The 63,842-nt window shown below is 41.6% G+C and overlaps 1 protein-coding gene and 1 pseudogene across 1 annotated transcript; one reads left to right on the forward strand and one right to left on the reverse strand.

Annotated features, from left to right (window-relative positions):
* Positions 1 to 6,983: 6,983 nt before the first annotated feature.
* GCH1 (GTP cyclohydrolase 1) lies at positions 6,984 to 57,214 on the reverse strand. Its single transcript, XM_035260573.3, has 6 exons — positions 56,710 to 57,214; positions 30,624 to 30,733; positions 23,288 to 23,343; positions 11,700 to 11,731; positions 10,392 to 10,476; positions 6,984 to 9,080 (listed from the first exon to the last, which is right to left on the reverse strand). The coding sequence occupies exons 1-6, from the start codon at positions 57,050 to 57,052 to the stop codon at positions 8,954 to 8,956; spliced, it is 753 nt and encodes a 250-aa protein (XP_035116464.1). The 5' UTR covers positions 57,053 to 57,214; the 3' UTR covers positions 6,984 to 8,953.
* Positions 22,812 to 22,926, forward strand: LOC118145411 (U6atac minor spliceosomal RNA; annotated as a pseudogene).
* Positions 57,215 to 63,842: the final 6,628 nt, after the last annotated feature.

Below are 63,842 nucleotides of genomic sequence, written 5' to 3' on the forward strand. Positions count from 1 at the left end.
CAAAGTAAGAAAGTGAACTCTGTGTAGTCTTTCTTACAACTGTATGTAAATCTACAATTATCTCAATAAAACTTCCAGTGTAAAACTGTGAATCTGCCAAGATAAATGAGGTGCAAAGTTACCCCTAGGTAAGAGAAAAAAATAATTTGTGTGCTATAAAATTTTAGGTATAAGACAATTAGAATATGAGGACAGTTGAACAGGGCAGGGCCAGGACAGGGGATAGTAAACAGCCCACCTGAGTCTGTCCATTGTTAGAAGGGAAGATAGAAAAGCAGGTGACTTTTTTGTCCCAATAAATCTATACCTAAAAGCCCTTCCATTGGAACTAGAGACGTCCACTGTAGTGTAATTTATAATAAGGAAAAACTGGAAACAATGTAACAGCTCATCACTATGAAAATACATGTGACCATGGAATATTATGTAGCCATTTAAATGAAGACACAAGATAAGGGAGGGAATGACTATGTGGACTTTAGAGTATACAAAGTATTACAGATAGTTACACAGAATAAGGAGGGGCAAGTATTAGAAGAATACACATCAAAGTGAACTCTAGGAAGAAATGTGAGACAATCTGGGAAAAGGTCAATGCAGAATATATGATATCAAGTAATGATTGTAACTTTGGGGGGGATGTGATAATGTGTGGGGATTTTATTTAAACCCTTACCCCTCATCCACTAGTGATACATACTAAAATAAATATAGATTAAATGATAGACTGCTGGATGGATTTGCTTTAAATATTCCAGAAGCATCCAGATAGCATTTGCACAATTTTAAAAGCAAGTAAAATAAGGTCAGGCACAGTGGTTCATGCCTGTAATCCCAGCACTTTGGGAGGTCGAGGCAGGTGGACTGCCTGAGCTCAGGAGTTCAAGACCAGTCTGGCCAATATGGAGAAACCCCATCTCTACTAACAGTACAAAAATTAGTCGGGCACGATGGTGGGTGCCAATTACAATCCCAGCTACTCAGGAGGCTGAGGCAGGAGAATCGCTTGAACCTGGAAGGCAGAGGTTGCAGAGATGGCACCACTGCACTCCAGCCTGGACAACAAAAGCGAAACTCTGTCTCAAAACCAAAAACAAAAATGAAAGCAAGTCAAATAAAACAAATGTTAACAATAGTTATTTCCTGAACTATGCAATTGGGTAACTGGTCTTTTTCTTTATAGCTCACTGTTTTCTAAGGCTTTTTTTTTTTTTCTTTTCTTTTTTTTTCTTTGGAGACAGAGTCTTGCTCTGTCGCCCAGGCTGGAGTGCAATGGCTCAATCTCAGCTCACGGCAACTTCCACCTCCCGGGTTCAAGCAATTCTCCTGCTTCAGCCTCCTGAGTAGCTGGGACTACAGGTGCCTGCCACCATGCCTGGATACTTTTTGTATTTTTAGTACTGACAGGGTTTCACCGTGTTGGCCAGCTTCTTGAGCTTCTGACCTCAGGTGATCTGCCTGCCTCGGCCTCCCAAAGTGCTGGGATTACAGGTGTAAGCCACTGTGCCCAGCCGTTTTCTAAGTTTTCTATGATTAACAAGTATAAAAAAAAAAAGATGGAGGAGGAAAAATAAAAAAGGAGATGACAGAGGAAAAAGGTAGGATATTTTTAGAGATATCAGACCAGAAAGGTAAGTTACTTATATGCAGCAAGTTGCAGCACTGATTATATTAATCTGGAGACAGTCCCTTTTAAGGAACAATTTACCTTTAGACTTATCAACTGAGTGGTTGCAGATGCCCTTAACCATGGACGGTAGAAACAATTGCTCACAGAGTGATTCACACAGCTGTTCTCCTGCCCAAATTGCCTGGGAAGGGGATACTTGCTTCCTGATGGGTCTGAATTTTTGTATCTTAGCTTAGTCATTCTTAACTGAGAGAGCCCACCAGAATAACCAAGAGCAATTTTTTTTTTGAACTATAATTACAAATACTGAATAGTTCCCCACAGGGTACAGAAACATTGTCAAAAAGATTCCTAGATGATCCGGATAGGCACATGTGGCCAATAATCCCTCATTTAAATAAACGTGTATGTATGCCTGTGTGTGTAAATAAATGTGTGTGCGTGCATGTGTAAATCTGCCTTAAATATCTGGGGAAGTATATGTAAGAAAGTGGTAAAGTGGTCGCTTTGGGGAAAAGACCTGGGAGGCTGGGGATGGAAAGGGAGACTTTTCACCACATATCCTTTTGTGCTTTTCAAATTTTATGCAATTGCATATATTACTCATTCAAATAACATGAAAGCAAACCAAAAATACACATTTTAAAAGAATCTCTGCTTGAAACACTCAGCTTGCCAGAAGCCACCTTTCTTTTGCTAGGGTGGTCAAAGTTCTATAAAGAGGACACTTTTTTTTTCTGTTGCAGGTGATTTTGCCACACACACAAAAAAATTTTTCAGAGAAAGTATCTAACGACTTTGAAAGAACACCAGAAATAAACATAATGGATTTTACATTCTGATAGTTACACAAATTCCTCACCAGTTTAGAGTCACACCTTCACCATTAGGAAGTACATAAAGTCAGCCTACATCCAGGAGGCAGATTTTCATTCTGCAATAAAAGTAAAGAATCTCATTAAATGTATCTGATGATAGCAGTTGCCTGGCTTACTCGAGAGCAGAGGTGAAGGTAAACATTTCCTTAAATATTCTTTTGTGATGTTTGAATTTTGCGCTAACCACAGAAGTACCAGTTTTAATTTTTTTTTTTTAATTTGAGCATTTAAGACATTTGACTAGATGGAACTACAAGGTAATCAGCTCACTCCTATAATACTCCCAGCAGCACCTATGAGTTCAAAGGGCAAAGGTAATAGTATCCATCTTCAAATATATGGGGGCACAGAGTGACAGAAGGCACCTGCAAAAGATTAACCAGCTGCAATGGGGAGCCAGAGGTAACCTCGAGGGCTGGGCCCACTGGTTAACAGAAAGGTCAACAGAAGCAGAATCCAGACGGCAACATCAGTTCTTTACCCAGTTGGGTGATGCGTGTCATTTGACCCTCCCTGACACCCAACTCACTTACAAAATGGAAATATTCAGTTAGCTGGGCATGGTGGAATGCACCTATAGACCCAGCTACTTAGGGGGCTGAGGCACGAGGATCGCTTGAGCCAGGGAGGTAGAGGTTGCAGTGAGCCAAGATCGTGCCACTGCACTCCAACCTGAGCAACAACAGAGCAAGATCCTGTCTAAAAAAAAAAAAAGAAAGAAAGAAAGAAAAAAAAGGAAGGAAGGAAGAAAACATATATTATATTCTTCCTCATATCAACTCTAGCAGATTCAGTGTTGGGTACACACGCACACATTAAATCTGGAAGATGTGTTTTCCATCTCCCTAAAAACTAAAATGCAGGAAACAAATTATGAGTTCTCAGAACTCAGGGTGTCATGTTGATTTTAACGTTGTTTTGTGTGTGTTCTAGATAAATAGACAATGAGAATTTATTCTTGGCTTGTCTATACTTCAGGTGCAAGTGACAACTTTTGTTCATAATTATTTTTTAAACATATTAAATTTATATAAAAATTCTGTTAAGATATTCAAGTATTGACTCCCTCAACCTCTTCATTAAGGGGTGATTCTGACACTGTTAAGCACAAGAAGATCAGTTAAGATTTGGATAAGACTTCAAAAACTCCTTGATCACATCCAAATCAACTTTCAGAAATACTCAGAAATGAGACTTGAGGCTAGAAATTCTGCTCTGACATTGTCTTGGTCCGGGCACAGTGGCTCAGCCCTTTGAGCTGAGTGTAATCTCAGCACATTGGGAGGCCAAGGTAGGCAGATCACTTGAGGTCAGGAATTCGAGACCAGCCTGGCCAACACAGTGAAACCCCGTCTCTACTAAAAATACAAAAATTAGCTGGGCATGGTGGAGGGTGCCTTTAATTACAATTACTTGGGAGGCTGAGACAGGAGAAACACTTGAACCCAGGAGGTGAGGTTGCAGTGAGCCAAGAAGATCACACCACCGCACTCCAGCCTGGGTGACTGAGCAAGACTCCGTCTCCAAAAAAAAAAAAAAACAGATTAAAGGTAGAAAGATTAAAGGTACAAACCAAAACAGTCAGGGTGCTCCCTCTCTCTGTCTGGACTTGTTCAAACTGCAAATGGGAATTCCTTTAAAATTTCCCAAATTGAGAGGAGGGGAAGTCACTGTGTGGGTCCACATAAGACTCTCCTCTATCTGGATGCAGATGCGCAAGGCTGTTCTTCCCAAGCAATCAGGAACACAGTTGAGGTCGGCAGCAGTGACGCTAAAGAGAGAGAGAGACGAAAACCCACCTCCAGCCAAAAATGGTTGAGCAGCTGCTAGGAGACCAGTGATCAGATGACCAATATGGACCAATAATTCTTTGGTCCCTGCTAGAACCAGAATGGTTTTAAACTGATTTTTATTTACTAGGTTTTTAAAATTCAGTTTATCACCCTTGGTTTTAGAAGTAAAATGTCCTTTCAAAGCGAAAAATTTCCATACAGAAATTTATCAGTCTAAATAGAATGACTAAAAATTATCACTACACATATAATGGGAAACTCCACACAAAAAATTAGAAAAAAAAATCTCATTTGTTCAGTACATTTTTGAACGTGAAAGGATCCAGGAAAAGGAGGGAGAATCAAAAATCCACATTCTAAAATCAGGAGAAAATCAACAGCCTGAGAGGAAGTTGTTACTCCACATGCCCAGGCATTGCATCACAGACTCCCTCAACACAGCCTTCCCAATGCTCACCAGCAGGCAAACCACGTTTCTCTGGGCAGCACAGTCAGTTCCAGAGTGAAAGGATTTCTCAAAAGGTCAGAGTTGTGGACATATTGCTCAAAACAAACAGGAGAATGTAGAAATAAGAGGAAACATGGATAGATGCATTAGGGCTATGTAATGCAGGTATCAGGAGTTATCCTACCAGGACCTACAAGCAAGCCATAGCTGGACTGCTAGGGAGAGAATAAAAGGAGCTGCTTAAATGCAAGATGCGGTGTCTTCCCTCCCATCCCTTTGTCGGCCAGAGCTTGGCATTCTTACTGAGGATGTCATGAAAATGTAACTGATGAAGTCAGGGTTGAGGGAAACCCAAACACTCCTACTGCCCAACCCAGTGGAATTCCCTATGGGTAGGCCCTCAAAGGGATACCAATTACTGTGAGATGCATTGTTTTGACCTCTGTAATAACCTTTCCACCTTAACCAAAATCTTGGCAGCCAAGGAATCCACCAACCTGAAGCCAAAGAAGGCATGTTTTAAAATGGAAGCCTTGCCCAAAAAGGACACCCTCAGAAAAACCACAATGAACTCTATTCTGTACCTGGGAAATTGCTCTAAGTTACAAAACTTACTTTGTAACAAAGTTACTTACAAAAGTTACAAGGAGAGCTATGTTCAAGTTAAAAGTCAGACACAATCAGACCAACCTGGGCTGCGAAACAGTCAGGGTTTAGGGACGTGGAGAAGTGCTGCGGCAAACAAAACCCTTTATTCCCTGCCTAGCTGGAATTTGACCACATTCGGACAGACATTCCAGCAACCAGGCAGTTCCTGGAATAAACATGGGGCTTCTCCAAAACAAGTGGCCAGATAAATTTTAAAGAAAACAGAAGAGAGTGGGAAGCGAACCTGTAAGATTCTTAAGAGACTTAAATTAACCTGTTGCAATATGTGGATCTCATTTATACCTTGATTCAAATAAACTACTAAAAAAAATTACAAAACAGTAAGGGAAAATCTAGATATTTGATATTGAAGAACTAATTTTTGGTGTGATAATGGACAGTATTTGGTCATATATTTACCTGATTCCACTTTAGATAATCTGAAATGTTTATGGATGAAATGATGCCTGGGATTTGCTTTGAAATAATCTGGTCAGATAGGTATAGAGGAAACAAGATGGCCATGAGTTGAGACTTCTTGAAGCTGGGTGATTAGTACATGGGGCTCCATATGCTCATCTCTCTATTGAGGTGCATTATTTTATTTTCTGTAACAAAAATTAAAATAAAAAGAAGGCAAGGGCCTCTGGGAGGGTACTCACACTTGCCCTTAAACTCATCTCTTGAGACTTCCTCTTCTCTCCATCAGAGTGAAGGCCCATGCCCGTCATGGTGAATCCAGGTGCTCTGTTTTGACCGAAAGCCTTCTTGAAAACCTTTCATGTCTGCAACTGCTCTTCTACTAAGTGAAAAAAAAACTTGGCCAATCAATCTGCAGTGACAAAACTCAGGAGCAGCAACTTGGGCTTAGCTGAGCAGCTCATTGTTTTACTGACATCTATGAGTGGTGGTTCTGGGAATGTTTTATGCCAGTAAGCATTCCTACTTTGATAAGGTTTGCTACCCAACAGTCTACAGGGTCCTGCAAGAATCAATAGGCCCCAGTACTTGGACATGCTGGCCACTGATGAGGGCAGGGGCCTCTGCCTATGGGGAGCACAGAATGAGGAGCAGACCACTAGCAAGAGGGAAACCAGGTTGTTGGGGAAGGAACAGGAGAGCAGCCGCAAAACCCTTTGCACTAACTGTAAGTTTTGCCCTGGGCAAGCTCTTCTTAGGAGAGGGAAGGAAACCCTCTTCCACTCCCTGCCCCAGTCTGCTCTTCCTTTCTCCAGCAGCTCTCATGTAGGAAACAGTGTCAGTTCTCAGGAGGCTGAAGTTATCTCCGGAGGATTAGGACAACAGGGACATGAGGGCCACTCAGATTCCTGACTCTTATTCCAGACCTCCCCCTCCCATTACTGTCAAGACAGTGAGGATGGTAATACTCCAACCAAATACCAAGGAGAAACTGTCATAACCTGGGGTTACTTTGTACTATATTTGAGATTAGTATTTGAATACTTTGATGGCTGGGAGAAGCCCTTGTGATGCCTTTGCTGAAACAGAATACAGTCAAAATAATCAAGTTTTTTATATATAATATTTATACTGGTGGTTAAAAATGAAACGACTTTCACAAGAACGAAGTTACAATAGTTTAATAATTTAAATAGGACCAATTTCAGGAACATACATACAGATACATAAAATTAAACAATTTAATTTTGAACAGTGTATTTAAATACATCAAATTCTTAAAAATCCCCCTAATGGACTCAAGATCATGGATATGAAAAGGTAATTCTGAAGTACTAGAGACCAGAGTAAAACAGACAATGACATTACTTTGTATTTACTAATAAGACAACAGCCTGTGGATACATTAGACCTTTATGAGAACACGTCTAGGAATTGTTAGAACAAATAGTCATTAAAAAGGAATACAAATGCGCTCACAAAGATAAATGAATCACTAACAATTTCTTTGGTCCTCCAAGTCACACTTGTTTTTACTTTAAAATACCAAACATGCACTGAGTGCTTCAAATTCTACCTATAAATATCTAAATAATAAGCAGGCTAATGTTTATACCTGGTTAGATTTCAAAAGGAACTCAAGCCAACCATCACTGTACTTAAACTCCAGAAAGAAAAAACTAGGAAATAGAAGTAGAGAGGAATGGAAACAACAAAAACAAAAAAAAAACACCTCTGCCATCTTGCCCCATCAACACCTAAATGGCATCAAGTGGCAGAGATGGGACTAAAGTTAAAGGAAGCATCAAAATTAATTATTTTTAGGGTAATGGGATGAATCTGAAGAGCACTTTGTCAACCACATAATATACTTCATAGAATAATTGTATTTTGTTTCTATGGAGGAGCTGGGGTTTTGTTTACTTTGGCCCACACTGCCCCAATGGAGGAAATTTTAAGATAATCATTAATAAGGCAATAGCTTCCAGAATTAAAATACCTAGAACACCTATATGGAGTTACAATGAAGACGAGACCCATGCAGGCCAAAAAGGAAACTGGGACCAGAAGCTTCCAGTGCATTTTCACAGACCCCAACGATAAGCCTTGTTCAGAACATTGTACACAGCTCATAATGTCTTCCACCATCAGTTCATTCTGTGTTCTTTCATGCGCATGGAAGCTACGGTTCTGCGGACCCGAAAATGATGGGCACCCTCAAACATTTCTGGAAATACTTAGAAAAATATCTTATAAGATTTAAAGAAAAACAATTTGAGTCATCTACATGGAACATATAAAGTAAACTCCCAATAAACCTGAAGTTAAAATGAAGATGACTAGTTATTTGCAGTGTGAATACTAAGTCTTATAAAATAATGGCTTTTTTTAAAAAGGCAAAAGTATCTACACTCTAAATGAGATTCTCATCAAGGCACAGAGAGTTAAATATCTAAATCCCTGTATGTTGACATGAGAATATATTCGTAAACAACACCAGGAACTAATTCCCTGTTCTTGAATTTAAAAACAATAGAAGGTAGAAATGTGCCTTTTTAACTCACAGTAAAATAAAAAACATAGACATTCCACCACTTTCCCTTGGTAACTAACATTACACCTGCTAAAAATGTATTTTTAAATGTCACTGGTGGTTTAATAAACATGGCCAAAGTGGAGTCTGTTGAACTTGAATTCACAGAACAATATTGCACACTGTACATAAATATTTCAGCACTATAGCATTTTCATTGGAGGAGGAAAAAAAGTCTACTGGGCACAGTTTCTTCCCATTCCCAATGCTCCTATGCTTATGAGTCAAATTACTATACTATTTGAACAAAATACACAAGTTCTACTCTCTTCCCAGGCCCCCCTGATTATCTGGCAGTGGTTCTGTGCACGGACTTACACTATTGGCAGTTCACTTTAACACTGCCACAAAAAGGTGGCAAGAAGAAAGGAGAGGGCTCAACCCTTTATTATATTTGACTTTCTAGAAATAATTTTAAATATAATTAGTGACAAGGAATAAAGTTCACATCTTTAACAATTGAAAATGGAATGTACAAACAAGACCAGACAGACAGAGTGTGACTAGCAGTACAATCGGCAACCCACACACACATGCTGAAGCTCAGCTCCTAATGAGAGTCAGGAACTCTTCCCGAGTCTTTGGGTCCTCCCGGAACACCCCCAACATCGTGCTGGTCACAGTTTTGCTGTTCATTTTCTGTACACCTCGCATTACCATACACATGTGTCTACAAAATAAGGCAACACAGCTTGTTTAAAGGAGTAGACGGCTTCTGGTTTGGTTTTTAAAAGCAGGCCTAAAGGATAATCTCAGTTTACAGTTACCAAGTATATCAAAATATCCCTTCTTGGACAAATGTTATATCTATTAGGTTCATGCAAAATTAACTGTGGTTCTTGCCATTGAAATTAATGGCAAAAACTGTAATTACCTTTGCAGCAACCTAAACTTCCTTTTCCTGAAGTTGTCTTGCAACTTTTATTCTTATCAGTAGTTGAATCCTTAAAGCATCCAAAAAGAGGAATAATTGAATTTTCTTATGGGGTGAAAATAATATAAAAGGTCTCAGAGATATTTAACTTCTCAATCAAAAGAAAGTTAGAATTCTCATTTGCTCTGCCTTCAGGACCAAGACAGCACTATGCTAGCCTAGGGGTTCAGATAAATGCTCAAGCACACTGGTATCGCCAGGCAGAATCCAGATAGTGATGACCAGGGACCAACCTGGTGACATTAGATACCAGACATAGAACAGAGTTCACACATGTCACAAAACACATAAAAACTTTGTCCACACAATGGCTGCAATTCTCTTAACTAATCCTAACTTAAAGAAGTGTCTTCAGTTGCCCTTCGTATCAATTCTTGGCTCTATTTATTAAATGTGTAACAAAATACTAGAAAAACTCGGCTTGGAGCAACAGAGAGCTAAAGAAGAAATCAAAAGATATCAAAATGGCTACTGGGGCTGGGCACGGTGGCTCACACCTATAATCTTGGTATCTGGGGAGGCTGAGGCAGGCAGATTACTTGAGATTAGGAGTTTGAGACCAGCCTGGCCAACATGGTGAAATCCCGTCTCTATTAAAAATACAAAATTAGCCGGGCATGGTGGCACATGCCAGTAATCCCAGCTACTTGGGAGGCTGAGGCAGGAGAATCACTTCAACCCAGGGCAGAGGTTGCAGTGAGCCAAGATCATACCACTGCACTCCAGCCTGGGTGACAGAGCAAGATCCTGCCTTGAACATTTTTAAAAATGGCTATTGCCTGCACAAATCTCTACACCTGTACTCATAACTCCCTATGCCTCCACAAACCCCACCCTACCCTTGAAAAAATACTCCCATACTCTGTTCCTACAACAGCAACACAGTAAATGAAAGTGGTAAAACAGCTTTAGGCTCAGGGATAAAATCTACAGTTAACATGTCAGTTGTGTGGCATCACCTGGTGCTAGAAAATATGAGCAGCACTAAGTTGCAAGATCATTTCTGGTGCACCATTATGATGTTACTAAAGGCAGATGCAGACTTACGTGGCTTCAACCACCACCCCGACTCCAGCAGGCCGCAAGGCTTCTGTGATTGCTACAGCAATTTGTTTCGTAAGGCGCTCCTGAACTGTGGATGTGACAAGGAGCTCAGTTGAGAGTGTGACACAAACAGCTGGAAGCTTTTTCTGTCTCTAGAACATTTGAAATCTTAAAAAGTAGACTTCTGTGAGAGTTAAGAGCCAAGACACACCAGCTTTTACCAATCTGCTTTGTCTGTTGACTGGGCCACAGGGAGGCCTGGATTCAACTCCTTCGCCTGAAGTATAGGGCTAAAGAGATTTCAGAACCCCTGAAGCCCTCTGGCATCACTGAGGAAAAGAATTAGAATCACAACCATTTCATACCTGTGCAGTAAGACCAACACAGTACTGGTTACCAAGCACCTCCATGAACATAAAGTAGTACAGCAAATAGATAGCTTGCAGCAGGGTTAACAAAGGGGCTGCATCTGATTATTGAGTTGTACTTAGAACAGTGTTGAAAACAATTTAATAATATAGTTCCTGTTCTGAAAAAATGACTTGGCTTTTAATTCATACAAGAGTGTTCATTGCAGCACTGCATCTCCTTGAAAACTGATGAAACCCCCAATGTCCAACAGAATGAGTACAGGTTACATCAAGACATGGCATATACAGTAGAATTCTAAGCAGCCATCAAAATGAATGAGACAGTTATGTGGATGTAGTAAAAATGTTTAAGATTTGTTCAATGAAAAAAAAGCAGGAAAAAAAGGCAGATTATGTATAAAATAAGCACATTTCTGTTTAAACATAATCCAAATAAACTGATTTGAAAATGTAGGTATATGCATGAAAATGTGAAGGAATGTGCAACTACAACAGTGATTTATTCTGGAGGCTTGAAATCTTATATTCCTATGAGGTTTTGTAGTTTTATAAGTCATACTTACTATATTTGTAATAGAAAAATACTTTTTGTGTAGGAAAAATGTTTTCTATAGCCAGGCGCAGTGGCTCATGCCTGTAATCCCAGCACTCTGGGAGACCAAGGTGGGTGGATCACCTGAGATCAGAAGTTCAAGACCAACCTGATCAACATGGTGAAATCCTGTCTCTACTAAAAATACAAAAATTAGCCAGGCGTGGTGGTGCAAGCTTGTAATCCCAACTACTTGGGAGTGGGAGGAAGGAGAATCGCTTGAACCCAGGAGGTGGACGTTGCAGCGAGCCTAGATTGCACCACAGCACTCCAGCCTGGGTGGCAGAGCAAGACTCTGTCTCAAAAAGAAAAAAATGTTTTCTGTAAATAAAGATTTTTAAAACTTACCTTGTAGTCTTCTACTATAGATTTCCACAATCCTAGAAAAGAAAGAATTGTTTCAGTTAATCATAATCATTTGAAGTAAAATTGATAAGGCTTCCTCGTAGGACAAAAAGGACACTGTTGAAGTGACAGTGGGGTGCAGGAGGGGATAAAGCTCATGGGACGATGACAGAAGGATACAAGGACCACAGGGAGATGTAGTCTAAAGAAGATGTGATGGTTGATACTGAGTGTCAACTTGATTGGACTGAAGGATACAAAGTACTGATCCTAGGTGTGTCTGTGAGGGTGCTGTCAAAGGAGATTAACATTTGAGTCAGTGGACTGGGGGAGGCAGACCCACCCTTAATCTGGTGGGTGCAATCTAATCAGCTGTCAGCAAATATAAAGCAGGCAGAAATACATGAAAAGGCAAGACTGGCCTAGCCTCCCAGCCTACATCTTTCTCCCATGCTGGACGCTTCCTGCCCTCAAACATCGGACTCCAAGTTCTTCGGTTTTGAAACTCAGCACCTGAAGTTCTACTCCAGAAAAAGACATTACCAACTCTAAAATCAATGGCACCTCCTACCTATATAACTAATCATGGGGAAAACTATCAAAGTAACATATACAGAAATTTGATCTAATTTTCATTGCAGTGCTGCATGAACACTCTTGTATGAATTAAAAACCAAGTTATTTTATTCAGGACAGGAACTATATTATTTAAGTTAACTGTTGGTTTTCAACATTGCTCTAAGTACAACTCAATAATCAGATGCAGCTCCTCTGTTAACCCTGTTACAAGAGTCTAAGAGAAGTAGAATTTCTTTAGTTTTGAAACTTTCCTTGCTCTTCGAGCTTACAGACAGCCTACTGTGGGACCCTGTGAGATCATGTAAGCTAATACTTAATAAACTCATATGATAGGATATATATATATCCTATTAGTTCTGTCCCTCTGGGGAACCCTGACTAATACAGGAGACCACAAACCACTACAGAGTGGTACTTCCTGACGTCCCCAGAAAGAGAATTACTGAGTCTCCAAGTGTGATGTTCACTTAGGAGAAACAGAGATGAGTAACAAAATTTTAAAGCGTCAAATCATCAATTTTAGATCATGTCTCAAGTGTTCTGATTAATCATATGGTTTTATCAGAGTTTAAAATTCAAGTTAAAAATAAAAAGTCTATTTGTTAATTAATAGCACACCATGGTCGACTACTATAGCAACTAAACCTATTAGGGTAATCAGATTAGAACTGATTAGACTTCTTCAGACAACTCTTCATAAGATAGGTTTATATAAACACTTAATATGATTAACCCCAAGAAATAAAAGCCTCCTGATTTAGCTCATGGCACAATCTGTCAAGTGATAAATTTTCCCCTTTGAACATCTTTCATTCTATTTATGAAATGTAAAGATGGCCAGTGACTTACCGACTTGAAGATGACTATTCATGCTGTGGACCTTTTAATTCACGGCCCTTTGGTCATGAATTAAGACTCAATTTATGGTTCACCTCCCTATGAGGCATTTCATGACTCTTCACTCAACTAGGATTCTCAGAACTGGTGACTTACTCCTTTACACCCATTATAGCCAAAAAAGTCAATAACAGGTCCGCCACCCTGTTTACCACTCAGTCCAGAGTTCGCTTAAGGCAAGAGCCATCCTAGCTCTCGTTCGTGCCCCCAGCAGCAGGCATACAATATTGAAAGAATATATTAATAACTATATTCTATTTGTATTTTGAACAAAACCTGAGAAGAAAATGGGTTTTAATTTCCTATAGAGGAGGTATGTCGTATTTCTTACTAGGTCAAATCTCTGTATATGCTCTACTGATAGTTTTTCCGGTGATTAGTTTTATTAGAGTGCCATTGATTTTGAAGTTGGTAATGTCTTCCTTCTCAAATTCACCATTTCTTTTTCTGGAGTAGAACTTCAGGTGCCACACTTGACAGAAATGGTAACACTGGGCACCCATGTTTTGCCCTCACTTCAATAGGAATGCCTCTAGGATTTCACTACCACCCACAGTACCTGCCTGCTTCTGGCAGACAGCTGCTCTCATGCCAGGAGGAACATTCATGAAGATTTTTACTGAGTGCCTACTATGTATATGATTATGTGGTGAACATGCTCCCTGTGCTCTGAGAGCTTATCATTTCTAAACCCTAGTTTATTAGTTTTCTTTTTCAAGCAAGGAGTAGATGTAAAACCTAACACAGCTTTTCAGCATTTCATGAAGCTTCCCTAGATTAAAAAACATATATATTTACTTTGCTGTCATTCATGAAAGATAATTTGTTGAGATGTATTTTTTAAGAAAGGAATTCTAGTTTGACACTGATATTTATCCGCCCTTCAGTATTGTTGTTGGCAAACCAATTCAGTGTAATTGCTATTGCCTTGTAGGTAATCGATATCTTTTTCTTCTGTGGCTGCTTTTATACAAGCTTATAAGTATACTCTGCAACTTACTATGTTTTATCCGCATGGGGATTTAATTTGACTTCTTTGGAATTTATTAGGCTTTCTGAAGACTGATATTTTGCATGTGTTCTGGAAACTCTTTTAGCCATCAACTTCTCTAACACTGCATCTAGCACACTGCCTCTGTTATGTCCAGGAATTTCAATTAAGGGCATATTATACCCTCCCAGTCTTCCCTGTTTCTTAAATTTTCATTCATATTTTCCACCTGTCTTTGTGTTGCATTCAGCACAATTTCTTCAGACCTTGCTTTCCATTCACTGCATTTCATCTATGCCTAATCTATTTAATGAGTATATTGGACTTCAGTTTCATTTTTTAATGTCTAAAAGTTGTATTTCACCCTCTTTCCAATCTGCCTAATTCCACAAGTTTCTTATTCCTTTGTCAATTTTTTTTTTTTTGAGACTGGGTCTCACTCTATTGCTCAGGGTGAAGTGCAGTGGTATGATCTCAACTCACTGCAGCCTCCTGGGTTCATGCAATTCTCTGCCTCAGCCTCCTAAGTACCTGGGATTACAGGCATCCACCACTACACCCAGCTAATTTTTGTATTTTTAGTAGAGACAGGGTTTCACCATGTTGGCCAGGCTGGTCTTGAACTTCTGACCTTGTGATCCACCCATTTTGGACTCCAAAAGTGTTGGGATTACAGGCATGAGCCACTATGCCTGGCCTCCTTTGTCACATTTTTTATATGGAAGTCCTTTTTTTTTTCTCCTGAGACAAAGTCTCGTTCTTGTCACCCAAGCTGGAGTGCAGTGGCACAATCTCACCTCACTGCAACCAACCTCTGTCTCTCCCAGGTTCAAACAATTCTCCTGACTCAGCCTCCAAAGTAGCTGGGATTACAGGTGCCCACCACCATGCTGAGCTAATTTTTGTATTTTTAACAGAGATGGAGTTTTATCATGTTGGACAGGCTGGTCTCAAACTACTGATCTCAGGTGATCTGCCTGCTTCGGCCTCCTAAAGTGCTGAGATTACAGGTATGAGCCACCGTGCCTGACCTATTTTTTAACATATAGTAAGTCCTTGCTTAAAGTTGACAGGTTCTTGGAATCTGTGACTTTACTAAAACACTGGTAACAGCTGGGCACAAGGACTCAAGCCTGTAATCCCAACACTTTAGGAGGCCGAAGCGAGGGGATCACAAGGTCAGGAGATCGAGACCATGCTGGCTAACATGGTGAAACCCCGTCTTTACTAAAAATACAAAAAGTTAGCTGGGTATGGTGGTATGTGCCTGTAGTATCAGTTACTTGGGAGGCTGAGGCAGGAAAATCACTTGAACCTGGGAGGCAGAGGTTGTAGTAAGCCAAGATCGCACCAGTACACTAAAGTATGGGTGACAGAGTGAGACTTTGTCTCAAAAAAATAAAAAAATAAACCTGACAACAAAACCGATTTTACCCTAGGCTAACTGATATAATAATATGAGTTAAGCTCCTATAGCATATTTCTGGTCACAAAAACATCAACAAACTTCTAAATAACACCAAAACACTTCCAATATTAAACACTGAAATAAATCTGAGCAATATATACATTAAAGTAAGATTAATTGAAAGAAGATATTGATTTTCCCAATTATTCAAGTTCAGGGTCTCAAGTGGCTGGAGCTTTTCCCAGCAGTTCAGGGTATAAGGCAAGAACCGACCCTGGACAGGACATCATCCCATCACAGGGCACATACATCCACCCACACTCACTCAGACTGGGACCATATAGATGTGTCAAATCACCTAACATCTGGAGCACCTGGAGAAAACCTGAAGATGTGGGAGAAAACATGCAAACTCCACACAGACAGTGGGTCCCAGCTAGGAATTTTTCTCAATCATAATGAAATGACATTGAATGAAATATCATTCCATGACTGCTATATGCCACTTTGCCTAAAGTCATTTCACTTCAACTGGCAGTCTCCAAGAACCCATTGATGATGTAAAGTGAGGAATTACTGTACTTGTTTTATATCCTATATCTGATAACTGTAGTATCTGCCCTCTTCCAATTGTGTTCATCTGACTTGACTCATGGTGACTTATTTATGCTCCTTGGAACTTCATCTTTGGGTATCCTTTGAAGCCTGGATAAAAGTGCATCAGAGAACATGCACTTGTTTCTGCTAGCTGCTTGCAAGGCGACCTCTATGGGCTAGATTGATTGATTGATTGATTGATTGACTGACAGAGTTTTTGCTCTTGTTGCCCAGACTGGAGGGCAGTGGCACAACTTCAGCTCACTGCAACCTCTGCCTCCCAGGTTCAGGTGATTTTCCTGCCTCAGTCTCCCAAAGTAGCTGGGACTACAGGCATGTGCCATCATGCCCAGCTAAGTTTTGTATTTTTAGTAGAGATGGGTTTTCCCCAAGCTGGTCAGGCTAGTCTCGAACTCCTGATCTCAGATGATCCACCCACCTTGGCTCCCAAAGCGCTGGGATTATAGGCATTCGCCACTGCACCCAGCCTTAGGGGGTTGTTTGAAACTAAATTACTGCGTTTGATTTTTTGAAGGCCACACAGGTAGTACTGACTCTGACCCCAAACTTTATGACTGTGTCTATGAGTTCTTCTTTCTTTTTCCTGCTCTTCATAGAATAATGCTAATAGGTAAGTATCTTCCTTGATTTGGAATGGGAATAGGAAGGACAGACTCCAGATTTTGGCTTTAGTGTTAATTCCAGTGGATTCTCACTAGAATTGCCTCATGCTTCCCCCAAAAAATGTACCTATGCATTATATCTTGATATGCTATGCCAAGAGGGATATTATTACAATCTAATTCATCAAACTCAGCATCAGTAGTCAATTTTAATCTAAATCATTCTTATATTCTTGGACTACACATCCTTGGGCCATGTTGAAAACAGTACTTTTATACTGGCCTGACATTTTAGAATTCTTATGACTACATTCATCAGTGAGATTCACCTATCATTTTTTTAATGCTAGGCTTATCAGGCTTTGTTATCAGGAATAGGCAGTTTCATTAAATTAATTGACACTTCACAGGTTTTTCTACGCTTTTGAATTATTTATACACATGCACAATTAATGGTTACTTGAAAGCTTGAAAGAATACTTATAAAACTGACTGGGTCCAGGCCCTTTCCTCCAAAACATTAATCTGACCTTTTCCAATGGTTATTAATGTATGCAGGTTTTCAAACTCTTGGTCCATTCCTTTCTCTAGCCATCTTTCTAAAAAACTTATTCATCAAGATATAAAGATTTTTAAAGCATATTTTTAGTTACATATCCTCTCATTCCTAAATATCAGACTCACCAGCAACCTATGATACAAGATTTTCAACTTTTAGATTTGTAATTTCTATTCTTTGGGGTTTTTCTAAATTATTCTAAATAAGGAGTTTAAATTTTATCTGAAAAGCTGTGGGGAGCTAACGAAGGAGCAGCATGATTCAATCCACACTTTAGAAAGAACATCCCAGCAGCTCATGAGGGCAGACTGAAGAACCCTTAGAGATGAGAGGCAAGGAGGAAGCTGGAGCTTAACATTCCCTCCAGGAAGAAGATAAGAAAGGCCCAGCAAAGCCAGGCAGCAGGGAGGGCAGGAAGGAAGGAAGTGCGGGTGCTGCGCCTGCGAGGCAGTGAGCACACACAGCAGTGGAGGGGTTCTGCCTCACTCCTCACCCCAAAATACATTCCAGATGGAGCAAAGATTTAAATGTAATAATGTGGCCATATAAGTACCAAAAAAAAAAGTTTGTAACTACAGAAAAGTTATAAGCTTCTTTATGGAAATATAATACTATAAAGCAAAATCAAAAGACAGATGACAATCTGGGAAGCATTGTCTGTAGCAACTGACCTGACTACTTTCGCATTCAGAGCCTGTGCAAACCAAGAATAAAAAGACAAGCAACTCAGTGGAAAATTAACACCGGAGCTAAGAACAGGATGTTTCTGAATAAATTCAACCTCGCTCTATTAAGGAAATGCAAATTGAAATAGATATCATTTTTTACTTATCAGTTTGGCAAAGGTTTAAAATGATGAAAATCGGTGTTGGCAAAAGTGTGGAGAAACATACGCAACCCTTATCTATGTATCTATCTATTAGAGTATAAACTGTCATGGTCTCTTTGGAGAACAATGATAATAAAATTTCAGCTTTACCCATCAAGTTCCATAATAGTACTTTATACTTCAGATAGATTCAAAGCATGCAAAGATAATATATTAAAATGTGTTCACCAAGGCACCTTTTTACTTTTTGGCAAGTCTCAAACTGCAAACTACTTATCTACAGCAAACACTGGTTAAATGAATTTATTAACCAATCAAAGAAATATCAGGTAGCTATAAAATAAACTTGGAATTTTTGGACTAAAAGATGTCCAAGGAACTTCAAGGTATTTTAACTTTTTAAAAAGCCTGCAGGGGCTGGGTGCAATGGCTCACACCTGTAATCCCAGCACTTTGGGAGGTCACAGTGGGCAGATCACCTGAGGTCAGGAGTTCAAGACCAGCATGGCCAACATGGTAAAACTCTGTCTCTACTAAATATACAAAACTCAGCCGGGCATGGTGGCATATGCCTGTAATCCCAGCTACCAGCTACTCAGGAGGCCGAGGCGGGAGAAACACTTGAACCCCAGAGGTGGAGGTTGCAGTGAGCCCAGATAGTGCCACTGCACTCCAGTCTGGGCAACAGAGCAAGACCCTGTCTCCAAAAATAAAATAAAATAAAATTTTTAAAAAGCTGGCCGGGCACAGAGACTCATGCCTGTAATCTCAGCAATTTGGGAGGCTGAGGCAAATGGATCACTTGAGACCAGGAGTTTGAGGCCAGCATGGCCAACATGGCAAAACCCTGTCTCTACCAAGATAAAAAAAAGTAGCCAGACATGGTGGCTGTAATCCCAGCTAGTGTGGAGGCCGAAGCGGGAAAATCATTTGAACCTAGGAGGCAAAGGTTACAGTGAGCTGAGATTGAGCCACTGCACTCCACCCTGGGTGACAGAGTGAGACTCCAACTCAAAAAAATAAAATTTCAAAAAAAACAAGTTGTAGTATAGAATATAAGGTATGATCTTATATTTGTTTGCATAAATATTTTCCAGTGAAAGAATCTCCAGTTCTAACTCTGGGGAATGAAAATAGGAAAGAAAAGTTTTCACATTATTCACTCATTTGTATTTAAGTGGTATGTTGCTTTTATAATCAAAAAGAAAAAGAAAAAAAAAAAAAGACTACTCCCTCTGTAATCTAATACCCACTTCACCTTTCTCCCTCATCTAATTCTTACTTCCATCAGTCCACCTGGTTCCCATCCACTGGAACAGGCCTTGCTCGTACCCTCTGATTGGTCTTTGCTCATGCATTTACTATACCTAGAGGAACTTCTCCCCCATTTAGAATTCTGCTCACCCCTCCACCTCCAGGTCTCCTCAACCCTGCCAGGCCACAGCCATTGTTCTCATCTGAATGAGAATTGAAGCTACAGCAGGCATTTCCATGGCACCTGCAGTCTTGCCCTATGCACTCTCCTTGAGGGTGGCTGCCATGTCCTGCTTCTCTTTGGCCTCCACAGTAGCTGGCACAGTGCTCCTTCACAGTAGGTGCTCACCCAATGGTCAAAATTCAAGAATTCATGCATTCTGGCCGGGCATGGTGGCTCACGCCTGTAATCCAAGCACTTTGGAGGCCAAGGCAGGCAGATCACCTGGGGTTGGGAGTTCAAGACCAGCCTGACCAACATGGTGAAACCCCATCTATTTAAAAAAAAAAAAAAAAAAAAAAAAGGATCATACATTCCCTCAATTTTTTTTCTGGTGAGACAGTCTTGCCCTGTCACCCAGGCTGGAGTGCAGTGGCAAAACCTCGGCCCACTGCAACCTCCACCTCCCAGGTTCAAGCAATTGTCCTGTCTCAGCTTCCCAAGTAGCTAGGATTACAGATGCCCAACACCAGGCAGGGCTAATTTTTGTAGTTTTAGTAGAGACGGGGTTTCACCAAGTTAGCCAGACTGGTCTCAAACTCCTGACCTCAAGTGATCTGCCCACCTTGGCCTCCCCAAGTGCTGGGATTACATGCATGAGCCACTGTGCCCAGCTGACACTCAATTATTTCTAAGGGAAGAAAATGAATACATGTTTAACAGCCACAAAAGAAAGTTCTATTCAAACTAAGTTTATTCTAGAATTCTAGTAGAGTTGAACCAGATCAACTCACTTCTGGCATTTTCTTGTTACTTAAGGCTTTACTGCTTGCTATTTGACTTTACTGGCACTGAAAGGTCATTCATTTAAAGGCAAGCATATAACAAACTTCACATACAAGATTAAAATGAGCAAAGTTTTGCTAAGACATTCAGCTTTTATTCCTCTTCATTCCCTAAATATTCTTACTTCTTATAAGGAATAAGCAGTTGGATAAAATTTTAGTCTTCTTTTCTGTTTAACAGACCCTTTGTTCCAATTTTTTGCCAACTATCTGAAAGCAACTTACACTTGGTTCTTTGGCTTAGTGTTCCATTTTATTCTTAAATTTTAATCCTATTAGTTTAAGGGACAAATCCCTATGCTAATAATCAACTCCTTTTATTGTTTCATAAAAGCTTAATTATTTGAGATCTTTTCCTCTCACTTGGAAAGGAAATAACTAATATTATTTCCTTCTACCACCAGGTTGCCATTTATTGTATGATGTCACTGAATCACTCTAGAGTGCATTTCCCATAAAGTGTTAATCATAATCAACAGGCCGGGCGCGGTGGCTCACGCCTGTAATCCTAGCACTTTGGGAGGCCAAAGTGGGTGGATCACCTGAGGTCAGGAGTTCAAGACCAGCCTGGCCATCATGGAGAAACCCCATCATTATTATTTTTTAATTAAAAAAAAAAAATCATCATCATCAACAGCTGGTCTTCCAGAAAAGGCTTTTACATTAAAACCAAGGCCTAATGTGATATGCCAAGCTTTCTTACAGTATGAAAACTATCTGCTACACCTTTCACATATGGACAGTATGCTATAGGCGTCAGGAGTGCCAGAATTTCTATATGGGCAAGGAATAGGGTTGGCAATCTTGCTGGAAGGGAGGGTCCCAGGGGACTGGGTCTACAGCTATGTTTGCACAGTAAGCATGCTGATTTAATTTAGACTGTATATTATAAAATGGTAAGAATAACCAATTTTAGTAAAGATACTTTTACTCATAGTTGACATGAAATTGGCTTAATTCATTATTAGCTGAGAGTAAGTTACTGGGAAGGGAGTTGTTAATAAAAAGTATAGTAAGATTAATTTCTCCCAATCACTACCAATACACTTTTTCTCAGCAACTTTTTGGCACTGCCACCAGGGACAGATCACATGCAAGCAGCCAGAATGTTTCCGGATTTGTGCTAAGAGCCTTATTCCAGTGAAGCAATTACAGCTATGATATAATATTCTTTCATGGTGCCAAGCAGTCCTAATAGCAAAATAGCTGAGCAGAAATGAGGTCAGAAACTGGGGAAGTTAAATTTGTCTCTTCTACCATCTTTCTCATTGATCCCCAGAGGAAATGAATGAGAAAGTGGAAGCGAAAACGAAGTAAAAGGAACAACTGTTGAGGGCAGCTGTCAGATTGCTGGGGTAGTTTTTACAGATTTCAACAAAGAACTGAGAAATATGAGGATCAGCATTTCACAACTGTGTTAAATCCCAGGGTCTTCATAAAGAAACAGGAACACATCAGAGCCACAGCACAGTCAGCTGGTCACAGAAACTCATTTATTCCTTTTCTTTTCTTTTTTATTTTTTTTGAGACAGGGTCTCACTGCATCGCCTAGGCTGGAGTGCAGTGGCGCGATCTCAGCTCACTGAAATTTCTGCCTCCCGGGTTCAAGCAATTCTCCTGCCTCAGCCTCCTGAATAGCTAGGATTACAGATGTGTACTACTACACCCAGCTAATTTTTGTATTTTTAGTAGAATGGGGTTTCACCAAGTTAACCAAGCTGGTCTCAAACTCCTGACTTCAAGTGATCCACCTGCCTCAGCCACCCAAATTGCTGGGATTACAGGTGTAAAAGATGGGTGTCCAGCCGAGACTCATTTATTTCCATTGTGATATGGTCATATAACCTCAAATTTAGCTTGATTATTTTTGAATAATAGAAGCACTTTACCCCACCTCTTCATCTTGTTCTCAACTTACTCTCTCTCTACACATACCTCCCAGTATTTTCTCCATCACCCCAAATTCACTAAGTTTATACAAAGAAAATATTGGTGGCTGGGGCCTACCAGAGATATATGAACATAAACCCCCCCATGTTGACTTTCAGTTAAACACAGATGAACATGCATGTACATCTCCTCTCCTAAAACCCAAATAAAAATGGCAGTAAAGGAATTTTTTAAGGCGGGAACCCACAGGATAAAGAACAGAAAAGACTATAGCAGGAAAGAAAGAAATGAGAGCGAGGAGAGTGAACACTGTATCAGAACAAGGACGAGCAAAGCCAAGACAGGCACAGTCTTGTGTTTGCAGAAACAAAGAGCCTAAATGTAAACTGACTGGCCTGCAGGACCCCTGAGATATGACTGGAGGCATCTAGGGCAGAGGAAGGCAGGGCTGAGGCTGGGGATCCCACAGGAAGTCTGAAAGCAGTGTTGGATGAAAGGAAAGAAGGTGAGCACTCCTCTTGACAAGGATAGTAGAGCCCTCAGGCCTGACAACAAGTCTGAGGGCAAGGCACCACAGCTACCCTGCCCAATTTCCTCCCCAACCCCTCACTGTTAGCTAAACCCCCTTAAAGAATATGACTGGACTGAAGGGAAGCTCAGGACCTCTCCAGTCAGAGAAGGCTCTGCAGAGAAAGAGATGGGCTGAGACTTCCAGGATCAGTGGAAGAAAGCGTGGGAAGTAGAAGAGGGAGCAGGCAATAGGGGACGAGAAGGAAGGGGCATCTGTGTTTTAGGCCCTCTGAGTCTGTGCCTCTGCAACTAGAAACTTTTAAGTTGCAATGTGACTTCCAAATTAGATCCATACTGGTTAAGAGAGAAAGCCTAATCAGATGGATCCGTAACAGACAAGGGCAGGTCCTATAAACCTGTATTCTTATTCACTGCACAGTCACACTTACCTCGCAAGTTTGCTGAGGCCAAGGACTTGCTTGTTAGGAAGATAACCAATATGGACCTTCAGAGAAGAGATGGAAATCATGAGCTGAGTGAAAATACAGTGCCTTCTTTGTGACAAAATAAGGAAATAGAAAGAATATAGTATACTTATATGTAACTTATCATGACAGTATATTACCTTGAAAACATCTGGAACTGTTAAGACTTAGAAAATGAAACACTTATATACATATTTTTTAAATTACATAAATGCAGTAAAAGAAAAATATTTAAGAATGAGTCCATTAATCAAATAACAAACTTAAAGTACAGTTGTCCATCAGTAACGAAGGGGATTGGTTCCAGGACTCCTGTGTATACCAAAATCCTACATACTCAATTCCTGCAGTCAGCCCTGCAGAACCTGCATATATGAAAACTTGGCCACACAGGTTTCATATCCTGCAAATACTTTACAGTTTTTGATCAGTGTTTGGTTGAAAAAAAAAGCCATGTCTAAGTGGAACCATGCAGTTCAAATTCATGTTGTTCAAGAGTCATCTGCATGGCCCTGATACTTGCCTGTGAAGTTAAACTCTCGACACAAATCTGAAAGTCTCTTCTTTATAGAGCAGAAACATTCTCAAGAAAAGGCAAATGATCTCATTTCAACATTAAAATGTATACAGGAAAGCCTTGTTTAAATGGCAGAAATGGTAAACCTAAGTATTGCCATTCCACACATCACAGCAACCTTAAGACCCCACCACGAAGCCCTGCACCACAGAAGGTCTCCATGCCATTTTATGCTTGGCCTCCTGGTTTCTAAGCTGCTAGAGAGCACCATCTTCCTAAGAGCACATAAAGGACACCTCTACCAACATGGCTTGGTAAGAAGCTGCACCCTAAGAACCAAGTTTTATAGAACCTAATATACAGCCAGGCCATTTCTTTCATCTTAAATGGCACCAATTAATACCAAATATAAAGGTTACCTCTTTTTAAGCCAAATACTAAGTATCAAAAACATTAGTTCTCTAAAAGACTAATAGAATAAATGGTCACTTGCAGACAATCAATTAACTGAATATAAAATTAGAGACTCATCACTTCTTGACCTTTTGACTAAGAGCAAGTGTAAAATTAAGAGACTCAATAGCATCATGGTTTGCCAACACTGTTTCTTTGTTCACTTACTATTTACATAATTGATCTAGTAGTACTTAGTGATTTTTCCCCCATCCATTAGCACTATGCTTTAGGAACTGGAAAATTCCACCTCATTGCCTTCCTGGTTGGCAGGAGGAAAAAGTAAAACAGCACCTGAATATTGGGTATTTCAAAGAAAAATTAGAGAGTTAAAACTTTCCCATGAACCAAGGTCTTCTATACTGTCTAAAATTTCTACATTTCTGTGCAGAAGTAGAATTTTGCTTATTGTTTATACTATTTTTGGTCTTCCTTAAGATCCTAGGTCATTTAAATGTCCATTTTGCAAAATTACTAAATAGGCCAGCCCCGTAGCTCATGCCTGTAATCTCAACACTTCGGGAGGCCAAGGCGGGTAGATTGCCTGCCGTGAGGAGTTCAAGACCAGCCTAGCCAAAATGGTGAAACCCTATCTGTAGTAAAAATACAAAAATTGGCCAGGCATAGTGGTGGGTGCCTGCCTGTAATCTCAGCTACTCGGGAAGCTGAGGCAGAAGAATCGATTGAACCCGGGAGGTGGAGGCTGCAGTGAGCCGAGATTGTGCCACTCCAGCCTGGGCAATGAGAGCAAAACTCTGTCTCAAAAAAAAAAAATCATAAATAATGTATTTTTTAAACAAAGGTAGCAAAAACACAAACACTGAGGAAGTCATAGCAGAAAGTAACAGGATATAATGCTGAGAGGCTGAGTAGAGAATCAGTGCCTTAGATTGGGCTCCAGCCAAGCCACTAACTCTATCCTCTTGAACAAGTCTAATTTGCTTTCTGAGTCTAATTTGCTCAGTAATAGATACTATTTTAAAGACTTCTTCATTATCAATTGTGGGATTACCAGATACTGTATGTCTCCTGGTGTGATGTATCTGGGTTTTCTGATTGTTTTGTTTTCCCTGTTTTTTTTTTTTTTTTTTTTTGGATATGAAGTCTCGCTCTGTCACCCAGGCTGGAGTGCAGTGGCGCAATCTCTGCTCACTGAAACCTCCACTTCCCAGGTTCAAGCCCTTCTCCTGCTTCAGCCTCCCAGGTAGCTGGGACTATGGGTGCATGCCACCAGGCTGAGCTAATTTTTTTGTATTTTTAATAGAGATGGGGTTTCAACATGTTAACCAGGATGGTCTTGAGCGCCTGACCTCATCATGATCTGCCCACCTTGGCCTCTGAAAATGCTGAGATTACAGGCATGAGCCACTGTGCCCAGTCCACTTCTTTTCTTTTCAGAGACAAGGTCTTGCTCTGTCACCCAGGTTGGGGTAAAGTGGCATGATCATAGCTCACTGTACCCTCAAACTCCTGAGCTCAAGCAATCATCCTGCCTCAGACTCCCAAAAAGTATAGGTATGCACCACCATGCTCAGCTAATTAAAAAAAATTTTTTTTTCCTTTGTAGTAGAAACAGACTCTCACTATGTTGCCCAGTCTGATCTCAAACTATTGACCTGAAGCTAACTTCCCACCTTGACTTCCCTAGTCCCTAGGATTAAAAGCATGAGTCACCTCACTTGGCCCTGATATGATGTAATATGAAGTCCTCAGCACCCCTATGAAGTACTACTTTTTTTTTTTTTTGAGACAGGGTTTCACTCTCTTGCCCAGGCTGGAGTGCAGTGGTGTGATCTTGGCTCACAGCAGCCTCAATCTCCTGGGTTCCACAGATTCTCCAACCTCAGCCTCCCGAGTAACCTAGATGACAGGTGCGTGCCACCATGTTAGCTACTTTTCGCTTTTTTTTTTTGGTAGAGACATGGTTTCACCATGTTGTCTAGGCTGCTTTTGAACTCCTGAGCTCAAAGCAACCCATCTGCCCCCTGCTTTGGCCTCCCGAAGTGCTGGCATTACTGGCTTGAGCCACTGTGCTCAGCCCTTATGTACTACTTTTTATCAGAAATGTTTAGCCCTAGTTTTATGAAACTTTAGATCTGATCTAGTTTATAGGAAACCCAGAAGCTGAAGGGAAAAAAATCCGGAAGATGGGACACTATACATAATAGCTGGCCTAGTCTCTTTTCAATAGAGAAGGTTATGGGTGGTAACACTATTTTAGAAGAGACTTAAGAGGTATAACCAAATGCAATGTAAATACATATCAAATGACTCTCCATTGGATTCCTGTTTAAACAAACCAAGAGTAAACATTTGGAGACAGTTGGAGAAATATAAATATGAGTTAGTTACTAGAGAGACAATTGAAGAAATAAATTTAACATTGAGACAATTGGAGAAATATAAATATGAGTTAGTTACTAGATGCTATTTAAGAATTATTATTTTTGTTTGTGATGGTGCTACTGTGGATAAGTAAGAAAATATTTTAGAGGTATATTAATTGCTAGTAATGGATAAGTATTTTAGAGATGCATATTAATAATTAGTGATAAAGAGTTATGCTGTCTGTAACATATTTTATATTTTTTAATATACCGAGGGAGCTATTATAAACTTACTGGATGTTGTAATCAAACTAGGGTCATATTTCTAAAAAAAAAAAATTTTTTTTTAATCTTCTAGGTTTGCTAGGTGTGGTGGCTCATGCTTGTAATCCCAGCACTTTGGGAAGCCAAGGTGGATAGATCATTTGAAGTTAGGAGTTTAAGACCAGCCTGGCCAACATGGTGAAACCTAGTCTCACCTAAAAATACAAAAAACTAGCTGAGCATGGTGGTTTGCACCTGTAATCCCAGCTACTCCAGAGGCCGAGGCACAAGAATCACTTGAACCCAGGACGTGGAGGTTGCAGTGAGCTCATATTGTGCACTCCAGCCTGGGCAACAGAGCAAGACTCTGTCTCAAAAATAAAAATTAAATGAAAAAAAATAATTTTTAAAAATCTTCTAGAGAAGCCAGGCGCGGTGGCTCACGCCTGTAATCCAAGCACTTTGGAGGCCAAGGTGGGTGGATCACCTGAGGTCGGGAGTTCAAGACCAGCCTGACCAACATGGTGAAACCCCATCTTAAAAAAAAAAGAAAAAAAAACTTCTAGAGAAAAATACTAGAAGAAATCTCAAATGTGCTTCAAAATACTTCAGTGGAGACCTCTATATAACAAGGTTGGACCTGTACTGATAACTGTTGAAGCTACTTGAGGGGAACATGAAACTTTACGTTAGTCTTCCTGTTACATATTTGAAATTTTCCATAATAAAAAGTTTTTTTTTTTTTTTTTTAACAAAAAGAGAGAGATATCACTACATATATAACAGCATACTAAACTTAAGACAAAGTACCAAGTGTTGGCAAGGATATGAAACAACGAGAAATCTCTTATACTGTTGAGAGTGTAAACCATTACAACTTCTTTGGAAAACTATAGGTCAGCAACTAAGTTGAAGATCGGTATACCCTATGATCCTGCAATTCCACTCCTAGGTACATTTCTAATAGAAATGCATGCATATGGTCAGGCACGGTTGGTCATGCCTGTAATCCCAGTACTTTGGGAGGCTGAGGCAGGTGGATCATGAGGTCAGGAGTTCAAGATCAGCCTGACCAAGATGGTGAAACCCTGTCTTTACTAAAAATACAGAAAAAATTAGCGGGGCGCAGTGGTGAGCACCTGTAATCCCAGCTACTCAGGAGGCTGAGGAAGGAGAATCGCTTGGACCTGGAAGATGGAAGTTGCAGTGAGCGGAGATCATGCCACTGCACTCTAGCCTGAGTGAAAGAGCAAGACTCCATCTCCAAAAAAAAAAGAAAGAAAGGAAGAAATGCATATGTACACCAACAATGTATTGATAGCACTATTGTTTGTAATAGCAAAAAAAAAAAAAAAAAAACAAAGAGGCAACAAAAAACAATACAAATGTCCATCAAGAGCAGAACAGATAAACTGTGATGTCTGTACAACAGAATAATATATAACAATAAAAATAAACTACAATGACAGGCAATGACATCAATGAACCTAACAATGTAGATCAAGAGGGGCCAGACACAAAGAGTACATATTGTAGACTCTTTCCACTTATATATAATTGAAAAAGAAGCAAAACTAATCTGTAAGGTTATAAATTGATAAACTGGTACACAGAATGAATTAGGGATTAAGAAGATAAGAGAAATAAGGTGAGCTTCCAGGATGCTAATCATATTCTAGTTGTGGGGTTGTTTTTTGTTTTTTTGACAGGGTACAGCAGTCTGGCTCTGTTGCCCAGGCTGGGATGTAGTGGCACAATCTGAGCTCACTGCAACCTCTGCCTCTTGGACCCAAGCCATCCTCCCCCCTCAGCCTCCCGAGTAGCTGGCAGTACAGGCATGCATCACCATGCCCAGATAATTTCGTAGAGATGGGGATCTTTTCATCTAGCCCAGGCTGATCTCAAACTCTTGGGCTCAAGCAATCTGCCTGCCTTGGCCTTCCAAAGTGCTGGGATTATAGGCATGAGCCACCGTGCCCACCTATTCTAGTTCTTGATCTCTGAAGTGGTAAGGAACACCCTTAAGTTTTGTGCATTTTCTGTCTATATTTCCATAAAAAAGTGAAAAGATACAATACTTTAACAAAGAAAAAAATGAAGCAAATGTTAACACTTCAGTTGATGGGTATATAAGTATTCATAATACTACTTCTTATAAGTCTTCTGCTTAAAGATTATTAATAAAGAGTCTTTATGATTTGGGTGGTGGAACAGGACAATTCTTTGTTCTAAACCCACGTTCTCAAACATAGGTTAAATAGTTATTCCTAGATAACATCTGATAACTAACTCAGATTTAAATTCCTCCAATTGACTCAAATATTTTTGGTTTGTATAAACAGGAATCCAACAGAGAGTCACACATTTGTATTTACATTGTATTTGGTTACATCTTTTAAATCTCTTTTGTTCTAAAATAGTGCTCCTACCTATAACATTCTCCACTGAAAAGAGAATAAGCCAGCTGTTCAGCAGAGTGTCCCACCTTTTGGATTTGTTCCATTCAATCTCTGGATTTTCTATAAATTAGATTAGATCTAAAGCTCTATAAGACTAGGGCTAAACAATCCTGACAAAAGAAATTCACAGAGGTGCTGAGGAATCTAATGAATTAGATTCACTTTTCCTAATGTAGAAAGGGACAGAAACAAATCCACAAACACCATAACCCTTGTCACAAGAAATTCTTCAATTGTTATTGCTCATGACATGCCAACCATACATATATATATGAAATCAAACATTATTCAAGTTAAAATAAAGGGCATCTCTAGGTTGGGATGCTAATAATAAATAAATAAAGGGTAAAGGATTTCAGAACCTGCAGTAGCTACAAAAAAAAAGAGAGAGAGAAAGAAAGATGTGGCTAGGTGTGGTGACTCAGGCCTACAGTCCCAGCACTTTGGAAGGCCAAGGTGGGAGGATCACGGGGCCAGGAAATCAAGACCATCCTGGCCAACATGGTGAAACCCTGTCTCTACTAAAAACACAAAAATTAGCTGGGCATGGTGGCGAACACCTATAGTCCTAGCTACTTGGGAGGCTGAGGCAGGAGAATCACTTGAACCTGGGAGGCAGAGGTTGCAGTGACCCAAGATCATACCACTGCACACCAGTCTGGTGATAGAGACTCCATCTCAAGGAAAAAAAAAAAAAAAAAAGAAACATGCTACTTTAACCTCATTTTTTTTTTTTTTTTTTTGAGACTGAGTTTCACTCTTGTTGCCCAGGCTGGAGTGCAATGGTGCGATCTCAGCTAACGGCAACCTCTGCCTCCCAGGTTCAAGCAATTCTCCTACCTCAGCCTTCCCAGTATCTGGGATTACAGGCAGGCACCACAATACCCAGCTAATTTTTTGTATTTTAGTAGAGATGGGGTTTCACCACATTGGCCAGGTTGGTCTCAAACTCCTGACCTCAGTTGATCTACTCACCTCAGCCTCCCAAAGTGCTAGGATTACAGACGTGAGCCACCACACCCAGCCTTAACCTCATTATTGTAACCAATTAACATGGCATTTAACATGAAAGGCTTGGCCTGAGGGCCTTCTGCTACTTTGGTTTTTGCTTTTTAAGTTTCAAGTTATTAGTCAGGTTAATAAAGAATAACCACATAGGTTTAATTATAAATACCCAGGATATCAGGAATTGGCAGCTAAAAATTTTAAATATAATTATTCTGACTGAAAAAAAATTCATTATGTTTTAAATCGCTGGCAAACAACAAAGAGAACCTTACCTTTCCAACAAATGGAACCAGGTGATGCTCACACATGGAAAACATGTCTATGTCCTTCACTATCACCATCTCGTCATGATCTTCATCAAATATAGCATCATTTAGGACATCTGAAATCAGAGGCTTGCTTTAGTAACATTTCCAGTTTTACAGAAAGGTAGAATTTAAAAGCTACTATGGATAAATATGAACAGTCAGATTTAAAAGCTACTATGGATAAATATGAACAGTCAGTCAACATAAACGAATGTTAATCCTCACTAAAATATTAAGGGAATACAAATTAAAACTAGACATTTTTCCTTATCAAAGTAGCAAAATCTTTAAGTTACATTTAAAAATCTTTGATACAGTGTTACAATGTTAATGCAAGATTATGAACATATTTGCAGTATGGAAGAGAAGAAGGGAGAAGGGAGAGGGGAAAGGAAAACTTATACCAAAATAAAACAGTGGCTATTTCTGGCAGTAGAAATAGGACACTTTCACTTTCTTCCTTATATTTTCTTCTACTTTGTATTTTGTCTATAATCAATATGTAAAAAACCGTATCTGAGAAAAAGACTAATCCTTAGCCCTCTGACTTCCGAGGCCAGATACAAACACTTGTTAACTTGACCTCTATTATTGATTCCCCAAGTAATTTTCTACATATGTAAAGTATTCTATATATTGTAGGCTAGCATCAGACTTAGTCTAAACAGTTGCCTTCCTAAGGAATTAAATCCTATAGTTTGTGTTTTTATGCCTTTCTAGGTAGGCTTTGGAAGATGAACAGTGTCTAAGCTATAGACTCTGGCACATCTGGCCAGACATACAATATATATTAAAAAAAAAAATTTTTTTTTAATTGCACTGACTTAGCCTCAACTATGCTATCTGCAAAGGGGAAGATTAATTAAATGATGCCTAAGAGAGTTCTGAGCTCCCTAACATTCTGTGACTGCAAGAACATCCTGTCCTGGATGCTGAAGAGGGCGAGAGGGAAACAAGACACAATCCCCACCAATCATAATATAGCCAAGGTATTGATAATAGGTGGGTACCCAAACAACACTGTAGGTAAATGCCCTATGATATGGAACTTATTCAGCTATATTGGCAAATGAGAAAAGCAGCTACAAAGAAATAAAGTAGGATCTCATTTTTGGAAAATAAATTAAAATATATATGTGTGTGTGTGTGTGTAGAAAAAAATTGCACTGAACATAGACAGCTTAGCAGACTAGATACATCAAGACACCTAGCTGTGTAATTTCAAGGATTTGGGGGATATGCAATATACATAGTAGAATTAGAGAAGGGAAGGGATGCATTAGAGCTTTGCACCTACAGCTCTTTACGCTCAGAATGGCAGGCGGCTGAGTGAGTCACAGGAAGATGGACAAATGCCACCCACACTCCCTGACCTTCCGTGGCTCCACTGCTCCTAGAATAGGGGGCTCACAGAGACTGAGTATTATGTAAACCACAGTTATCACCCTGAGTCAGGCTATTCAAAGATACATTTGACTGTGTCGTAGAAAAGTCACTAGTGTGGTCAAGAAAAGTGAACATGGCAGGGTTAGACACACACAGACAGACAGACACCCCTAGTAGAACTGGCTGAGAAGATCCCAGGAAAAAAAGGCTCAGTGTCAATAATTAAGTGAGTGTTTCTTCTCCCAAAGCACTTTTCTATTCTGAATATTCTGCCCCTTTTCAGTAAAATTTCTGAAAGAAGACCAAAAATAGATCCTATATGTTTCCACAAGTTTCTTGGATTTCTCCCCAAGATATTAATATGGTATTGTTGCCACATATAGCTTACTAAAATCTTCAGTCACACAAGAAATATTCCTGGAAGGAAAAACAAACCAAAAAAAAAAATGTCTTAAAGAAAGAAACAAGAGAGAATCATCAAATATAGGAAGCATTTGTTTTCTCTGGCAAAGAATCAGAGCGTTTCCATCCTAAGCTCTGACGACAACCATATGGCCCATGTTAAAGTCAGCCCTCAGGCAGGCAAAGTGAAGATCTGGCTCCAGGCTGGGCACAGTGGCTCATGCCTGTACTCCCAGCACTTTGGGAGGTCAAGGTGTGGATCACCTGAGGTCAGGTGTTCAAGATCAGCCTGGCCAACATGGTGAAATCCCATCTCTACTGAAAATACAAAAATAAGCCGGGCAAGGTAGTGCACACCTGTAGTCCCAGCTACTCAGGAAGCTGAAACAGAAGATCATTTGAACCTGGGAGGCAGGGGCTGCAGTGAGCCAAGATCATGTCATTACGCTCTCCATCAAGGAAAAAAAAAAAAAAAAAAAAAAATCTGGCTCCATCACTTACTAGTTATTAGGTCTTCAGCAAGGTACTCTGTACCTCAATCTTCTTGGCTATAAAATGAACATAAATAAAGTGCCTACTTCACAGGGTATCATGAGGATTAAATGGGCACATTTAAATGTGTTTAGAACTATGCAGGCAGAGCAGTGATAGTTATTGTTATCACTATTATTATTACAATTAAGATTGAGGGAGTTGCAAAGCTATGTATCTCTTATGCACATCGCGGTACATCAAAATTTAAAAAGCAATAATTTGTCTTAACAGAGTACAGAAAAGGAAAAATAGTAACTTAGTGGAGAAACCTGGCAGAGGCTACCTTAACCAAGGGATCAAGGTCAACTTTGCCAGTAACAGGACATACTGACATCAGGTAGCTCCTGATAGGGCACAATGAGAAGGGCACATCACCTCTGTGGTACTCTTCCCCAAAATCCGTAACTGCAGCCTAATCAACAAATTGAGGGACACAAAATACCTAAACAAGTACTCTTAGAAAGCATCAGGTCAGGCACACCTGTAATCCTGTGCTTTGGTAGGGCAAGGCAGGAGGATCACTTGAGCCCAGGATTCTGATTCTGAGGCCAGCCTGGGTAACACTGCAATATCCCATCTCTACAAAAAATTTTTAAAAAAATTAGCCAGGCATGACAGCACACTTCTGTAGTCATAGCTACTCAGGAGGCTAACGCGGGAACATCACTTAAGCCCAGGAGTTTGAGGCTGCAATGAGTTATGATTGTACCACTCCACACCAACCATGGTGACAGAGCAAGATCCTGTCACTATTTTTTAAATGTTTAAAAATTAAAAGAAAAATAAAATAAGGCATCAAAATCATGAAAGACACAGAAAGATTAAGGAACTGTCAGATTGTAGGAGACTAAAGAAATGACAAGGAAAATCTGAATAAAGTCTATAGATAATAGCACTGTACCAGTATTACTTTTTAAAATAAAGTCTGTTGTTATTATTTTTTTTAGAGATGCGGTCTTGCTATGTTGCTCAGGGTAGTCTTAAACTCTAGGGCTCAAGCCATCCTCCCAAGTTGGCCTCCCAAGTAGCTGGGTCACAGGCATGCACCACGGCCTGGCTCCAATATTAATTTCATTTATTAAATGTTGATAATTGTACCATGGCCATTGTGAGATGTTAAACATTAGGAGAAAGTGTGGAAAGGGTGTATGAAAATGAAAACTCTGTAAGTCAGTTTAAAATTGTTTCAAAATAAAAAGTTGTCTTTCTGTTTTTGAGACAGAGTTTCGCTCTTGTTGCCCAGGCTGGAGTCCAATGGCACTATCTCAGCTCACCGCAACCTCTACCTCCCGGGTTCAGGTGATTCTCCTGCCTCAGCCTTCCAAGTAGCTGGGATTACAGACATGCGCCACCACACCTGACTAATTTTGTATTTTTAATAGAGATGGGGTTTCTCCATGTTGGTCAGGCTGGTCTCAAACTCCCCACCTCAGGTGATGTGACCACCTCAGCCTCCCAAAGTGCTAGGATTACAGGCGTCTGCCACCACTCAGGACCCAAAAATAAGTTTTCTAAAAAGCAAAAGGACAATGTCCATCAACTGGAATGTATAAACAATGGAGTACACCTAGCAATAAGATAGAATGAATTACTGATATATGCAATAACATGGTTTGAGTCTCCAAAGCACTCTACAGTGTGAAAGAAGACATTCTATAGGCAGAGCAGACTACCTGTGTTCCGGAAAAGGCAGACAGGTGGCTTACCAGCGCTAGAGAGGTGGGAGAGTGGACTTCACTGCAAAAAAAAGGAAGAAACTTTTTTGGGTGATGGAAACCGTTCATATCTTCACTGTATGGGTGGCTATATAACTGTATATATTTGTTAAAATTCACACTGTACATGTAAAGTAGGTAAATTCTATAAAAGGTAAGATACACCTTAATAAAGCTAACTTCAAACCTAATTTTTAGGCTGGGTGCGGTGGCACATCCGTAATCCTAGCACTTTGGGAGGCCAAGGTGAGAAGACTGCTAGAGAACAGGAGTTCAAGACCAGACTGGCCAACCTAGTCAGACCCTGTTTTTACCAAAAAAAAAAAAAAAAAATTAAAGTATTGCATGGTGGCATGTGCTATACTCCTAGCTATTCAGGCAGCTGAAGCAGGAGGAGCCCTTGAATGCGCAATAGGAGTTTCAGGCTCCAGTGAGCTATGATCGCACCTCTGGATTTCAGCCCAGGTGACAGAACGAGACCCTGTCTCTAAAAGTCATAGTAATAATAATAATTTTTAAAATTGTAGTATAGTATGTAACCTTTTGTGTAATGAAAGTGGAAGGAGGAGATATTAACATATACAGACATGTATATGCTTATCTGCAAAAAGAAACACTGGAGGGATCAATTTAAAAGCTAGTAAAAATGATCACCTATAAAGTACTAACAGAAGAGGACAGAAGGGTTATGGATGAAAGGGAGACATCTTCTAATATAATTTGTTATATAGTTTTCACCTTGGCATCATGTAAATGTTTTATGCACTAAAGTAAAATTAAATCAGAGAGAGCACGAGAACCTAGTGATCCTCATACAGCTAAATGCTTCATGTGATAATGGAACACTAATATGTTGCCTATATTCCATTTTATTAAAATAAACCTAGACTATAAGCTTGACCTAGCCAAATCATTTTTCTTCAGTAATAAAGTTTCCCTGCTGTATTTACTTATGTTTTGCTCCAATATATCTAAAAGCTACCATCTGTAGATAGTAGGAACAGTACACTATCATATATTGTTTTAATTTCCTGCCTGTTATCAGCCGCAAGAAGGTAACCCTGGAAACGGAGATTTAAGGCATTCTGTTTCCTACTGTTGGCCATAACCACAAATGAACCAAAGCAGCCTCTGCAAGTGAAATGTGTGTTTATAACACCACCACACAATGTAAGTTTTCAGGTATGCATTTCTAATGTCATTCATAATTAAGCAGCGTCAACAAATAACACTGCTGGGTAACATTACTCAAGTATTTAGTCTGCCAGGACTCTTACCTGAACGTATAAGACCAGCCCACAATACAAGCCCAAGTGCTTATTTGCTTTTTTTTTGGAACAGGGTCCCCCTATGTTGCCCAGGCTGGAACACAGTGGTGCAATCTCAGCTCACTGCAACCTCTACCTCCTGGGCTCAGGTGATCCTCCCACCTCAGCCTCCTGAGTAGCTGGGATTACAGGCTCAAGCCACCATGCCTGGCTAATTTTTGTATTTTTTTGTAGAGATGGGGTTTCGTCATGGAGCCCAAGCTGGTCTCAAACTTCTGAGCTCAAGAGATCTGTGAGCCTTGGCCTCCCAAAGTGCTGGGATTACAGGATTGAGCCACCGTGCCTGGCCCCCAAGTGCTTATTTAAGTATCCTTTGAAACAGGGGTTTCCAGACTCCCCCAGTGGGCCTGTTAAGACACAAATCTCTAGGCCCCACCCCTAGGGTTTCTATTTCAGGTGGTCTGGGTAGACCTGAGAATTTGCATTGCTAACAAGTTCCCAGAAGATCCTGATGCTCCATGTCTAAGAATCAGAATGCCCCTGGTTTGAACTATTCCATGTTTTGTGCTGCTACATAGAACCTTCATCTCTTCACAATGTGCCTCCTCAAATGCATAGATATATATTTAAGGACAAACAGACCTGTTTCTGCTAGGGAGAAAGTGAGGGAAAGGTAAAAGGAAACCCTGGGAAAGATTTCCTCAAAAGGAAATTTCCATCCAATGGAGTTCCCTTTGAACGCACCATATAGGAATTAATGCTGTCTGGGATATCTGGTGATCAGCACTAACAACTGCAGCTATCGGAGGAAGCTGGAATTTACACCGGATGTGTCTTCCTGGAAGAGCAGCGTTAAAAGACAGTGGAAGATGACTTGGAACATTTGAGTATGCAGCCATCCTAAAGGATAGAAAAGAGCTAATGGAGTCTGCTGACTGGTTTTAGAATTAAGAGAAGAGACAGAGAGAAGTGCCTAGGGCATCACGCCTCTTTGCTTTTGGCTGGAATTAAATCAACTCAAGGTCTAACAAAGAAGCCTATCCTGATTTGGTGGAGAATGGTCCAGACCTTCGTAGTACCATCTAACATCAGAGCTGCCTCCACCAACATACAGCCTGTATTTTATCATGCCTACTCTCATGATTATTTGTGCTCACGTCCCCCAAACACACTGGGCTACAAGCTGCTGGGTTAAGCATTGTATCTGAAGGCTTTGGTGTTTCTACAGTTCCCTGTAATGCCATGCACAACACTGGAGTTAAACATAGATCTTCCATGTTTATCCAATTAATATGTCTGACTTTACCTATGATTCACTCTTTTTCAAGACAAGGTATTATTCTGTCACCTAGGCTGGAGTGCAGCAGTGCAATCCCAGCTCATTGCAGCCTCCATCTCCCAGACTCAAGCAATCCTCCCACCTTGGCCTCCCCAGTAGCTGGAACTACAGGTGTGTACTACCACATCCAGTTAAATTTTTTATTTTTTTTAGAGACAGGGTCTCATTATATTGCCCAGACTGATCTTGAACTTCTGGGCTCAAGCAATCCTCCTACCTCAGCCTCCCAAAGTGTTAGAATTACAGGTGTGAGCCATAACAGTGGACCAAGTCAATTCCTTAAAATACATTTTTAAATGAAGGGACACCAAAGAAATTCATGTAGCCAAGGGAATATAAGAATTTTCAGCTGGCCACAGTGGTTCACACCTGTAATCCCAGCACTTTGGGAGGCCAAGGCAGTTGGATCAATTGAGGCCAGGAGTTTTTTGAGACCAGCCTGGCCAACATAGTGAAAAAACCCATCTCTTCTAAAAATACAAAAATTAGCTGGGTGTGGTAGCATATACCTGTAGTCCTAGCTACCTGGGAGGCTGAGGCACAAGAATCACTTGAATCTGGGAGGTGAAGGTTGCAGTGAGTCCAGATCACACCACTGCATTCCAGCCTGGGCAAGAGAGCAATAGCCTGTAAAAAAAAAGTCACCACACTTTTGTGGGTAATAGCAAAAATAGAGAAGTATGAATCAGAAGAGTAATTACCCAGTTTGGGTAAACTCACAATAAAATATGACCCCCATTGAAAACCCATTACAGGTTAAGGACTCAAAAAAAAAAAAAAAAAAAAAAAAATATATATATATATATATATATATACACACACACACACACACACACACACACACATATATATATAACTCAGAAATGAAAGTGAGTAAATTTGGGCTGCATTTCTAAATCCTTAAAAGGATATTCACTGTAACAAGCATGTAGCAGAAGGATATGTAGAGTATGAGCCATTTAAATTAAGTAGAAACAATGTTACCTGTTGTTTGTAAACATACAGAGAAAATGAAAGTGTAAAAATAGACATGAAAGTGACAGGCACAGTGGCTCACACCTGCAATCCCAGCACTGTGGCAGGTAGAGGCAGGCAGATTACCTGAGGTCGGGAGTTCGGGAGGAGGCTGACCAACATGGAGAAACCCCGTCTCTACTAAAAATACAAAATTAGCCAGGTGTGATGGTGCATGCCTGTAATCCCAGCTACTCGGGAGGCTGAGGTAAGAGAATCACTTGAACCCAGGAGGCGGAGGTTGCAGTGAGCCAAGATCACTCCACTGCACTCCAGCCTGGGCAACAGAGCAAGACTCCATCTCAAAAAAAAAAAAAAGGGACCCAATTCAGGATAGTGGTTACCTCTGTAGTGAGATGATAACTGGATCAGGAAGTGATAACTAGGAAGCGTAAACAAATATTAAGATTTGTTAAAACCCGATGCATTTTGATTAAACTTGTTCTTCATACCATCTTGTGTAGATTAAACTTGTTCTTCATACCATCTTGTGTATTTGGGACATTTCATTAATAAAAATGTTTTTTAAATTAAGGTGTTCATACACAGGCCGGCATTTTGTGTTTTTTCCCATTTAAAAAAAAAAAAAAAACACCATTAAAAAGTAGGTTAACTTTGCATCAGGGGGCTAAAGGAGGAGGGCAAGGAGGAGTACACAAGACCCAGCCAGCTTCACACAGGGCTGCAAACTCCTTCAAAACCCTCCCTAAATCACACCCCGCAACTCAAAGTCTTCTGCCCTGAAGATGGCATTAAGATGTTTTGCTTTCTACTGCCTATTTGAAAAATTTATCCTACAAGTAAGAGCAATGTTAAAACAAATTCAAAGAGTAAAAAAAAAACAACCACTCTCTCTGCTTTCACTTTCATCATGAGTACACCTCTTGTTAGCGCTTCCGACACTCACAGCTTTTTGCGCTTACCAAGACAGAGTTTGGAAAACTTGGCCAAAATAAGCATGAACCCAAACATTCCACAGACTGACACAATGGCAGAAACTAAGACGACTAGACAGCCAGTCACACCATCTGCTGGAGTGCGCAGAGCTGCTGCACAGCTTTGGTATGCTGCACAAAGTTATTTCATAAACCTGTAGTTTTGTCAACAGGAAAGACCTAACGTATTGCAAAAAAAAAAAAAAAAAAAGTAAAAGTTTTGTTATTTTGGAAATTTTCACTCTCTTCATCTTTGGCAAAGACAAATTCATATGTTGCTCTTAGCTATTAAAATATAGCCAAAGCTATTGAAATAGATGTTCTCAGCTGCCCTTAAAATAGTACTGACATGCATGTTTCCTTCAGCCAACCCAGTACTGGTGAGCTATTCTCATCCTCTCAGCCAGCCTTGTCACGAACACTACGTTTCTTGGCAAGAGTTCAAGTTTTCACATATAAAGTTATCTTTACTAACATTTTGCTCCTCATTACAACAGTAATATTCATGGAAGTTTATTGGTAAGATGTAGAAATAATGAAATGAGAAAGTGAAAGCACATATACTCTCTCCACCCAGATGCAATTACTTTACTGGCTCTTAGGGGAACCACATACACAGTGGTTCAGGATGTGAAATGGTAAAGTACAAGGAAAGCAGAGTCCAGAGACCCAAGTTCTAGTGCAAGCTTTGTGCTGACTGTGTGACCTGGCTTCAATGTCCTCAGTTAAGAGGATGATAGAAGAGAAGCTTAAATGACTCCCAGGGTCCTGGTTTGCACAACTCAGAGGTGTTGGACACTGATGCCAAATTACAAGTTCCCCTTCCGCCCCACTGCTCAGCTTTTGAGATGTCCATGGCAGTGGCCAGGGCCTCTCTGTACTGAGGTAAGGGGAAAGTACCTGTTTTAAACTGTTTAGATTTATTCCTGGACAAAACTGAAGGCTGCCAATTATGTACCTTATTATTAACTCTCAAAGTTATCCAAGCCAAAAAATTCTCCTTTCTGGTCTCAGTTTACTACTCTGAATATTTCTGGTAGACCAAAATTAGAGCCTTAAAAACTGTCTAAGGAATCAAAACAGCGTATTCAAGGAGTCATTTTTAAACACACACACACACACTTGCCAAATTTAGTCTTTTAATTGGATAATTTTGTGTATCTTTCACAATCCAGCTGTTAAACCGAAAATGGAATTTACAAAACAGATGGTGATAACAAGGTCTGGTTCACAGCAGTTCTAAAGAGAAAAACACGCCAATCTGATTTAACTATCCATTTACTTCAAAAGCCTCTAATAGGCTCATCCCTTACCATCCTACATTGACTTATATCATGAGATTTCATACAGATGGATGTTATGAAACCATCTGTAATCCCATCCAAGTAAGTACCATCAGAGTGCGCAAGCCACCAGCATTAGTGACAGATGAAGAGATAAGGGATCATCCTTCAGAACAGGAGTTCCCAAATACAGCCAATCATAGGGAGCTTTGGAAAATACAGCGTCCCAAGCCACCCAGCAAAAATCTGATTTACTATGTGTATTGATGAACCCAGGATAAGTCTCTTTAAAATCTAAGTGATTCTGATGACCGGCTGGGGTGGCAGCATACAGGCTTGAGAGCTGAGGGTACAAAAGGGTTAAAAACAGACCTACTGCTGGCCCAAATTTGCTGTTTAGCAAGCCAAAACAGTGGGCAATTCCTCACTATAACCCTCACTACGATCACCATGTCATTCCTATGAAACACCATGAGGCCTGTATACAGCAGGATGGAGCAGTGGTGGGGTGGAGGCAGAAACAGGGAGTAAACTGGAGCCAACTCTACCTATAGAAGGTGGGGCAGGAAAGACCCACGTAAAAGACCCACCTTTACATTTTGCTGAAGCAAATTTTAGAAATTTGTGAGGACCTCACATCAGAAAGCTGTACCCACATCCTAGAAAAATATCACTTAAGAAACCAGTTGCATCCTACAGCTAACTCATTAGAAATCAGTGTCTAATAACACAATCAAGTTTTCATAGTTCTGAGCTGAACACAAATCTATCAAACCATGACCTCAAGCAATTTGACATCTTCAGAAATAAGAAACCTAGGTGTACAAATATCTGGAGAATGACAAATATTCTGACAGTTCACATAAAGGAAAACTTGCAGCCTGAGAGAAAACAATGTGATTGTATTGAAGATTAAAATTTTACCCAGGCCTAAAGGTTGAGTACAAGGAAAAGTGGGGAGGTTTCCTAGAAAGGAGAAGGAAGAAAAGTACCAATTAAGGTAAGATATAGAAGTAGGAAACAACAAAAGGAAAAAGCCGGTAGGGGTCTATGCGTGTAACAGAAACCAGATTCCCTTCTAACTTAGAGCATTATTCTTTTTTCTTTTTAAGGTTACACAATAATTCATTGAGTGCCTCCTCTCCCTGCGCTTGCAGTCTCTAGGTCGCTCTTTCTTCTTGGAGATTTTGCACGAGAGCCCCAGGAAGGTGGCTGGGGCAGGGGTGAAACACACCGCTCGATGAGACCCATAAGGTGGCTGTAACCATCTTCCACATACTGCAAGAACATGGTCAGCAGATCCAGCTCCTCATACAATGCCTCCAGCTGGCCCACCTTCTCAATCTCCTTCTGCCTTTAATTCTCCTGCAGGATCTGGGGCTGTCCTTGGAGTGGCCCGTTGCAGACAACAAACTGTCAGTCAGCTGCATTTGTTGTCATTTGTTGTCCTGGATGTCAGTACAAACTCTGCTGGTGGTGACACTGGGTTCCCCAAAGAGGTCAAGGTAATCATCCTGAATCTGAAGGAACTCTCAACTCCAGCAGGATCTTCCTGTCATTGGCCCGCTCCTTCTCCCCATTGAAGTTTGCCATAGACATGGCTGCAGCTTCAGGAAGGTATGAGTAGAAAGCTGTTTTATACTTGACAGTAGATTTGTACCCCTTTTCAGTGAATCTGTCAAGATTCACATTGCCCTAGGGGGCTGTGCTGAGGTCCAGGGTCTGCCTGATCTCAGTCTAACAGGAACTCTGCAGGAAGTGCTCTATCAAGTTCTGGTAATGAGCTGCGACAGGTGATAGATACATGCTTCCAGAAGCATAGCATCACTGATGGCATACAAACCTACACCTGGCTTCTGACAGAAGCAGATCTGCCCCCAGCAAGTGAGGGACAAATCCATGATGTCATCTGCCACCAGGAAGAAAGCTTGCAGCACCAGGCACGGTGGCTCATGCCTATAATGCCAAGTACTTTGGGAGGCCAAGGCAGGTGGATCACCTGGGGTCAGGAGTTCAAGACCAGCCTGGTCAACATGGCGAAACCCCATCTCTACCAAAAATACAAAAATTAGCTGGGTGTGGTGGAATGTGGCTGTAGTCCTGGCTACTCTGGAGACTGAGGCACAAGAATCACTTGAACCTAGGAGGCAGAAGTTGCAATGAGCCAACACTGTGCCACTACATTCTATCCTGGGCAACAGAGTGAAACTCTGTATTTAAAAAAAAAAAAAAAAAAAAAAAAAAAGGTAAGCTTGCAGCAGTTCCACACAGCAGCCCAGTGAGGACCTGCTGAAGACTATCAGCATCCTGTTTCCTGGGCTCTGCCAGCTCCTGGAATGCTACTAGCGCTGTCAAACCCTAGTGGTACTTGTCTCCAGAAGCAGTGTACTCCAGGACCTCTTTGAGCCAGGTAATAGCACCTCCTATCTCTGGGTGTCCCATCTCATCCTCCGTCAGGACCCTGACAATCTAGAAAAGCTGGATAAAATCCTGCTTTTCTTGGGCATAAACATCTGGATTTCTGGACTCCATCCATTTGGTTCCTGGATGTGAGTTCCTGCTTGAACAGCATTTTTCAAATTAAATTTTGCATTTAGTTTGTAATTTCTTTCAAGCCTTACCACAACTCTGTATTAATCAAAACCAGTTATTGTCCCCACTTTACAGATGAGGAAATGGATACTGTCATTTGGAAACAATAGCTGACTGCTGAAGAAAAGCCAACCAGCTGGTGGGAGAGCTAGATTTTGACCCATCTTCTGACTCCAGACCAGAGCCTAAATCTTGGGCTGAATTTAACCTACTAAAAGTATGGACTGAAGGGGAGAGCTCACCTTCAACAAATATGCGTCAAGGTTACTATAGGCTGAAGTCAGCCCAGGGCCTGCCTTTTCATGCTGGTTTAAGGCTAGACAAGGCCCAGAGCTGATGAAAGCAAAAGAAGACAGCAAATCTGATTTTTTAAAAGAAAAGTAAAATCAGTTATAAACATAGGAGTTGAAGGAGAGGAAAGGGTCAAACCTGTCAGCCAGGAGAGCAGATCAGAAAGAGTGGTCTATGGTCCAGAGACTGCCAGAGCCAAGGTGGGCACATCGGTCACAAAATACTGTTTCACCAACTATTTATTTGGCTTATATGAGGAAAAATTCAGAAATTTAATGCTACATTGACCTTTACTTTTTGAAATCAAACTAGAAGAATTTCAGGGGAAAAGAAAATCCCATTAAATCTTCGAACTAATAAAAAAAGCCTTTTTTAAAAAAGGCACTTCTCTAGAGAAGTTTATCCCAGAAAACCAGTGAAACAGTGTTTTTAAAAACCAATTACAAGTCTTTAAATCTTCAAGATCCAAATACTTAGTGCCTCCCAGTTGTGACAGTGCATGAAGTAAACAGCATTCCTGCTAAAAATGTTTTCCACAAATTTAGTGAGGTCTTTAGACCTGACTTGCAGTTAGGAAGAATATGGGAGATAGAGAAGTTAAATGAAAACCACAAAAAATAAGCATACAAATCACAAAGGTGAAATACCTTATAGGACGACTGACCTCTCTGACAAGGCAGTGGCAGGGGTTGGGGTGGTGGGCACTATTCCAGATTAAAACATGATCAAATGCAAATGTAAGAACCTGGAGTAGGTCCTCGCTGAAAAAATGATTAGTAAAAGACATCTGAGACACCTAGGGAAATGTAAATATATATTAGGTATTAGATGATATGAAGGAATGAAAAGTTAATTTTACTAAGGATGCTGTAAATTATTATGAAAAACACTTTTTAGGGTGGCATTTTACATCTAAATAGGTGTCTCTGATTTACTATCAGTAAAAGAATAAACTATGCCAACATGGCAGAATGTTAGTTTTCAATCTAGGTGGCAAGTATATAGTGTCCATTATATGATTGTGGCTACTTTTACGTTTGAAGGTTTTACATAATAAAAAATTAAAGTTTAAAACTACATGATACCAACAGTGAATATTAGTTTTCTTGGTATTACTATTCTACCCAACCACTCCTTTTCTAGTTTATATGAAGCTTTATTAATAAACTAAAACTTCAAGCACTACTAAAACTAACAATTGGTTAGTCTTTTGGTAGAAGCGACAACAATATCCTGTCTAATCAAAGGAGACCACAGATCTCAAGAACATTTCTTATAAACCTTTTCAAAAATCTGCATCATAAGAAAAAAGAGAGAGACCTGTTACTATAGAAACTATTTGCAGGGCTTGACCATTTCAAGGGAAAACAGCACCTCTAGCAAGGAAAGGAGGCTGAAGAGCTTGCTAGGGCCTTGCCTGTCAGCTGCTGGAAGTCAGAGTGAGCAATGACAATTCTGACAGACACACCCATGCTCAGAGACCTTGGCATGACAATTCAACTCCTAGTCCTACTGCCTCTGCCTTCAGACCAGACCCAGAATGGTCAAGTGATTTGCCTACCTAAGTTCATAAACCAGTTAGCGTGGATATGGATGCTATGATTAGCCCAGACTAGCTGTTCTTCCCATTACAGCAGGACAAATCTTTGTGGACATAGTAAACTAGTTTAAGAAACACCAAGGAGATTTAGAATTAGATCAGTGAACAGAATTTCCAATACACTCAACGTGAAGCTGAAAGATGCACACCTCCTTTTTATAAACCACTTCACTGGTAAATGGTCCCAGCCCTCAAAAAGCTGTGTTTACTGTGGTGGAGGAGGGGTAGAAGAGGAGAAAGAGATGTTACCAAAATTTAAGGACACGCAGCATGGGACAAGCATGGCCTCCAAGGAGGCAAAGCCTGACAGCACTAACAGCTGGAGGCTGTCAGCAAAATTCCTTGAAGGCTAAGGGCAGATTGTTTGCCATGGGCCATCAGAGAGTCACACCTCCAGGGCCCTCCATGCCATAAAAGATTAACGGTGGGGTCGGTAAGAGGGGTATGATCTCCTGCAGCGCTCCCTTAAAGTCAACTGAGCTAAAGCCTCTCATCCGAATTCCAGGCCTGTGTAGCCCTTCATTGCTGCTAATGCACACCAAACCACAAATCCATGGACCACATCAGTATAATTATATTTTAAGCTATTTTAGTGAGGGAGTCCTTGTTTGGGATGTTTGCCAATGGCCTCTATTGAACTGAGCTCTGATTCCTACTTACGACAAATAAAAACTAATGTGTGATATATAAAACACATCACACTTCACAGCAAGAGCCATGGCCTCTTGGGACTGCATGTCACAAACATTTGGACCAACTGGACCTCGAAAAATTCACCTGGAACTCAGCCACAGCCAGTTTCCTAACCTAAACCTGGCTACTTGTTCACAGAACTTTCCATAAGCAATAGGTGTTGATAAACAGAGGCAGGCAGCCACCTCCCCACAGTTGCCAACCAAAAATAAAAAGGATAGTAAGATAAATTAGAGGAGGAGGGCAGATAATAAAGGTCAAACATTGTAAAAGAACAAATCTCAGGACCTTCACCTGGGTTTCCAACTCCAGTGAGGGAATGAAACAGAGTGGTTTCCCAGGATTAACTGAGCACTAAACTACACACTAAACTAAAATACTAACCTACCTGTGTGAGGAAATATGATGGAAGATAAGAAAAAATGCCAAAAATGTAGCAAGAGGCTACAACACAACAAAACCTCTCAGCAATGGTGAGGAAAGACAACAGAAAATCAGTGAAGTGTTTTTTTGCAAGGAAAAAACTTACTCGATTTTAGAGAAATCACTTTGGCATGAATGAATCAGAGCAGGACAAGCTAGGAGGCAAGGCAGACAGTTGTTATTGTAGGACGGGTGTGGCAGCTGATGTCTGTAATCCCAGCACTTCGGGGAGGCCAAGGTGGGCGGATCATAGGTCAGGAGTTCAAGACCAGCCTAGCCAACATGGTGAAACCCCTTCTCTACTAAAAATACAAAAATTAGCTGAGTGTGGTGATAGGCACCTGTCATCCCAGCTGCTCAGGAGGCTGAGGCAGGAAAATCACTTGAACCCAGAAGGCAGAGGCTGCAGTGAGCCGAGATGGTGCCAATTCACTCCAGCCTGGATAGAAGAGCAAACTCCATCTCAAAAAAAAAAAAAAAACCTTTTTAATGTGGATGAACCCTGAAGACACTTTGCAAAGTAAAATAAACCAGACATGAAGGACAACCGCATGCAGTGGCTCATGCCTGTAATCCCAGCACTCTAGGAGGCTGAGGTGGGCCAGTCACTTAAGGTCTGGAGTTTGAGACCAGCCTGACCAACATGGTGAAACCCTGTCTCTGCTAAAAATATAAAAACTAGCCAGGTGAGGTGGGGGGTGCCTGTAATCCCAGCTATTCAGAAGGCTGAGGCAGGAAAATCACTTGAACCTGGGAGGCGGAGGTTTCAGTGAGGCGAGATCGCGCCACTGCACTCCAGCCTGGATGATAGAGCAAGACTCTCTCTCTCAATAAATAAATACTGCTACTAATGGGCTCCAACAGACTAAAATTCTAGTAAATGAATGTCCTCTTGGCCTTGAATGTAACAGATTTACCTTGGTTCAGATACTTTTTGCATAACCCAATCCATATTATCCACTGATCTAATTACTACAGACTCTAGCAAATTTATAACCATAGGAAACATATTTGTTGGCATAATCTGAAACAGAATTGTTCACATAATCCAGGATTCATCATCTGGGATCCAATGATTCGACAGTTGCCCTCTCCTGGTAAGTTTTAACACTGCAGTCTGCTCAACCAAATACTAGACTCGAATTACAGTCCTCATATGGAAATTACTGGCAAATGAGTCAGGTGGGGAATGCCCAGGCATAAAAGGGTTTCTAGAGGTGGACACAGCAAACAGCAGAGAAAACACAAAAGCGGGGATAGGTGGGCAAGAGGGGAGAAAGGATTCAAATAAATTACTAAAATAATATTATTAAAATTAAATTAAATGTCAGAGATTACAATGATTCTTATTCTCTGTCATCCTCTCAGCTCCACCACTTTGAAGATACAGTCTTGGGAAAGTTTTCTTTGTGCCCCAGTTTTCTTATCTAGAAAACGGGAATGATATTGCCTACCCCATCATGCTACTGTGAAGATCAAATGAGGTACACATATAAAAACTCAGTGTTTAGCACAAAGTCAGCAATCGGCACTATTTGTTTTTCTCTCTCTTTTTTTTTTTTTTTTTAAAGAGACATGTTTCTGTTCTTGTGTCAGTTTGCTGAGGATGATGTTCTCCAGATTCATCCATGTCCCTACAAACGACACAAACTCATCATTTCTGATTGCTGCATAATATTCCATGGTGTATATGTGCCACATTTTTCCAATTCAGTCTATTATCAATGGGCATTTGGGTTGATTCCAGGTCTTTGCTATTGTAAACAGTGCTGCAATGAACATTCGTGTACATGTGTCCTTATAGTAGAACGATTTATAGAGGCCTGGGGAGAAATGCCAAATGTGGGTGAAGGGGAGAAGAAAAGCAAAGCACACTGCCATGTGTGTACCTACGCAACTGTCTTGCATGCTCTGCTCAGGTACCCCAAAACCTAAAATCCAATAAAAAATTAAAAAAAAAAAAAAAAAAGAGACATGTTTCACCATAGCCATGTTTCAAGACCATGGCCAGGTTGGTCTTGAACTGCTGACCTCAGGTAATCCACCCACCACGGCCTCCCAAAGTGCTGGGATTACAACAGTGAGTCAATGCGCCCGGCCTGTTGTTGTTTTTCTCTCTCCTTTTTTTTTTTTTTTTTTTTTTAGAGTCAGCAGTATTTGTTACTCAGACATCAGCTGGTGTAAGCATCACTTCACCCATTCATGCTCCCATCTCCCAGAACTGGGCAAGTTCTTATGCCAAGCGCTCTCACTAAGCTGTGTTTTCATTTATCATCACATTTGTCAATCTCATAATACATTTCTACTTCATGCGATTCTATCTGCTAGGCTGTAAGTTCCATGAAGGCAGGAACTATACCTGGTTTTGCTCATCCTGCATTCCCAGCATTCAGGGAAGTGCCTGGTACTTGATGGTAAATGAAACTGTACTAAGATTCCTAGCAATTTTTCTGAATAAAAGTATTTAGGACTAATACAGGTTGAACTGTGCCACCACCAACAAAGATATATTGAAGTCCAAAACCCCAGGTATCTTAGCATGTGACTATTTGAAAATAGGATTGTTGCAGATGTAATTAGCTAAACTAACACAGGCATACTGGAGTAAAGTGGACCCTCCCGCATACGACAGATATCGTTATAAGACAAAACAAAAATGTGGACTCTGACAGAGGCAGATACTTGAGTGGCGCAGCTGCAAACCAAGGAGCACCATCAACTGATGACCACCACCAGAGGCTGGGAAGAGGCAAGAACAGCCTCCCAACTACAGGTTTGGAATGAGTATGGTTCTGCTGACCCCTTGATTTTCGCTTTAGTCTCTAGAACTGTGAGGCTGTTTATTTCTGTCCCTTAAATCACCTAGTTTGTGGTAGTGTGTGACAGCAGCCCTGGGAAACTAGTATAGGTACCAATCTGATGGCTTTGTCTGCTATTGTGAAGTTATACATATATTGATTTTTCCTCTGGTGTCAGAAAAACTGTTTATAGATAATATTTTTTTTTTGAGACGGAGTTTCGCTCTTGTTGCCCAGGCTGGAATGCAATGGTGCGCTCTCAACTAACCATAACCTCTGCCTCCTGGGTTAAAGCGATTCTCCTGCCTCAGCCTCCTGAGTACCTGGGATTACAGGCATGCGCCACCACGCCCAGCTAACTTTGCATTTTTAGTAGAAACGAGGTTTCTCCACATTGGTCAGGCTGGTTTCAAACTCCCAACCTCAGGTGATCCGCCCATCTCGGCCTCCCAAAGTGCTGGGATTACAGGCTTGAGCCACCACGTCCAGCCTTAGATAATCTATTTTTAAAAGAAACTATTAGGATTGGCTTTTCTCCTCCTTTCTCAGTAACTTAACTGTTTCATTCCAAAATTCCAATTATAGAATATTTCAAGTGCCCTGTTTAACTTTTTGTTCCCCTTCACACCTTAGAAGTTGTTAAAATTCTTAGTTCACCACAGCAGTCTTAATAAATCAGAGAAGTTTACCGTTCAAAAAGATAAAGCTTTTGTGACTGATACCACATTTCAGTATGTGGTGTCTAAGATGCCTTTTTGTATAAGCAAAGTATCTAATTGCCTCTCATTATCTTTATCGAATAGACATAATCTTCTAGTGAAAATGGCTGAGGTGGGGGATATGACTCACTGTCACTGTCTGTGCTTCCTCAACCCTGACAGGAAAACTGTCAGTCACCTCCAATGCCATCTCCTCAGGCTGGATTATATACATGCTTCCCAACATTTTGAACTGTTAACATGATTTATGAAAACTGTCTTGGCAGACAAGCTAAAACATACTTTAACCAGAAATGTGACAGAGTCAAGACTCTTGCATGTTCCCATAAACTCACAAAGAAAACAACTGATGGAACAAGTCATATCCATTTAATCCTTGGTAGATAATGCTGTCTGAAAGGCTGTTCCCATTTATACCTGGAAGGATCATTTACAGGGACATGAAGATCAAGGCCCTCAGAGAATACTAGACTCTCCAATTAAACTAAGTATAGGTTCCGAATAAAAGAATAGTAGAAATACAGAAAAGGTACCTTACATAGAAAGGAGAACTCACCAAGTTAAAACCTTGAATATGTAAGAGAAGTAGGATGTGGCTAAACTGAAATGGGATAGAAATATATCAAGATGAGCTGGTCTGAGCTGGTCCAAGGATCAGCCTGAGATGCTAGACTCAAAGGACAGTCAGTTCCTGGGAGAGATGATAGCATCTCCTTCAGCCCTCCCTCCTAGCCCATGAGCTACAGTTTGTAGTGAACAATACTGGGAGACTTGTATAACTGTACACAGCCCTGTCACAGGCAACCACAGATTCTCCCACGGTAATGTACACAATGGAAAGCAGGGAAAAGGTACACAAGGCAACAGTCATGGAGAGATGCTGCAATGTAGGGAAAACTGAACAAATTCCCCAGAACGCCAGGAATTTGCATAAATCCACACAAGAACTGAGGGTGAAAAAAGGATTTTGAAGAATATGAAATACCAACTTATTCTAAATTTTACAACACTGAAGTCAATATTACTAACCAGGAGTTAATATAGAGAATACAGATATATAAAAGATATAAAGTCCTGTATCTTATTTACAAGCACAGAAAAGTGACCTTCAGAGCAGTATGTATGTTCCTATCCAAAAACAATATATAGTGGCCACCGACTCATGCTCTCTAAAGAAATAAAAGGGATTGAGCAGAATTGTTTATAGACTTAAAGATGTGGGTTCCCACTCACTCCTATCTCCCACCAGTATCCTTTATTATCCCTGCCATCCAGGTTGGTCCAAGACCCAGACCACCACTAATTCAGGTTGATGTCTTTAAGTTCAGCATCACCCTTGTTCTCACTACTCTGTCTTCTCTTTAATTATGTATCTCTTAGAAAAAAAAAGAAAAAGAAAAAGAAATTAACTCCTTAAGCGGATCCCCTAGGGACAGCCTTTTAAACTTTTGACTACAAGTTCAAGACCTTAGTAAGAAATGCATTTTACATCTGGAGCCAGGGCACACATAAAAAGTTATACCTATAAAACCTACACAGAAGTTCCTCAAAATATTTATCCTTACTACACTGATAGACTGATCTTATCCATTCTACTCTACTTTGTCTTAATGCTGTTGATCCAACTCACAGTTTGAAATACACAGGTAAGGTACACTGATTCAGTTCTCTGTGTAGAAATACAAGGAAATGGCTAAGAGTTCTGCAGTCAGACTCTCTGGGATTCAAATACCAGTTCTACTACTTGTGTCAACCTTTCTGCCTCAGTTTCCTTGTCATGGGGATAAAAGAAATGTTTACTTGAAAGTTGGAAGATTAACCAAGACCATCAACATAAAGCTTTTAACCGATTAAAAAGTATAGTCTGCTATAACAGGATGTTTTAGACTATATAAATGAAAAATAGAAATAAAAAAATTACAAAGTACAGTCATTCATTGCTTACCAATGGGGATACATTCTGAGAAACACCTGAGAAATGCACAGTTTCATATCACAAACATTGAAAGAAGAGAGTGCTTACTCTTAAACAAACCTAGATGGGATAGCATACTACATACCTAGGCTACACGGTATGGCCTATTGTTCCTAGGCTATAAACCTATACAGCATATTACTGTCCCAAATACTGCCAGCAACTATAACACAATGCTTTTGTGTATTTTAAGATATCTAAGCTAGGTGTGGTGGCTCATGCCTGTAATCCCATCACTTTGGGAGGCTGAGAGGATCACTTGAGCCCAGGAGTTTGAGACCAGCCTGGGCAAAACAGTGAGACCCTGCCTCTGTATTTAAAATACAAATAATAATCACTTTAGAAGATGTCTAAACATAGAAAAGGTACAGTAAAAATTTAGTATAAAAGACTTAAGATGGTATGTTTGTATAGGGCACTTACCATGAAAGGAGCTTGAAGGACTGGAAGTTGTTCTGGGTGAGTCAGTGAATGCATGGTAAGTGAACGTGAAGGCCTAGGACATTACTGTACACTACTGTAAACTTCATAAACACCATATACTTGGACTACACTAAACATAGAAAATATTTTCTTTCATCAATCACTTTAGTTTAATGTAATTATTTAAAACTTTGCTTTTAATTTAATGTTTTTTTAATTATTTAAAACTTTCTCTTTTGTAGTAACACAGCTTAAAACAAAAACATTGTATAGCTGTGCAAAAATATTTTATAAGCTTGTTCTATAACTTTTTCTATTTTGAATTTTCTTTTTATTTTTTTTGAGACAGAGACTCACTCTGTCACCCAGGCTGCAGTGCAGTGATGCAATCTCAGCTCAATGCAACCTCCACCTCTGGGTTCAAGTGATTCTCCTCTTCAGTCTCCCAAGTAGCTGTGACTACAGGTGTGCACCACTATGTCCAGGTAATTTTCATATATTTAGTGGAGACGGGGTTTCAACATGTTGGCCAAGCTGGTCTCTAAATTCTGACCTCAAGTAATCTATCCACCTTGGTCTCTCAAAGTACTGGTACTGGATTACAGGTATAAGCCACCACACCTGGCCTAATTTTCTTAATTTTTAAATTCTGTTAAAAACTAAGACATAGGCTGAGCACAGTAGCTCACGCCTGTAATCTCAGCACTTTGGGAGGTTGAGGCAGGCAGATCACCTGAGGTCAGGAGTTTGAGACCAGCCAGGCAAACATGGTAAAACTGTGTCTCTTCTAAAAATACAAAAATTAGCAGAGCGTGGTGGCACATGATCCCAGCTACTCAGGAGACTGAGGCAGGAGAGTTGTTGAACCTGGGAGGCAGAGGTTGCAGTCAGCCAAGATCACACCACTATACATCAGCCTGGGTGACAGAGTGAGACTCCATCTCAAAAAACAAAAAACGAAGACATGGGGGAGAGAAGTGGGAAAAACTAAGAGACGAATAAGCACATTAGTCTAGGCCTACACAGGTCAGGATCACCAAGACATCACTAGACAACGGGAATTTTTCAGCTCCATTGTAATCTTATAAACCACCTTCATACATGTGGCCCATCACTGAATGAAACATCATGATGCAATGCATGACTATATTCAATTAATGGCTTATAATAATCTTAAAGGGGCTGGGTATGGTGGCTCACACCTGTAATTCTGGTACTCTGGGAGGCCAAAGCAGCAGATCCCTTGTGCACAGAAGTTCAAGACCAGGCTAGGCAACATGGCAAAAGCCCATCTCTACAAAAATACAAAAATTAGCTGGGCATGGTGGTATATGCCTGTAATCCTAGCTACTTAGGAGATTTAGACGGTAGACTGCAGTGAGTCCAGATCGCACCACTGCACTCCAGCCTGGGCAGCAGAACAAGACCCTGTCTCAAAAAGATAAAAATAATAACAGGCCGGACGCAGTGGCTCACATGTATAATCCCAGCACTTTGGGAGGCCGAAGCAGGCGGATCACGAGGTCGGGAGATCGAGACCATCCTGGCTAACATGGTGAAACCCGTCTCTACTAAAAATACAAAAAATTAGCCAGGCGTGGTGGCGCTGGTCCCAGCTCCTCAGGAGGCTGAGGCAGGAGAATGGCTTGAACCCAGAAGGCGGAGGTTGCAGTGAGCCGAGATCATACCACTGCACTCCAGCCTGGGCGACAGAGCAAGACTTCATCTCAAAAAATAATAATAATCTTAAACGGTATGTTCCATGGACTTATTTCTGAGACAAGGTCTCCCCATGTTGCCCAGGCTGTTCTCCTGGGCAGCAACTATCCTCCTGCCTCGGCCTCCCTAGTAGCTAGGACTGCAGGCACACCACAAAGCCTGTCTTTATATTGTGGTAAAATATACATAAAATTTGCCATTTTAACTGTCTTGAAGTGTACAATCCAGTGGCATTCACAATGCTGTGCAACTATCACCACTCTCTAGTTCCAGAACATTTTCATGACTCCAAAAGGAAGCTCCATATTCATTAAACACCTTGCCAGGCCATTAATATTTTATTTGTTTCAGAGTATCTAATGTTGATTTTTTTTTTCTTTTTTTTTTTTCTGAACTAGAGTTTCACCCGTATTGCCCAGGCTGGAGTACAATGGCACAATCTCGACTCTCTGCAACCTCTGCCTCCTGGGTTCAAGCGATTCTCCCGCCCCACTTCTCATCAGCCCTTGACAAATACTGATCTGCTTTTTGTCTCTACATCCATGGACTTTTTAAATAATAAGTTAACACTTGACCAGAACAGTTTTTTGTTTTTGTCTTTTTTTTGAGATGGAGTCTTACTCTGTTGCCCAGGCTGGAGTGCAGTGGTGCCATCTCGGCTCACTGCAACGTCCTCCTCCCGGGTTCAAGTGATTTTCCTGCCTCAGTCTCCCAAGTAGCTGGGATTACAGGTGCCTGCCACCATGCCTAGCTAATTTTTTTGTATTTTTAGTAGAGAGGGGGGTTTCACCATGTTGGCCAGGCTGGTCTCGAACTCCTGACCTCAGGTGATCTACCAGCCTAGGCCTCCCAAAGTGCCAGGACTACAGGTGTGAGCCATCAAGCTCAGCTGACCAGAACAGTGTTCTAATATGGAATGAAGTGTTCTTTGCAGTCATTAACCTTCTTTAGATCAATCTTTGCTCCTGAGATACTCCTACTAACCATTTCTCAAGTAAACCTGCAAGTCACTTTTGGTAATTCTGTGACCTGTCTTATGGTCAGAAATCCCTCTCTGGGTAATTAGATCCATGCTAGATTACAGAACACTGTCCTGTGAATACTCTTGCTGTGGAGTAAACTACTTTCTGCATCTGCAAGGAGCAAAATGAGCAAGGCCTAAGAAGGTATTTCATTACATGTGGTGTCTCTCTCTCTCTCTCTCTCTCTCTCTCACACACACACACACACACACACACACACAAATTTAAAGCCCTAGACCTCAAAAGAGCTGAATCCACAGAAAACTGAATGTTTATTCTTCAGTCTTTGCATTTTGAAACCGCTTCTGAAACCAAACTTTTGCAATCAAGAGGTAAAACAAACAAACAAGGGAGGCCGAGGCGGGTGGATCACGAGGTCAAGAGATCAAGACCATCCTGGTCAACACGGTAAAACCCCGTCTCTACTAAAAATACAAAAATTAGCTGGGCACGGTGGCGCGTGCCTGTAATCCCAGCTACTCAGGAGGCTGAGGCAGAATTGCCTGAACCCAGGAAGCGGAGGCTGCGGTGAGCCGAGATGGCGCCATTGTACTCCAGCCTGCGTAACGAAAGCAAAACTCCGTCTCAAAAAAAAAAAAAAAAAAAACTTTTGCAATCGAGAGGTCAAAAAGTGAACTTGGAAACTGAACTGTAAGTCATTCTTGGTTTTAGAGTGTAACATCATTTCCTTTTGGGGCACCGCCCCTTACACATGCTGATTTCCCGCCCTTCCTTTAGGGTGTGGAAGACTGGGCAAAAATAACATTTTTCCCAGGATCTGTTTGGTGGAATCGCTCCATACTCTTTCAGAGAAGTAACTGGGGCACGGAGCTTGCCTTTCCAGGGTACTGTTTTTCCTTCAGAAACAGTGAATGGCAGAATGCTTCTTAGGCCAAAAAAATAAATGTCACCAAGATACACGGAATGTGTAGACTGGAAAATAATGTCTTTGGTCCCAGCTGTAGAAGCCAGAAGTTTTATTTGTTTTAAATACAGACCAACATTGGTTCTCCAGCAAACAGGCAGCAAAGTCCCCATTTTCCACCCTCCATCACCCGCCCTGCATCCTACCCACGCTGACTGCATCCCCACCCTCTGGGTGAAAGCCCGCACGCCTCAGATGCTGACAGCACCGGGGCAACCCGGCTTTCTTTTGGGATGGGAGGGTGCGGGGATGCGACAGAGTCCCGGAACCCAGCGAGCCCCGGGAAACCCCGGAATAGCTTTACTGCTTTTTGCGGGGTTGGGTTGGGGGCAGAAACAGGTTTCGGCAGCAAACTCGCCCAAGCAATCTCACACCTCAAACTCCGGGAAAGCCCGTGCCCAGAATTGTGCCGACTTTTGTAAATGCCCTGAACTGGAGTAAACTCCAGGTGGACAAAAGAAAAGTGCAACTCTCTTAAGACTGCGGTTCCTTGGCAATCAGTCAAAGTACAGGTCCCGAGGATGCGCCGAGGCTTCAACCCAGATATACCCCTCGACAACTGGCTCTCAATTAGAAACTACCCAGGAAGCCGTCGCCTCAGCAAATGCCCAGGTGATTCTTATCGTGGGGAAGTTTGGAACCGCAGGTGCCGCCGAAAATCCCGCGCTGGGCGCTCAATTGAGCGGGTTCCAGGCTCCAGCCCACGCCCGCCCGAAGTGCTCGAGGAGGGCTGCACACTGGGAGCTGAAAGAGCCCCTGGAAGGCGACTGCAGCCAGTCCCGGGGCGAAGAGGTCGCTGTCACCCAGGGCGCCCTCACAGTGTCCATGCAGGGACTCGGTAGGGGGACGGGCTAGGGCGAGTTCGGAGGTGACAGCGCCCGGCTCCCAGCGCCAAGAGTGAGGCAACTCAGGAAACTTCCTGGAAGCTACGCGCATTTCCCGCAAGCACCGACCCCGCCGCCTGTCCGCTGGAGCAGCCCGCGGGCGCACTGACCTGAGATGGTCTCCTGGTAGCCCTTGGTGAAGAACTGCATGGCCGTGGCCGCCCTCCAGGGAGTCTTGAGCAGCCCTTGCCGCTGGGGGTTCTCGCCCAGCGAGCTCAGGATAGACGAGTAGGCGGCAGCCAGGTTGGGTAGGTTCAGCTCGTTATCCTCCTCGCTGCGGGGCCGCTCTCCCTTCCAGCCGTCCGCGGGCTGCGCGCTCTTGGCCTCGGGCCTTGGGGGCTTCTCCGCCGGCCTGCTGGGCCCGGGCCGCGCCGGATCCCGCTCGGGGAACCCATTGCTGCACCTGGCGCCCCGCGGCTTCTCCGCCGGCGCCCGCATAGGGCCCTTCTCCATGGACCCGGCGCTGCCGCTGCCGCTCGGGAAGTACCCTGGAGCGCTTCGAGGTCTGCGACTAAACTCCGCCGGCAGCCGCGCACAATGGGCTGTGGCCGGAGTCACCTGAGGAAAGTAAGCGACCAGCCTAGATCACGCTCCGAGCCGCCGGCAGCCACAGACAGGGGAGCCGGGCAGCGCCTCCTTTTTATGGCCCGGCGGCTCAGCCGGCGCCGCAGGGCGCTCCCATTGGCCGCCGCCGCCTCGCGTCACGGCGCTCGCCCCGCCCCTCGCCCGCCTAACCCCGGGGCCCCCAGCAGGGGTCGCGACTCCGTAGAGGCCGGGAGGGGTTCGCAGGCGCTGGGAGTGAAGGAAAAGGGCGCTGGCCCGTAGGAACCGGCGGGACCCCTCCGCTTGATGCGGAATGAGCCGAATCCGAAAAGAGGCAAGCGTCCAGTAGCAAGACCTCGGTGGGAGCGACGCGGTCTGGGCGCCCGCTCGCCCCCTCTTGAGGTCAAGAGGGCGCTGGTCCGGTCCCCTCACCCTATGAAAGATCAGCAAACAGGTGGCCTTGCCAAGAGAGAGACAGAGTTAAACCACCGATAAGGAACCAACTCTTAACGCTTTCAAGGCAAGAGAAGAGGATAATGTGACTTCAGACTCGCGTTTAGTTAAAAATGCACCTGCCACCTAGAGGCCAGGTGGCACCTCTGTCGAGGCAAGTGTCTTATCAAGTAGCCCTTATGTGGGTCCCTATATCTAGGAGGATAGTATTTATGGCTGCTAGAACTTTGATCCTGGAAAAACTGATTTGCAAAAGAAGATAGAACTTTCACATAAATGTGAACTTTCACATTTGCGGCGGTGGCTCATGCCTGTAATCCCAGCGCCTGGGGAGACCGAAGCGGGAGGATCGCTTGAGGCCAGGAGTTCCAGACCAGACTGCAAAACATAGCAAGACCCGGTCTCTATAAGACCCATCGCATGGACAGAGCAAAAGATCCAAATCTCGTATTAAAAAAAAGAAAAAAAGACCCATCGCATTTTCTAGAAAGGAATTTGTGCAGATTTGGTGCTCAATTATTTTACAGTTTCCATGCAAAGCTCCTTTCCCCAGATGTTGGTACAAATTGTGAAATGCTATTCACCAACTGAACTCTTAACCAGTGACATCTGCTGTAACTCTTTTCTTTGAGATTAAAAAATGGACCTTTTTACTCTCTTGAGGGATTATCTCATAATGCCAAGGGTGAATTTGAAAACATGTAACAAAAAATTTTTTTTCTTTTTCTTTTTTTTTTTCTTTTTTGAGATGGAGTCTCACTCTATTGTCCAGGCTGGAGTGCAATGACGAAGTCTCGGCTCACTGCAGCCTTCACCTACCAGGTTCAAGCGATTCTCCTGCCTCAGCCTCCTGAGTAGCCGGGATCATAGGCACATGCCACCACACCATACTGATTTTTGTATCTTTAGTAGAAATGGGGTTTCACCATGTTGGCCAGATTGGTCTTGAACTCCTGACCTCAGGCCGAGGCAGGTGGATCACTTGAGGTCAGGAGTTCAAGACCACCTTGGCCAATATGGTGAAACCCCATCTCTATTAAAAATCCAAAAAAATTAGCCGGGTGTAGTGGCAAGCGCCTGTAATCCCAGCTACTTGGGAGGCTGAGGCAGGAGAATCACTTGAATCCAGGAGGCAGGGGTTACAGTGAGCTGAGATCGATCGCGCCACTGCACTCCAGCCTGGGCGACAGAGACTCCATCTCAAAAAAAAAAAAAAAAAAAAATAGAATCCTTTGGTCAGGTTCTCCCAAATTATTTTGAGGTGTCCATGGTCAACTGCTTCAGCTTTGTTTTGGCAACCCCCCGCCCGAAGTCGCATATAGGCTGTTCTTCACCTTGTTTCCAAGGCTGAGGAACAGAAAATAGCCTCTGTTTTGAGGAGGTGGAAGTTAAGTATACATTTATTTTTTACTGTGACTTGTTCAGGACCACATTTTACAAAATGCCTTGTTTCCTTTATTGTTTCTGGAAAGGAAAGTTCTATTAATATTGTTTTACTTTGAATATAGAATAGATTTTTAAATGAGGGCTTATTTTGAAAAATTCTGAGTTTAATTCAAATGTATGCCAATACTTTCCAAAGTAACGTAATAATTCAGAGACAGTTGTTCTGATCAGATGGCTTAGAGAAATTTCTGGAATATTCACATTCAAAGATCCTTATTAATGAATGTCTTTGACTTAAATCTAACCAAAAACTGCAACATTATTCTTTGTACATTTTCATTATATAGTGTTAACAAGCTTAGTTACAAACGAATAAAATACTTAAGCTAAATAAAAAAAAAAATTGCCTCGGCCTCCCAAAGTGCTAGGATTATGGGTGTGAGCCACCTTGCCAGGCCATTAATATTTTATTTGTTTCAGAGTGTCTAATGTTGATTTTCTTTTTTTTCTGAGACAGAGTTTTACTCTTGTTGCCCAGGCTGGTGTGCAGTGGCATGATCTCGGCTCTCTGCAACCTCCACCTCCTGGGTTCAAGCGATTCTCCTGCCTCAGCCTCCCGAATAGCTGGGATTACAGGCACCTGCCACTATGCACAGCTAATTTTTTCCGTTTTTAGAAGAGGTGGGGTTTTGCCATGTTGGTCAGGCTGGTCTTGAACTCCTGACCTCAGGTGATCTGCCCGCCTTGGCCTCCCAAAGTGTTGGGATTACAGGCATGAGCCTCTGGCACCCGGCCTAATATAGATTTTCTGACATAGCAGCAGGTACTAATAGGCTTAGGATAAGACAAACAAATAGGGAAGCCTATGGAATTATTCTATACTAACAATGTAGCTTGGTCATTATAATCAGTAATTAGTATTTATGGGATGTCTGCTCCAGCCATAGGCCCATTGGAAATATTCAGGAAAAAGCCGGGTGCAGTGGCTCGCGCTTGTAATCCCAGCACTTTGGGAGGCCGAGGCGGGTGGATCACGAGGTCAAGAGATCGGGACCATCCTGTTCAACATGGTGAAACCCCGTCTCTACTAAAAAAAATACAAAAATTAGCTGGGCATGGTGGCATGTGCCTGTAATCCCAGCCACTCAGGAGGCTGAGGCAGGAGAATTGCCTGAACCCAGGAGGCAGAGGTTGTGGTGAGCCAAGATGGGGCCATTGCACTCCAGCCGGGGTAACAACAGCAAAACTCCGTCTCAAAAAAAAAAGAAAGAAATATTCAGGAAAGAAATATGGACACTGCCTAGCTTCGTAGGCACCTTTAGTCTAAAATGGAAGGCATATTCATGTCAGTGGGGTTTATTTATTTTTAAATTTTAATCTATTTATTTAAGAGTGGGTTATGAAACTGGCTAATTTTTGTATTTTTGGTAGAGATAGGGTTTCACCATGTTGCCAAGGCTGGTTTCAAACTCCAGGGCTCAAGAGATCCACCCATCTTTGCCTCCCATAATGCTAGGATTATAGGACTGAGCCACTGTGCCCAGCCCAGTGGGGTTTTTAAATACAGAATATGAACATCCTTTGGAAAACCTCCTTGTCATTCTCCTCTTTGTTGAAATTTTTAAATTTTTTATTGTAGGGTTTTTTTGGGGGGTGGGGCTCTGCAACATTTTTTTCCTCTAACTGTAGTGCCCACTGTCTGCTGATACCTCCTTGTTAGAATTATCTGCTGGGTCTCAAGCTATTTCAAGCATAGTTGAAAACAACATTCAAAGGATGACCTTGCATTTAACAAATGAAAACAAAGATACCAAGAGAGTTTCTTTTTTTCTTCTTCTTTTTTTTCTAATTTCAAAATTTAAAAAAAAAATTTTTTTTTTTTTTTAAAAGACGGGGCCGGGCGTGGTAGCTCACGCTTGTAATCCAAGCACTTTGGAGGCCAAGGCGAGCCAATCACCTGAGGTCGGGAGTTCATGACCATCCTGACCAACATGGTGAAACCCCGTCTTTAAAAAAAAAAATTTTTAAATAATAAAGACGGAGTTTCACCATGTTGGTCAGGCTGGTCTTGAACTCCCCACCTCAAGTGATCTGCCCACCTTGGTCTCCAAAGCACTTGGATCACAGGTGTGAGCCACCACACCCGGCCCAAGAGAGTTTCTTTAAAAATGGAGAGATTAGCCGGGCGCTGTGACTCAGACCTGTAATCCCAGCACTTTGGGAGGCCGAGGCAGATGGATCACGAGGTCAAGAGATCGAGACCATCCTGATCAACATGGTGAAAATTAGCTGGGCATGGTGCGCGTGCCTGTAATCCCAGCTACTCAGGAGGCTGAAGCAGGAGAATTGCCTGAACCCAGGAAGCGGAGGTTGCAGTGAGCCGAGATCGTGCCATTGCACTCCAACCTGGGTAACAAGAGCGAAACTCCATCTCAAAAAAAAAAAAAAAAAAAAGGAGAGATTAGATAGAGATACTTTCAGTAAGAATTTATTTTAGTGGCAAACTCTTGCCTTCCTTTAAAAACATGTGTAAACATTAACTAATATTGTCTTCTCCAAAGACAATTTCTAATTTTTACCCTAAAAGGTAACATTTTCTTATACATATTGCTACTGAGGCACCTGTGCTTTTGTCGCAGGACAGGGCCTCTGGATACATGCTAACTTATAAAATGGAGGCAGCGCCTTTCAGCCAAATGCGCAAAGATAACATAAGAAGACTTTGAAATTTAATTCCAAGTTATCTAAAAAAAAAAAGAAAGAAAGAAAAAAAACTTTGAAATCACCAAAATTGTGTGAAGAATTTAATAGTGAAATGAGATAGTTGACAAGGATGGTTATAAGTAGCAACAGGAGAAAAACGAGGAATAAACTAAAAGGGGAGTGTGTCCCGACGAATTTATTAGCATAAAATGGCTCAACAGTATCACTGGGAGCATTTTCAGCCAGGAACTGTAACCACATCCATGTTTTTCACCCAGTAAGGGATTCATTTTCAGCTTGGACCCACTCTGGGAGTTTCTTCCTACCAAAACGTCAGGGAATTTTTAAAAATTCTCTCATTTCCAGGACAGTAGCAGAACAAAGAGGCAGATGAGGGAGACACACCATGTCAGAGACTGAACGCTGTAGGCCTATAGAAATGTACAAAGAGTTGCTTGTCAAGTGTGATATGATACAGGTTTTCAGCCATGGTGCCTTGTTCATAACTCACAGTCTTTTATTATAATGTAGGGGTACTTTAGGCTTCAGAAGCAGGCCTCAGAAAACAGAATCAATCTCTCTCTTTCTCTCTCTCTTTTTCTCTCTCTCACTCACCTTCCGCCCTCCTTCCACCCACCAAAGGCAGAATTCTCATCATCCCCTGCCTTTCCGATTATGGATCATAAACCCTCATTCCAAACAGTCCTGCCTCATACCGTGGAAGAAGGACAGCTGCACAGAGAGGTCAGTCACACTTTGACACGGCTGACCGTGCTCCAATCATGCCTACACAATGAACTCTCCATAAAAGGTCCAGAGGACAGGGCTCAGGGAGCTTTTAGACAGCTGAATATGTGGCGGTTCCTGGAGGGCGGTGTGCCAGGGAGGGAGGTGTGCCCAGGGAGGGCGGTGTGCCCAGGGAGGGCGGTGTGCCCAGGGAGGGTGGTATGCCCAGGGAGGGAGGTGTGCCCAGGGAGGGCGGTGTGCCCAGGGAGGGAGGTGTGCCCAGGGAGGGCAGTGTGCCCAGGGAGGGTGGTGTGCCCAGGGAGGGCGGTGTGCCCAGGGAGGGCATGGAAACTCTGTACCTCTTACCCCATATCTCATCCTATGCATCTTTTCATGTATATCTTTTGTAGTATCCTTCATAATAAACTGGTAAACATAAGTGTTTCCCTGAGTTCTTTGAGTCACTCTAGCAAATTAATCGAACCCAAAGATGGGGTTGTGGAAACCCCAACTTGAAACCAGCCAGTCAAAAGTTCCAGAGGCCCAGACTTGTGACTGGTGGAAAAGAGGGGCCAGTGTTGGGGACTGAGCCTTCAATTTGTGGGATCTATGGCTATCTCGAGGTAGGTAGCATCAGAATTGAATAACAGGACACCTAGCTGGTGTCCCCTGCTTGGTGTGTGGGAGAAAACCCCACCCATTTGGTCACAAAGTCTTCTGTGTTGATGGTTGTGGTGTGACAAAGAAGAAAACCACAGTTTCAGTTTTTTCAAACACCAACAGTAATAGACGAACTAACATTGGGTATTTGGCAATAGTAATTAGAAACAAGCAAACTTAAGTGAACTTGATGGAGGCTCTATACTTAAAATTCAAACTTTGGAGGAGATTTTGGATCAAGGTAGAAAAGTACACAGAAAAGTTGGCTGGGCATGGTGGCTCAAGCCTATAATCCCACACTTTGAGAGGCCAAGGCAGGCCTCCCAAATCATTTGACGTCAGTAGTTTGAGACTAGTCTGGCCAACGTGGGAAAACCACATCTCTACTTAAAAATACAAAAATTAGCGGTGCATGATGGTAGGCACCTGTAGTTCCAGCTACTTAGGAGGCTGAGGAAGGAGAATCACTTGAACCTGGGAGGCAGAGGTTGCAGTGAGCGAAGATTGTGCCACTGCACTCCAGCCTGAGCAACAGCACGAGACTCTGTCTCAAGAAAAAAAAATATGCTTACTCTACCCCAACCTCCCAGAAGCAGGGCTGTAGGAGAATCTTGAGATGTCTCACTAAATTCACCAAATATAGGGAGAAGCAAACTAAATGGGGGCTCTTAACTTTCTTCTCTTCTGCCTCAGAAGGAATGGAGTAACTTTTGGAGAGAAAATGGAAGAATATGAACACTAAGCTGATTCTCTGAGATGACAGAGAAGGTTC

This window comes from Callithrix jacchus, chromosome 8 (assembly GCF_049354715.1).
Source record: "Callithrix jacchus isolate 240 chromosome 8, calJac240_pri, whole genome shotgun sequence".
NCBI classification, from domain to species: domain Eukaryota; kingdom Metazoa; phylum Chordata; class Mammalia; order Primates; family Cebidae; genus Callithrix; species Callithrix jacchus.

Excerpts from the sequence above, each read along its gene's own strand:
- GCH1 (XM_035260573.3), bottom strand. The coding sequence starts at position 57,052 with ATGGAGAAGGGCCCTATGCGGGCGCCGGCGGAGAAGCCGCGGGGCGCC. Across the intron at positions 23,344-30,623 it reads TGGTTCCATTTGTTGGAAAG|GTCCATATTGGTTATCTTCC; the intron begins GTAAGGTTCTCT and ends TCTTCTCTGAAG. Across the intron at positions 10,477-11,699 it reads CTATAGTAGAAGACTACAAG|TTCAGGAGCGCCTTACGAAA; the intron begins GTAAGTTTTAAA and ends TCACATCCACAG.